A 71,640-nucleotide genomic window follows, 5' to 3' on the forward strand; every position below is an offset into this window, starting at 1 on the left:
CTCTACAATCAAGAGTAAATCTCCATTTAAATTTGTCAATATCTTATTGGCTTAGTTTAAAAGTCAAACCTACGTTCTAAATCGGCGCCGGCTCGCGATTAACTCTTCAACAGAAGCCGCGTAGGTGGCTAATTCTCACTTACTGTGAGTCACAGCACACATTCTTGGGCCCCACCGCAAGTGAAACACACACAACTGTAATACACGGTCTCTCACTTAAAAGACTTTCAGGTAACGTTAACGAAGCTTCGGTGACAATAATCTGATGCGAGCGTGATATGGAGTGTTTGCCACGTGGATTAATTTCTTTTGGTTGCCAACCCGGCCTGTATTCACTTTGGAACCCCAGCTAATTCAAATTCCTACCGTTTAAAGCTCATTAAAGGAAGAAGCATTCCCTGGCATAATTTTTTTGGTTGCCAACCCGATAACCTGTATCCGCTTTGGGACCCCGCCTAGTTAGAATCCATAGATATAATCCTATATAGTGGAGTCTCAGTATGGTAGTGTGTACATAAACCTTACCCTTACCTTGAGGAGGTAGAGAGATTGTTTTCGATAGACTAATTAAAATTCATGTATTTTAAAAATCATTAAAAGAGGAAGTATTCCCTAATATATTTTGTTGGGTTGCAAACCCAATAACCTTAATATCCTTTGCGACCCCAACTAATTTGAATTCATATCGTTTAAAACTCATTAGAGGAACATTTCCTAACATGATTTTTTCATTTTTAAGACTTAAACGTAATACTTTTGGTTAAAGATGAAGCCATCTAATCCATCCCGCCATTATTTTAGGTGATAACCTCAATTACTTGTTTCAAACTATGTTTTCCAAATTTGTTATAATGGGATGTTATCAGGTGAATTGGTAGGATGATTAGAATCACTACTCTACTTTTAAGTAGTTCAAATATGATAATGGAGCCCTTCTTATAATGACGGTTTATACTGTAATTTTAATATTATCACAATCGGATCCAACATGATATAACTTATAACAAAATTAGCTTTACGATGATAAAATACCTAAAAGATCAAAAGAACCTTAAGTTTTCTTTGTATTATTTTTTACTTTATTTAATTTATAAATAAAATTAAATTGCAATCAAAAGTGTGACTTGACAATTAATGAAACAGGTAAAAATCTCGAAGACCAGGATTGAAATCATAGATGAGACAAATACATCTAGCGATTTATTTCAATACGCGTAAGCCTATTCAATACCTATGTACGTGGGAGATAACATATACACAATAAAATAGTCTACAGATATGCAAACTAGTGATGTCACAAAAAAAAGTTAAAATTAAAACGTTTATATTATTCATTATATATTACATTTTTAATGTAATGACCAAACTTTTGCAGAATAAATAAATGAATGCATCAAATAGTAAAATAATTATTAATTTATTATGCATAGCTTTATTCACGAGCCAATTATCTTTTATTTTCTTTTTTGTAATTTATCAAATATAAATTTGGATTATTTGAGTTAATGTTACTTCAAGTAAAAGAAAGAGCAAACGAAGAAAAAAGAGTAAAAGAAAGGGAAAACACAAGAATTCAATGGGACACAAAAATACGAACTGACCAAAAAGTCCCTAGTATGACAGGTGGAAGCTGTTGATTGGCTTGACCCAATTAGTAAATTTTGCACTTGATTAGCAACATAAACCCTCTTAAAAAAACATACTTTAAGAAGAAAAAAAAGAGAAAAACATACATTAAAGTAAGTATATAGCTCCTTCTCTCTATTTCCTCTTTCTTTCTTTTTCTCTCTCACCAAAAAGCCAAAACTCTGCCTAAAGTTTTTGTAACTCTTTTGTTTTTGGGGCTCTGAAGAAGAGAGAAAATAGCTTACATACATATAGAAAATTCTCACTATACACACACACATAGAGAGAGAGAGAGGGGTATATATTTATAGAGAGATTCTATATATAGGGGCAGTGTTTATAGTTTGTTGGGTATTTTTGGAAAGTGGAAGGCCATGGGCTGTTTCCCTTGTTCTGGTGATTCATCATCATCAATCAAGAAAAGAGAAAGAAAGAGAATTCCACCAGCCAATAATCAATACAAAAAGGATGATCAATCACAGCCCAGTACAGGTTTTCTGCTTTATTACCTAAGTTTTGATTTAATCATTTTCTTGATTAGTAACAATAATTGTCTTTTGATTTGCGTTCTTTGGAAAATTCAATGTGGGTTATTGAAAACTGATCAAAGATTGAATTTTTTTGGCATAAAGATTGGTTTTTTTATCATTGCATGTATCTAAAGATTTGATTTTTATTTTCTTGATCTTTATTTCTTGCTATGCATGTTAAAGGATATGTTGAAATTATTGATTTTTTCTTGATTTTCTAGGGAAAAAAGTTGAATTGTTGACGGGTCATGTGTCGGTGCTGTTTTTATTTGACAGTCTAATTTTTTCTGAATCAGGGTGTTTTTCTAGGAAGTCTCTAGTGTACCAGCAATTGTAGACCTCAGCTTTTGGACCTTTTGACTTTTTTCTTTTTTCCTACTTGTTAATTTATTTATATTTTTTTGGATGGTTTTGATGCTGCTGATTGTTGAGGTACCACAGAGTTATAATATAACAACAACAAAAAACTCAGTATAATCCCACAAGTCCCACAAGTGGGATCGGGAGTTTAGCGTGTACGCAAACCTTACTCGTACCTTATTCCTACCTCCCACAAGTCCCACAAGTGGGATCGGGAGTTTAGCGTGTACGCAAACCTTACTCGTACCTTATTCCTACCTGGAAGGTGGAAGGTAGAGAGATGTTTCCGATAGGCCCTTGGCTCAAGGCACAAAAGTATAAGATATAATATAATTTAAATATCTCTTTATTAATTTTGTCTTTTGTGCTTAAAACTCTTCTTTCCTTTTAGATTATGTAATCATTGGAGTTATCATGTGTATACTATTTTGTGAGAATCATGTAGGTTATGAATCATGTATATTTTGGCTTTTACTTATACATGTGCTTGTTGTCGTTTTCTACTTCAAATGGGGCTCATGGTTTTTGGTGCCTATTTGTGTTTTTTTGTGGCTTAGATATAGTAAAGGCAAATGAACATAAAGTTGTGAGGAAGGAAGAGGCTAAAGATGCACACCAATCTACAACTAGGACAGATGGAGATTGTAGCAGCATTTCCGGAGAAGGGGAAAATGATGGAATTAAAATTAATGGAGTGAATAAGGCGCGGGCGTTTAAATTTGATGAGCTGGTAGCTGCAACAGAAAATTTCAAAGCAGCCTACTTCTTGGGTGAAGGAGGCTTTGGAAAAGTATACAAAGGTCGTTTGGCTGATACTGGTCAGGTCAGCTCGACTCCATTATTGTAAGACTAATCAAAGTTTGCAGCCCACGCGAGACTAAATGGTGGTTGAGTAGAACGTTAATTGGTTTTATTTACCGATGCCTAATATATTTTGTTTAACGCAGGTTGTAGCCATCAAACAGCTGAATCCCGATGGATGTCAGGGGAATAGGGAATTCATTGTGGAAGTACTTACGTTAAGTATGGCTGACCACCCTAATCTTGTCAAATTAATTGGTTATTGTGTCGAGGGAGATCACAGGGTGCTGGTGTATGAGTATATGGCTCTTGGTTCACTAGAAGACCATTTACATGGTATGCCATACACCATTGGATTTGTGTTCTCGAATTGTATTTTAATTTCCTTAGCCTTGATAAAACAACGTACGTTTGCAGACCCTTGGCCAGATAAAAAACTTCTTGATTGGAACACGAGAATGAAGATAGCTGCAGGTGCTGCAAGGGGCCTGGAATATTTGCATGACAAGATGAAACCGCCTGTTATTTATCGTGACTTGAAGGGGTCGAATATTCTGCTTGGGGAGGGGTACCATCCAAAGTTATCGGATTTTGGATTGGCTAAAGTGGGTCCCCTTGGAGACAAGACCCATGTCTCTACCAGAGTGATGGGCACATATGGATACTGTGCACCGGATTATGCTATGACTGGCCAACTGACCTTCAAATCAGATATCTACAGCTTTGGAGTTGTTCTTCTGGAGATCATCACGGGCAGGAAAGCTATCGACAATACAAAAGCTGCTGCAGAGCAAAACCTAGTTGCTTGGGTAAGATCTCTTAGTCTTGCCGTATGTAAATTTTTGCTGTTATAATACATGGTTTGTCCACTCCTGTTTCTTGTTAGCTTGTCTATGGTTTATGCAAAAGAAGTTGAGCTTCAAACCCAAAATATTAAGACATGTATAAACCCCTTCTAATGTCTTTTTATATTGAACTATGTAAATTTTTAGCCTCCCGCATGTGTAATCTAACTCTGAATATAAATGTGGACAGTAATGCAGACTTACGAGTGTGTGAGGATGAGCTTGCTAGAGTTAGCTCTGATATTGTATTATTTGGCAGACCTAAAATACAAGGCAATACCTGAAACCTTTTTAAACCCGTTTGAATGCCTATAAGTTTACTGCTTCCTGCTTGAAAGAGTTGAAGCTCACTTACTAAGTCATCTTTTCGTTTTTGGTTATATTGAACGGGGTGGAGGATGGGGGTAGCCATGTACATTTGGGTGGTGCCCTTAGATTCTGATATCCCACTGGCTGCGCTGTCCAGACTGCCTGTGATTGATTTAAGCAGCCACATGAGACTAAGGAATGGGGCTACTTTTTTTAAGAGCTAATTCTACCAGCATTTTTCCGGCGTGAAGGTCAAGGTCTACATTTCTTCCCCCCTTCCCTTGTCTTCTCCCCCTGGCCGTACGTGGGCCTCGCTTAAGAATCTTGTATTGGTTTAATCAAATTGTTATTGCATTTGTGCCTTTTGAACATCAGAGTTGTTTATAGTTTTTAGTTCAGAATCTTGATAAATGATTTGGAACATTTCATTATAACACAGATTCATCAAGTAAAAATGTAAGAAATATAATACAGAAATATGTTCTACACATCACCACTAGCTTTTGGGGCATGGTAATCGGGTATATATGGCTGGTATTCTTGCCTCTGTATTGTTGAAGCATCTATTCAGCGGCTGTGCCTGATATATCAGATGAAGCCCTCTGATTATACATGTTTGCCGTGTTAGTTCATACTTTTATTAGTGATAATAAGGTTTACGTAACTACCATCTGTATTACTTTTAGGTAAGTAAAGATGATGTCTGCACAAAATTATACTCTGAAATTTACCGTCAATAAAGCAAACTCAAGTTGAGCACCACTCTGACTTTTTAAGAAATTTCTCTGTTCATTGTGTTAAGAAACTTCGGATATTACGGTAAAGTTGCCTCCATGTGACCGGGAGGTCACGGGCTCGAGCTGTGGAAACAGCCTCTTGCAGAAATACTGTTTAAGGTTACGTACAATAGGCCCTTGTGGTCCGGCCCTTTTCCGGACCCCGCGCATAGCGGGAGCTTAGTGTACCGGACTGCCCTTTCTTTTCCTATATATTTCTCGTGCAATGGCACTTTCTATATATTTGTTTCCATTGGAGAAAAGTGAAAACAACTAACAATTATTTGCTGAAACAAACTTTACCTATTCGCTTGAGCACTCGTATACATGAGAGCAGAAATGATTGACTTGCAGTGGATTTCAATTTTGGAAAGCTGAATCTGCTGAAGCACTTTAACATGATTAACTCATCTTGTGCAGGCGCGACCACTCTTCAAAGATCGGAAGAAATTCCACCAGATGGCAGATCCAGTACTAGAAGGTCATTATCCAGTGAGGGGTTTATACCAAGCACTTGCAATTGCTGCAATGTGTGTCCAGGAGCAACCTAATATGCGGCCACTCATAGCCGATATTGTCACTGCTCTCAACTACCTTGCCTCCCAAAAGTATGACCCCGAAACACAGCCTCCTGTCCAAGGATCGCGTAAAAATTCTCAAAGATCAAGATCGATAGATGAAGATAAGAAACCCGTTACTGTCGATGGACAATGACGGAACATAGCTTAGAGGACTAAAATTTAAGAACCAAATTGGCTACTACATACACCAACATGCCTTGTTATCAATTTTTGTGTCACATGATAACAGGTGCAGTTCAAAATCTAACGTAATATAAACCAAAGTGTTGTCCTTTGGCATTGTCTTGCTTCTCTGGAGTAAATGTAAACACTAGTGTGTAGATGGAATATATATGATTGAAATATGTAGCAAAGAAAGAAAAGATAAAAGTTAGGAAAAGGAGTAGATGCTTCATTAGCAAGAAGCAAGCATCCAATTGTTTGAAATTTAACTTAGTTAATGAATCAGTTTGCCTGGCTTATGGTCAATCTTATTTTGTTGCTTCAAAAGTTTAAAGCTTCTCCTTTACTGTTTTAGATCAAACAACAACAACGACCAGTAAAATTCCACGTGGGATTTGGGGAGGGTAGATCTTACCTTATCCCGAAAGAGTGGAGAGGCTGTTTTCGAAAAATTCTCGACCCAAGAAGACAAAAGAAGACAATATCAGTATCACCACAGAAATCATAGGAAAAATAGAAACAACATGAAATTCAGAAGAAAGATGCAAAATAAAAGCGATAGCTAGTAAATAGGTTCGACACTGAAAAGTGAAATAGTAAGACACAACATTGTCACTAGTTATCTTAGTCAAAAACCCTACCAGACTAGTCTTACAAAAGTACGAAGTAAGGCAAGACTCAGCTATCTCCTAACCTACAACCCTAATACTCGACTTCCACATCTTCTTACCAAGTGCCATGTCCTCGGAAATTTAAAGTCTCTCCATGTCCTGCTTAATCACCTCTCCCCAATACTTCTCAAGTTGTCGTCTACCTCTTCTCGTAACCTTCACAACCAGCCGCTCACACCTCCTTACCGGAGCATCTGGGCTTCTCCTCTATTTTAGATCAAAGTGCTGCAAAAATAGAAAGAAAAAAAAGAAAGAAATATATATGAAGTAACAGCTACAAGAAGTGGTTCGTCTGTAAGCTAAAGCAAAAGGCACATCCTTTATTAGAGCTAGTGGAAGACTTAGTTTTCTTTTGTTTTGGTTCCCATTTGATACTCGTTTTGGTGTTAGATTAATTTAAATTTCCACCAATTTTTTTTATTTTTAAGGTAAAACGTTCTTTATCAAAGTTTTTTCGGTAAAATGGTTCCTGTGAAAGTCGATTTTATATCCATGGTCGAACTCGGAATTTTTGGTTAGAGAGACTTGCGCAGGTTTTAATACCTATTCATATTACCAATTATTTAGCTAGTGCGTCGTAGCAGCTCTAAGTAAAAGAGAACGAGATAAGGTGCAAGCATGTGCTTTCCGAATCTTACATTTTACCCAACCTACTTTTAAAAGTAAAAAAACAAAAGGATTATTTGCTAGACAGGGTTATTTTTGTCATTCTAGTTATTTTAGTTATATTCTTATAGAAACCAATCAATATAGTAAATTAGGCGGAGAGTCTGGTCTGATATTTTTGTTGTGATATTTTTATTTTTTCCTTTCAAAATTTTCCTTTATTATGCTGGGGGATTAGTAACAGAAGATGGCAATGAGAAATGAACCCTCACTTATTTTGTATGAGATTCCTATTGATACAACTAAACTATAATTTTTCTGTAATAGCCAAGCTATTATTGAAATTTCCAAAATTTTATTAATAAAAAGAACAATATGAAACAATTAAATTTAAAAAACTCAACTTTGGGAAGCAGTTGAATATTTTGTAATTGCTCTCTGCACCAACAAGATTTGATCAACTCTGAGTAGCAGTATTTTTAAAAACTCATACTAGTCGTAATTGTTTCTTTTCATTTTGTTTTCTGTTTTCTTTCCACCCTCTTTCTTTTATTTCTCTTTTTTCCTTTACCAATATTAAAACGTAGTATAAGAAACATGTGGGAAATTCTCCCGCCTCAACCAACAAACTTAACCAACTGCTGCTAACAAATACTCAATCAAGTTTCACTCTTAACCCTCTCATTCGTTTTCTCCTTAAACCCAAAAATCTCTCTCTCTCTCTCTCTCTCTCTCTCTCTCTCTCTCTCTCTCTCTCTCTCTCTCTCTCTCTCTCTCTCTTGTTGCAATGCAGCGAACAAGGAAAATAATGGAGGTTGCCACTGATATTCTTCCACTCTACAACAGGCCTAATTCTGCCTCTCGCAACATTTCTATTCCCAACTGGTTTTCTGGAAAATGGATTCATCTCATTCCTCTTGCTGTCTTGCTCTGTTTGCTCATTCTTTGGTGGTTCTCTTATCCAGGTACAACATTAATAATCCCCAAAATTAATTCTTGATATATAAATTTCCCTTATAATTGTTTAATGATTGTGTTGCAATTACAGTGATGTTGGAAATAAGGGATGGAAGAATCAAGGAAATTGACAAGATTGAAGTTGTGCCAGAGTTGTTGAATGAAACTACCAACGTTGATCTTACTATTCTGGCTATGGCAACTGCAACTGCAACTGCTTCTGCGCCTTTTACATCAAATATTCCTCAGAGACAAAAAGTAATTGAGAGTGAAGGCGCGAAAGAGTTGATCAAGATTCAGAAAGTGTACAATATTAATGAACCAGCAGCAGAGCCAATGAGCAATAATAACGGTTGAAATTTAGTTTTAAGTGTTTTACAAACTATAGTTAGAATGATTTTTAGCAATAAGTACTGTTGGGTTGGCTGAATTTTGAAATGAATCACAATTGCGGAATCTGTGTGGAGAGTTGCTGAGAAATAATCTGTGTTTTTGTCCTAGTTGTTGTAATCTGGAATTAAACTGAGTCTTACTATATTGTCCAGTCCAATAGCAAAAAGAAGATATATTTCAGTCAGTATTCTTCTTCTTATCCAAAAAGTAATTGAGCGCTTAGTGCGTATAACTGCAGTATATTTATTTCTATTTTTTACATTTATTAAAATCTGAGTAGTATTCCTTCATAACTGGTAAATTTTGTCCCCTTTTTTATAACTTGTTCAAGAAAACTTGCATGGAATTACTAATAATTTTTTACATACATTCACATATTTACTCAAAAAGTGTAGCACTACGTCTTCTGCTTTCCCATTATTACAATTACTCACATATAATTGTATTTTATTTTCCACCCGGCCTGATTTTTAAAGAATTATCGAATCTAATAGCAAGAAAATGACACGTGGCAGCGCCCCCCCCCCCCTCCCTCCCCCCCCCCAAAAAAAAAGGAAAAGAGTTGGCGCCATTTTCAACAAATTAAACCGACTTTTAAAGTCTAACTATATATAATTGTTGTCCTCATATAACAGTCTCAAATATGCCAGCTTAGAGAAAAAAGAAAAAAACTTAAAAGGAATCCTCTAATTATGTTTTTGGCTTTCATTATGATGATTTTCTCTTTTCTTTTTTTTGAGTTTCAGACATGAATTTTGGTGTCAATAGTTTCTGATAGCTTAATAAAAAAAGATGGTCCTTTACTTGTGTTTTAATTTCTTGCATAAACATAACCTTATTTGTTCATTCTTCTTGAAAAATTTAAAATCTTTACTCTCTGAAATAATAATGGGGTTTGAATAGTGGTCATTGATATGTCAATCTGAACCATTTTACTATCCATTTCTTTAATCTTTCACTTCTGAAATCATTACCGTAAAAAACAGAGTTCAATGGTGTTTTTGTTTTTGTTATGATGATCTTTTTCCTTTTACTTCTGTGGTAATTCAAATATTTATGATTGTTACACTTACAAAAAAGGAGTTCATATATGGACCCAATGTCACTAAATGATTAAACAGTGATACTGTGGATCCAAAATGGTGCAAAAATTTCCTTCAATGACATTCCATTGACTGCAAATGATACCCGTTTTAATCTTTCAATCCTGAAAACATTACCGAATACTATAGAGAATGTTAAAACTCCTGTGAAGCCACTGCGTAATAATGGAGGAGGACTTGCTCGAAATATCTATCCATTGAGCAGTGGCGAAGTCAGGAATTTTTTCAAGAGTGTTCAAACTTGAAAAAAGTCAAAAAAAAAATTCCAATAGAGGGTGTTTAATACATGTTATATACCTCTAAAATCTAATATTTTATCTATATATACAGTGTAATTTCTAACGAATTGACCACCCTTACATGACGGTAGCTTCGCCCATGCAATTGAGAGGTCGGAGTTTCTGAATCAAACTGAACTTCACCTTGTCTCGTTAGTATTATCATCAATAGCGATACCAGGCTCTGAATATCTCACTATCATCAAAAATACGGTGCCATTGAGACCACATTTCCCCCACAACTGCAGACAGAGGCGGCTCAATAAACATTGTGGCCTAAAACAAAATTTCAATGAGAGGCCTTACGCTTTTTGTTAGAAAAAAAAGTACTTATATATAATTTTGTTTGAAGTTTATTTTTTTAGCTTTTTTATATGCGCAGTTAATAATTTTTAAAATCGTTTTATTCTAATAATTTTTTTTTTATTTGTAATATATCAAATTCATTTAATCTCTCTTGAGACATACTTTCTAATTTATGATTTTTAATTTATTGTTTGTAAAAAAATTATCAAGGGTTCTTTTTGGGATTGTATTAAAGTTTCAATCTTTATGAATAATCGAACTCTTTCTCAATTTATGATCCATAGAGTGATTCCCAGAAACACTATTCTTTTTCTCAATTCATGCTCAACCGTTCAATTCTTTTTTCTTTTTCTTTTCTTTTCTTTTTTGATATGAAAAAAAATTGTACTTTCTCATTTAAAACACTAAATAACTTTTTAAAAACAAAATAATATATACACTTTAGCGGCTTTACCCTTGGGCCGCCACTGACTGCAGAACCAACTCCAAAAACAGCGCCTGAAAAACATCATTGATATATCGCGGTCTAGAGCTGATAATGAAGCTAGCTGCAGCTTGGCAATCGATCTGGTTCAGGAAATGAAGGGTGAAATTTGAGCAAAATTGTTTGATAGTATTACTTTTTGTTTTCAGTGTTATTATTAAAGAGAAGGGGCTAAAGGAACCTACAAGAAACTAGAAGGGAGTAGTTTGTAAATAAGAGAAACTACGGAACTTGTAATTAGAGATAAAAGAGATCACACGGATCTCTTTCTTGTATCATAACAGAAAAACTGAAATTGCCTAGAAACATCTCTCTTCCTTTCTATCCTTGATTTCACTGTTTCATTGACGATGATTCACTGCATGTATGAATTGCTGCTGTAACTAGCTCAATCTAGCTCAGTTAACAGTTATGCTACAAGTTAGAAAGGGTTTACTATCTATAATGAGTGTAGGGGTTGATTGAAGAGTATCAAACCGAAATCATATTTGTGGATTTGCACTGAATTATCAGATTCTTTGTACTCGAAATATTGATATAAGTGAATAAAAATAGAGTCTTGCTATTGGTCTGGTTAAAATGAGTATTCATGGTCATTTTAGCATTGCTCAATTGTTCTGTTCTATAGATGACATTCCAAATTTAGCACTGTATTAAATATTAATACCCTACTATCATAACTTATATGGAGTAAATATCCAACTCCTTTATTATAAGATTGATGAATATTACTCAAACTTGTTGAGCTACTTTTCGATTCGAGTAACTTCTTGAATCAGTATTAAGGTTTTTATCCGACCATTATATCTTTCAAATAACGATGTCAAATGTAGGAAAAATAGAGAAAAAATTTGTCGCATAGTGGGTGAAGGAGAACAACTTCCGAAAGGTTTCTAGATTGGCAAAGTTCCGCATAAGTGAATGCATATAACACTATATGCAAATTTCATATAGGAAAGGAAGAAAAAAGTGAAATGGTATGCGTGTATATGTTGTCGATTAGCATATTATTTCTGTTTTTATTTATTTATTAAAATGTACTCAAAAAAAGTTTCATAAATTATTAATTATTTTTTTGGTAAAAACTTGGGTAAAACTCTCGTTATAAACGTAGTATCCATTTCTACCACTTGTTCACAAGAATTATTACGTGGAATTATGGAAAGTTTTATTCACAAATTTACTCAAAATGTGTATTACTCCAAGTATTTATCGAGTTCTATGATAGAACATATTTTGCAAATTGATTCTCATTCCAACTTTTCAAAGACTTAACCGAGTCTAATAGAAAGATAAAACGAATTGGCGCCAATTTCAGCAAATTAACCGACTTTTAACTAATTTAGCTATATAAGATGGATGTTAGTCCTCACATAACAGTCAGTCTCAGCAGATCCCAAAATTTACAGAAAAAAAGAAGAAGTGAAGAAACTCCTCTCATAGCTAGGGTTTCTGCAGAAGAGATCATCATGTTCATATCAATCGCCGTGTTCATATTGATCAGATTGCTAATTAACCGTCTCCAGCGCAGAATGCCGGGGAGAGTTATAAGGATAATCAACTGGATTCTTATTTTCGTTGGGATCATCTCCTGGATCCTCCTTTTCTGGCGGTTCTTCACTACTGGTATATATTCTTCTTCTTTTGGGTTAAGATTATTATGCATCCTGTTTTTGCTTTCATTCTTCTTAAGATCTAAAGAGGGTTTTGTTTTTACTTGCATCACCATAATCATCTCTGTTCATTCTTGTTGAAAAAATCTACAATCTTTAGTCTCTGAAATAATTATGGGGTTTGCATTATTCTGATCTTTCAATTCTTAAATAATTACTGCAGAAAAAATGATGATTAGACGTTCCTTTATACTCTGTGTTTTTCTTTTCTGTTCATTTCTTTGTGAAAAGGAGTTTGTTTATATTAACTTACTACTATTGTGGTTAAACAGTGAGAACTCATGTGAAGCCACTGCCTAATAATGGAGGAAGACTTGCAAGAAAAATGCATCCGATTGAGTATCTGAATCAAACTGATGAACTTCACCTTGTCTCTTTAGCATCAAATCCAGCAACACCACCGCCTTTTCGCAGGGGCAATAATTTGTCTGAGTTTAATTTCTTTACATTGGCCGCAGTCTCGCCTCCACTACCACAACCTGTGACGCAGCTGACCAACAATATTTCTATCTGTGGATATCCTCAGAGAAATCCACCACCAAGGTCTAAAGTTTACAGTACTGAAGCTAGCTGCTTTTTCAGGAAAATTAATGGTGAAATTAATTGAGGAAAATTGATTGGAAGTGTTATAAGTACTTTGTTTTCAGTGTTATATGCTGTAGTGGTTAGAAAAGTTTTACTATTAGGTATTTCGATATGAATTTTAACTAAATAATGAGTTTAGGGGTTGATTGAAGACTATCAAATTGAGAAATCAAATTTGTGGATTTGTACTCTGAGCCTCATTGTTTGTACTAGAACAATTGATACAAGTGAATGAAAACAGAGTCTTTGCTATTGCTCTAATTGAAATGAGAATTCAAGGTCACTTTAATATTGCTGTCTAATGGTAGTCAAGATCATCTGTTAATTTGTCTTTTTGTTTTCTTTGTTAGTCTCCATCTTTAGTTTTTAAATTTCAAGTAAAGTTTAGTCTACGTTGAACAGCAATAAGAAAGATTCGCATGCAGAGTTACAGTCAATTTTGACCAATATTCATTATTGACATACGGTACAATATGCAAACTCGCCCCAAAAAGATAAAATAACTAAAGTGTTATAATACCCTATACTTTTTTTTAATAAGGGTGTATTGATCATTAGCCAAATAATAGAATAATTATAATAAGAAACTAACTAATAAAATAAAATAAAATAAAAAAGGGATAAGGAATTTAAAACAAAAGGGCCGAAGCCCATAACACAACCTCTGCCCAACTTTTAAAAGGGTTAGGGGAAGGGGACAAAGCAGGAGCTTTAAAAACGAAATTAAAAAGAAAAACAGAGAAGGAAAGAGAGAAAAAGAAGAAAAGAGAGAAAGAAGAAAGAAAGCTTTGGACAAAGGCTTTAAGAAGAACTAGGGGTTGGAATTGAATCCTTCGGCTCAAAAGGTTAACCTTCTTCTTATCAGTTGAATTATTTCACTATACCTACGCGATTTTATGTAGTACAAAAGAATTTCCATATCAGTTTTTTATAAATAAATAATTAATTATTATGGACAGTAAGACTATAAAGGTTTGGTTTAAGTACTGATAGGTCTAATTTTGGAGAAATAAAGTATACTAAATAGTTTGAAATTTATGGATTTTGGACTAGTTTTATGAGTAAATATAAATCCACAAATTAAGACTCAAACATGAACCCCGATGATTGAGTATTCTAAATTAATTATAAATTAGCCTAAACAAGGAAATTAATATGAGATCGATATTATGTAATTATAGATTGATTGGAGGAATTTGTACGAATTGCTCGAGGTGAAACATTTGGTATCTCGGCATTGAGTACTGTGAGTAGTAATCTTACCGCGATTTATGTTTTCATAACTTGCATGATTTACACATAATTTTTAATATGAATGTGTTAACGATTATTTTGAGTTGCATGTTGGACAAGTCTTTTATTCGATATGATATCGAAATAGTTATTTAAGATGAATACCGTGGTTTTAAATATTTTCGTTGTCACTAGATCTGTTTTACCGTTACTTGAATTTACTGTTATCTAAAAGAAATTATATTATTTGATAAGAACTGAAATGCCTTATATTGTTTTAAAATAATTTCTACGAGTATATACGGATTACAGAGACAAGTATAAATGGGAGTAGACATTGAAGGATTCCGTAGCTAACGGCGGATTCGTTAAACCTGGTGCACCTTGTAATTATTGATTACCATTATAGCTCTCGCTAGTGGGAAGGTAGAACTACCATACCGTTACCGATTTTCCTCGAGTAGGGACTACCGTTATATATGACTTTTTGCAAAGAAGTCCACAGTTATACCGATTACATGATCCGTTCATTGAAACCTCCCAAAATGTGAATACTGATATTATACAGTGGTTACCGAGCTTATTACTGAATTGTTAATTATATTATACTACAAGAAAAATGTGATGAGACTGAAAATTTATTGTTTCTAAAAGGCATTTTTATGTTATTTTCTGTTTGAGATACTAGCATATTTCTGACTTGTCCCCAATAAAAACGATTGTGATTTAGTGTTATTACTCACTGAGATAACGACTCATTCCCCGCTAATTTTTTTATAGAGACAGCAGTTGATGCGGGCGAGGATTTCGTTAATTAGAGCGCACAGGCTGATAGTTCTTAGTGAGCCTCGCACTTGTTCGTGTGGACGGAGATTTTATTTATTGTTATGGTCTTTCTTTGAACTCTTAGAGTTGCTCCATAGTTAATATTTTAGTGGCATGAGTATTATTTTGTTATTATAGTTTTATGTTGAGTATCGTTCATTAGTATCAAAGTTGGAGATAATTAGTATTTCTGGTTATTAGTGGGTTGATTAGTAATGGTGGAGACTTATTTTGGTAAATTGATAAGTTGTCAATTGTTTGGTATGATATTAGGATGTTTGGTTGTTGATTTGAGACAAGAAAGTTTTGGGATAGTCCAAAAACAGGGGAAACTCTATCCGATTTTCTGTAAAATACCGATGAGTCTTACTTGGGAGCACTTGCTCCTAAGCGCTGGTCACGATCCTAAATTGGATCGTGACAAAGTTGGTATCAAAGCTTAAGCTTTAAATCCCGAGTCATGGAGCAATGTTTAGTAGAGTCTTGTTCATGGGTATATAGGCGCACATACTTATGATCTTGAGGCTACTGAACATCTAGGAATGTTTTCTCTTCTTTCATTCTTTGATCGTGCGTTGAGATAACTTGAGATTGACTTTGGAGTATTTATTTCGCAGATGGCTAGGACACGCATACCCTCATCTGCTGGACGTGGTACTACCCGGGGTGGCGGTCAAGTTGGGGTCCATCAAACTAGAAGACAGGTTGCTCCTCAACCCCAAGCTGTTATGCCAGATCAAGTGCAAGGGCAGGGAGTTCAGGACGCTCCACCACCAGTGCCAACTGTTGTACCTAATGTTGCCTTACCTGTAGACGCAGATGCAAGGTTATTGAATGTGTTAGAGACATTGGTGCCTGCTCAGGGTGGAAGTTTAGCTCATCAGGCTACTTTACACACACAAGCACCTGCACAGACTCGGACTTTCGTGAATAAGGAAGTATCCCTACAAGAGTTCTGAAATTAAAATCACCAAAATTCACAGGTTCCGATAATTCAGTAGATTCTCAAAGTTTCTTGGATGGGACACTCAAGGCATTATGTGCTCTTGGATGTTCTAGTGAGAGAGACGTGGAGCTCGCAACATACAAACTAGAGGATATGGCCAACACATGGTATGCAACTGTATTGCTAGGAAGGCCAACAGGAGCAGCACCACTGACATGGGACAAGTTCACTAAGTTGTTCAAGAGTCATTTTCTTCCAGACAGACTGATGCAAAAATATTCTAGAGACTTTGAGAGATTGGTTCAGACTCCAGATATGGATGTGTCAAAATATAACACTATGTTTTGTAAGCTGGCTATATATACTCCTTACTTAGTGCCTACCAAAGAAGCTCGAGTTCAGAGGTTTGTTGATGGGTTGGTTGGTCGTCTATACACTGTAGTAGCACCACAGATGAAGACTTTATCCTACTGTAATGTAGTCGACCTTGCTAGAAAGATTGAAAACAAGGGACGTGATGAGCGTGCAACTAGTGATTTACGTAAGAAAGCCAAGACATGAGGGGCTTTCAGTGGCGGTTTTAGTGAAAATAGAAGAGAAGGAAATCAAGGACAACAACAACAACAACAACAACAACAACAACAAGGTTCTCATATAGGGACACACATGTCTTCACAGTCCACATACAGACCACATTACAGACAAGGTAATAGGGACCATCATCTTCTGGGCATCGTAATTCTGGGCAGATATATGTCACTACTACAGTCTGCCAGACCTGTGGTAGATCACGTTTGGGCAAATGTCGTGTTTTAACTAGAGAGTGCTTTCGGTGTGGCCAGTTGGGACATCACTTGAGGGATTGCCATCAGCTTCCGAGAAATTTCAACCAGGTTTCTATTTAGTCAGCTGCACCGACTCAGACTACTCGTAATACTTCAGGTGCTACAGGTACAAGAAATAAAGGTCGAGGTGTTGGAGACCGTGCTACTGTGATTCAAGGACAAGGGAATGTTGGTAGAGGTCAGGCGAGAGTTTTTTCATTTACTAGACAGGATGCTGAGGCCTCGAATGTTGTGGTTACATGTATTCTTTCTGTATGTTCATTTGATGCGCTTGCATTGATTGATCCGGGATCTACTCACTCTTATATGTCCACGTACTTTGCTTTGAGGTTTAGTAGACATCCTAAGCTATTGAATGATCCTTTTCTAGTTTCTACTCCTGTTGGAGAGTCTCTATTAGCTGAATATGTGTATCGTGCTTGTCTGATTCGGGTTGAGGGTAGAGATACTCTAGATGACCTTATTGTACTGGATATGATTAACTTTGACATGCTGATGGGAATGGATTGGTTATCTTCTTGTTATGCTATAGTCGATTGTCATGCAAAGATAGTTAAGTTTGAGATACAAAATGAACCCAGTTTTATTCTAAGAGGGAGTCAGGTTCCAGAGACTTGCAAAATTATACTCCCTCCGTTTCATATTAGATGAGGTAGTTTGACTCGGCATGGAGTTTAAGAAAAAAAGAAGAAGAATTTTGAAACTTGTTGTCTTAAAAGCTTAAAGGGTAAAAGGTTTGTGGGGCCATGACATTTTGTGTGGCTATAAAAGTTTCTCATTAAGGGTAAATGAGTAAAATGAAGAGTTTAAAGTTGAATTATATTTCTAAAATTAGAAATGTGTCATTTGTTTTGGAACAGACTAAAAAGGAAAGTACCTCATCTAATATGAAACAGAGGGAGTATTTTTTATGAAGGCTCAACGACTTTTGAAAAAAGGTTGCTTGGGTCTCTTAGCTATTGTAAATGACACAAGAAAGGAAACAGTTAGCATAGAAAATGTACCAATAGTGAGAGAGTTTTCTGATGTATTTCCTGAGGATTTACCAGGATTGCCTCCAGTACGAGAAATAGACTTTGGTATTGATTTGCTACCTGACACACAACCCATATCGAATGGCACCAGCAAAGTTGAGGGATCTAAAGCAACAGTTACAAGATTTGTTAGATAAGGGTTTTATTAGACCTAGTGTATCGCCATGGGGTGCACCAGTACTGTTCGTAAAGAATAAAGACGGATCCCTGAGAATGTGCATTGACTACAGATAGTTGAACAAGATAACAATACACAATAAATATCATTTGCCTCGTATAGATGACATGTTTGATCAGTTACAAGGAGCTGCCCACTTTTCAAAGATTGACCTCCGTTCTGGTTATCATCAACTTAGAATCAAAGATAAAGATATTTCTAAGACTGCTTTCAGAACTCAATACGGGCACTACGAGTTTCTTGTGATGCCTTTTGGACTAACAAATGCTCTAGCTGCATTCATGGATTTAATGAATAGGGTGTTCAAGCCGTTTCTAGATAGATTTGTAATAGTATTTATTGATGATATCCTGATATATTCTTGTAGTCAAGGAGAACATAAGAATCATCTCAGGACTGTGTTACAGACATTGCGAGAACATCGGCTTTATGCTAAGTTCTCAAAGTGTGAATTCTGGCTAGACTCGGTAGCATTTTTTAGGCATGTTGTATCCAAAGATGGAATTATGGTAGATCCTAAGAAGACCGAAGCTGTGCAGAAATGGCCCAGACCTACTTCTCCTACAGAGATTCGTAGCTTTTTAGGCTTAGCAGGCTATTACAGGCGTTTTGTGCAAGATTTCTCCAGAATAGCAGCGCCGTTAACCAAGCTAACACAAAAAAATGCAAAGTTTCAGTGGACGGAGGAATGTGAGCAGATCTTTCAAAAACTCAAAACATGTTTGACAACTGCACCAATATTAGCCTTACCATCAGGTTCTGGAGGATTTACAGTATTCTGTGACGCCTTGAGGGTGGGATTAAGATGTGTTCTCATGCAAAATGGTCTTGTTGTAGCTTATGCTTCGAGACAATTGAAAAAGCACGAGCAAAACTATCCAACACATGATCTGGAGATGGCTGCAGTGGTATTTGCTCTAAAAATTTGGAGGCATTACTTATATGGCAGAACTTATGAGATTTATACTGACCATAAAAGTCTGAAGTATACCTTTCAGCAGAGAGATCTGAATCTTCGGCAGCGTCGTTGGATGGAACTACTTAAAGACTATGATTGTTCTATTTTGTATCATCTTGGAAAAGCTAATGTGGTGGCATTGAGCATAAAATCTATGGGGAGTCTAGCACACATAGCTCCCGCAAAGAGACTTTTGGCCAAAGATATTCAGAGACTAGAAGATACAGGTATCAGATTTAATATCAGAGATTCAGAGGCATTGTTGGCTTGTGCTCAGGCCAAGTCTTCATTAGTTGAGCGCATTAAGGCCACCCAATATGAGGATGAACGATTATGCAAATACAGAGATGAGGCCTTAGCTGGTAAAAGCAAGGATATAATTGTTGAAAGTGATGGAGTCCTTCAAATGGGTGACAGGCTATGTGTAGCAAACGTAGATGGGTTGAGACATGCCATTCTTAAAGAAGCTCACAACACTAAATACATTATACATCCTGGATCCACAAAAATGTATCATGACCTGAAGCAATTTTATTGGTGGGAAGGTATGAAGAAAGATGTTGCTAACTTTGTTTCTAGTTGTTTGACTTGTCAGGAGGTCAAGGCTGAGCATCAGCGACCCGCAGGACTACTACAACAAATTGAGATTCCAGAGTGGAAATGGGAAATAATTACTATGTACTTCAGCACCGGGCTACCACGAACCCTTAGAGTTTATGACTCAGTATGGGTGATTGTGTATCGACTGACGAAATCAGCACACTTTTTGCCAGTGAAGACTACATATGGTGGAGTGAGGTATGCAAAGATATTTATGAACGAAATTCTCCGACTTCACGGAGTTCTAGTATCCATCATCTCTGATAGAGGATCACAGTTCACTTCACGCTTTTGGAAATCTTTTCGAGAAGCATTGGGTACACGAGTAGATCTTAGCACTGCATTTCATCGACATACAGACGGGCAGTCTGAACGTACTATACAGATCTTGGAGAATATGTTGAGAGCTTGCATTCTTGAGTTTGGAGGTAGTTGGGACTCTTATCTACCGTTAGCTGAATTTGCTTACAATAATAGCTTCCAGTCCAGTATTCAAATGGCACGATACAAAGCATTGTATGGTAGAAGATGTCGTTCTCCTATCAGATGGTTTGAAGCTGGTGAGATTAACTTATTGGGACCCGACCTAGTACAAGAAGCTATGGACAAGGTCCAGTTGATCAGACAGAGATTGCTTGCAGCTCAAAGTAGACAAAAGTCTTATGCTGATAAGAGAAGAAGAGATTTAGTGTTCACAATTGGGGACAAAGTGTTCCTACGAGTCTCCCCTATGAAAGGTGTGATGCGGTTTGGGAAAAGAGGCAAGCTGAGCCCCAGGTTTATAGGACCGTATGATATACTAGACCAAGTGGGAGCTGTGGCTTATTGTTTGGCACTTCCTCCTGAGTTGTTCTTTATTCATCCAATGTTTCATGTCTCAATGCTAAGAAAATGTATATCAGACTCATCTCAGGTGCTTGAAGCACCAACTATACCGCTTGATGAGAGGATGTCTTATGAGGAGGAGCCGATGACAATTGTTGATAGGCAAGTAAGAAAGCTACAGTAAAAGAAAATTGAGTTCGTAAAAGCCTTATGGCGAAATCATATAGTTGAAGAAGCTACTTGGGAAATAGAAGATGTTATGAGAGTCAAGTACCCCCATTTATTTCAGTCTACAGGTACGTACTTGAGTTAAATTCGGGGACCAAATTTCACAAGATGGGTAGGATGTAATGCCCTATATTTTTTTAATAAGGGTGTATTGATCATTAACAAAATAATAATAATTATAATAAGAAACTAACTAATAAAAATAAAACAAATAAAAAAGAGGATAAGGAATTTAAACAAAAGGGCCGAAGCCTATAACAAACAACCTCTGCCCAACTTTTAAAAGGGTTAGGGGAAGGGGACGAAACAGGAGCTTCAGAAACGAAACAAAAAAAAAAGCAGAGAAGGAAAGAAAGAGAAAAGAAGAAAAGAGAGGAAGAAGAAGAAAGCTTTGGACAAAGGCTTTAAGAAGAACTGAGGGTTGGAATTGAATCCTTCGGCAGAAGAGGTTAACCTTCTTCTTCTCAGTTTAATTATTTCACTACACCTACGCGATTTCATGTAGTAAAAAAAAATTCCATATCAGTTTTTTATAAATAAATAATTAATTATTATGGACAGTAAGGCTATAAAGGTTTGGTTTAAGTACTGATAGGTCTAATTTTGGTGAAATAAAGTATATTAAATAGTTTGAAATTTATAGATTTTGGACTAGTTTTATGAGTAAATATAAATCCACAAATTAAGACTCAAACATGAACCCCGATGATTGGGTATTCTAAATTAGTTATGAATTAGCATAAACAAGAAAATTAACATGAGATCGATATTATGTAATTATAGATTGATTGGAGGAATTTGTACGAATTGCTCGAGGTGAAGCATTTGGTATCTCGACACGAGTACTGTGAGTAGTAATCTTACCGCGATTTGTGTTTTCATAACTTGCATGATTTACACATGATTTTTAATATGAATATGTTACCGATTATTTTGAGTTGCATGTGTGACAAGTCTTTTACTCGATATGACACCGAAATAGTTATTTAAGATGAATACCGTGGTTTTAAATATTTTCGTTGTCACTATATCTGTTTTACCGTTACCTGAATTTACTTTTATCGAAAAAAAATTATATGATTTGATAAGAACCGAAATGCCCTATATTGTTTTAAAATAGTTTCTACGAGTATATACGGATTACAGAGACAAGTATAAATGGGAGTAGACATTGAAAGATTCTGTAGCTAACGACAGGTTTGTTAGACCTGGTGCACCTTGTAATTATTGATTACCGTTATAGCCCTGGCTAGTGGGAAGGTAGAACTAACATACCATTACCGATTTTCCTCGAGTAGGGACTACCATTATATATGACTTCTTGCAAAGAAGTCCACAGAGCTAAAATGTGAATACTGATATTATACAGTGGTTACCGAGCTTATTACTGAATTGTTAATTATATTATACTACAAGAAAAACGTGATGAGACTGAAAATTATTTATTATTTCTGAAAGAGCATTTTTATGTTATTTTCTGTTTGAGATACTAGCATGTTTCTGACTTGTCCCCAATAAAAATGATTGTGATTAAGTGTTATTACTCACAGAGCTCATTCCCCGCTAATTCTTTTATACAGACATCAGTTGATGCGGGCGAGGATTTCGTTAATTAGAGCGCACATGCTGACAGTTCTTAGTGAGCCTCGCACTTGTTCGTGTGGACGGAGATTTTATTTATTGTTATGGTATTTCTTTGAACTCTTAGAGTTGCTCCATAGTCAATATTTTAGTGGCATGAGTATTATTTTGTTATTATAGTTTTATGTTGAGTATCGTTCTTTAGTATCAAAGTTGGACATAATTAGTATTTCTGGTTGTTAGTAGGTTGGTTAGTAATGGTAGAGACTTGTTTTCGTAAATTGATAAGTTGTCAATTGTTTGGTATAATATTAGGATGTTTGGTTGTTGATTTGAGACAGGAAATTTTTGAGATAATCCAAAAATAGGAAAAACTCTGTCCGATTTTCTGTAAAATACAGATGAGACTTACTTGGGAGCACTTGCTCCTAAGCGTCCGTCACGATCCTAAATTGGATCGTGACAAGAGTCAATTTTATTTTGGTATAATATGCTAGTAAAAGATTTAGGGTGTGTTTACTTGGGAAGAACTTCCTCAAATTTGGTGTTATGGTGATACTTGATAGTATGTACTATTAATTAACCATAACTAAGTATCATAGGGCATGCATGTAAAGTTGATTAACCAAATTTAAAAGAAGTTAATTATCCAAATTAGAGACTAGATTTAACATATTATCAGTTTGCTACATTCAAGTGACAAATTGAGGTGAGAGTATATAAAGTCCATTACTCAAATGGTCACTCAACTATCCCATATTATCTCCTAAAGTCACTTTACTTTCGTTTGTAACAACAAAGTCACTAAACTATGTCTATTGCACTCAGAAGGTCCCTCAACTAGATTTTTCAAATTTTGGATGCCAAATACTTATTTTACCCTTTAAATTATAAACATTTATCTTCTTTTTATTTTTTTAAACTTTTTAATATTATGATTTTCTCTTTTTAATTTATATTATGGACTTATCTATAGAATACATAAATATTATTTATAAATTTTAAAAATAAAAAGTATTTAAGCATGTATAATGCTGGAATAACAAAATAACGAGCTTAGTAAAAAAAAGTTAATTAGAATAATTTGTTAATAATAATAATTTTAGTATTAACAACAAAACTTCAAAAATTTATTTACACAATTCAGAATGAAAGAAAATAAAGGTTGTAAAATATATATTCCATGCACGTAATACCAAAATAATTATTTAAATAAAGATATTTTTATAATATACATTATATATTCTTGAAAATTATGCTTAATTATATTATTATGTTTCTATCAACTTTCCGATGACATAAAGTTATGTCACCGGAAAGTAGAGGGACTATCTGCATAGGGTAAAATATACTATGTTAAATCGTGCATGGAATATATATAATATAATTGAGCATAATTTTCAAGAATATATATGTATATTATAAAAATACTTTTATTTAAATAATTATTTTTATATTACATGCATGAAATATATATTTTACAACCTTTATTTTCTTTCGTTCTGAATTGTGTAAATAAATTTTTAAATTTTTGTTGTTAATACTAAAATTATTATTACTAACAAATTATTCTAATTAATTTTACTATGCTCATTATTTTGTTATTCCAACATTATAGATTATAGATGCTTGAATACTTTTTATTTTTTTAATTTATAAATAATATTTATTTATTCTATAGGTAAGTCCATAATATAAATTAAAAAGAAAAAATCATAATATTAAAAAGTTAAAAAAATAAAAGAAGATAAATATTTATAATTTAGACGGTAAAGTAGGTATTTGGCAATCCAAAATTTGAAAAATCTAGTTGAGTGATCTTCTGAGTGCAATAGGCATAGTTCAGTGACTTTATTGTTACAAACGAAAGAAAAGTAACTTTAGGAGATAATTTGACAAAGTTGAGTGACCATATGAGTAATTGACTCGAGTATATATTAATTAATCAGAAGTAAGTTTAAATTAAGCACATATAAAGTTGATTATCCAAATTCAAGAGGAAGAAGTCGATTCACAAACCTAGTTTCCAATATTTCCATAGACGTATTTGTAATTTTCACTGGATTAGTTCATTTCTCTATAGTCAGTGTAGCATTTTACTATATTCCACGTAAAGTTAAACTTTTACATTTTTTAAACTTTCCCAAATAAAATCATGGAATTATGTGTGTGTTCCAAAAATATTCTCAAAGTGAAACAATCATAAATTTTATGGGATTTTGTAAAGAATCACCTGGCTTCCAAATTCAACTCGAATTTGGGTTACTAGAATCACTTAGGAGTTTGTATAATCCCATTATAATGGAAATGTAGAAAATATCAAATGTTGTAATGATTTTTTCTTTTAACAAACTTGGCACGTGCAAGGCACAAACAAGGTCTCCCGCCATTTCCAACAGAACCGACTTGTTAACTAACTGAATTCATCGTCTTGTATATATAACAAAACCCCCCAACATTTCATTATCCTTCAGCGATACCAAGAGCTCAAGATTCAAGAACTTTCTCTCTTTGGCTTTCTGAAGAAAAAAAGAGATAACGAAAATGGTGGACAATTTCTTCAACTTTCAGATGCATAATCCTCACAGGCAGAGAAGGGTTAGAGCTCTAAGGCTGTTTGATTTTATCCCCATCTTTGTCTTGGTTCTTTTCCTCTACCTTTGCTTCATCTCCAATATTGGTGCGTTCTTTCACCCAATTCAGTTTCTGCTTCTTCTTTTTGAAATTTTTTCGTGTTTGCTCTGTTCATTATAGTTGAATATATCTTCTCTGTTCCTATGTGCATGCTCCTTCTCGTATTTCAGTTTCTGGTTCTTCTTTTATGAATCTTTTTGATTTTCAAGCAAATGGGGCTTTACTTGTTACTGCTTCTTTTTGGAATCCACTTGTGTTTTCTCACATTACATGATCTTCTCTGTTCATTCTGGTTGAATTTTTTCCATTTTTTAGCTCTACTTTTTTTTGGATTTCTTGAGTTGACACTAGTGGCGTTTCTGTTTTGTGATATAGTGGTAGCAATATAGGCATTTTTGTACTCAAAATGATCTTGTGTTTTATTCACTGTTCATTCTGGTTAAGAATTTCAGTTTTTTGCTCTTCTTTTATTATTTTCTTGAGATTTAGACGCTAGTAGTTTTCTACATGTATTTGTATACTGAAAAAATATGTAGGTTCTTTTACTTGTGTTTTCTGTTCATTATTCTTGAAAAGATTTGCTGTTATCTTTATAAATTTATGCTGCTTTTACAGTGAGAATGATGATCAGAAATGGAAGAACCATTGCACCCAACAGCATTCCTCTGTATCTGAATGATACCCATTTCGATCTTGCAATTCTGAAATCATTACCAGAAAAAACAGAGTACAAATCTCCAGCTGAAGCACTGAAAAGATCGAGCTTAAAGATCAACAATGAAGCAACTGAGATACCAACAACGCCGCCGCCATATCAACAACCCACCACCACCACATTTCCACCACCACCACCGCCACCGCCGCTCACACAGCACCAAATCCAAGAACAGCAACTAAACAACATACTGGAAGCATTAATAGGAGCAGGGGATTTTGCTGGGTGGGCAAATTTGCTTTCCTCCACAGACTTATCATCTCTTCCACTCTCCGCCACTTTTTTCATCCCAGGCAACGACGCCATGTCAAATCATCAAACACCTGGCGATCAAAATATCAACTTAGACCCATTTCTCATTGCCTATCATATAGTCCCACAACGCCTCTCTTTCGCCGATCTCCAACAGTTCAAATCCAACACTCGCCTCCCAACTCTCTTACCTTCCAAATTCATCGTCATTACAAACAATTCTTTAACCAATTTTACTGTCGATGGCTCTCAAATCACGTACCCAGATGTTTACGTAAATTCTGCTTTTACAGTACATGGTGTTAATAAAGTTCTTGAATATTCCGTTTACGGTGCTGATCCTGTGTTCTCTCCTCCAGAGAACAATACTGTGCCTACTGAAACTGTTGCACCTATCCCACCAAAGCCAAAGCCAAAGCCAAAGCCAAAGCCAAAGCCAAAGCCATTATTATTTCCTGAAGGAGGTGGAGGTTTTATTGATGGTTGGAGGAGTTCTAATTCAACTAGAGCATTTCCTATTGAGAAATTAATGCTCGACATATCTGTTCTGTTTTTCATATTTTTTTGGGTTTGAGATTTGAGAACTTATGGGATATAATGTTCTAGCTTAACATTTTGATGAAGAGAATATACTGAGAAACTGGATTACTGTTTTGTTTTTAATCATAGTTTTTGGGTCAGTAAATGGATCTCTGTTATGATGAATACATGCAGAAATGAGAAAGTTTATTGTTTCAACATCTCACTATTGCATCTTCTCCTTTAATAGCATAGTTATAGTTATGTTTTTATGTGTTATATACTTGAGCAAATTTATTCTAGCTGGTGAACTTTGACATTGTTCAAGCTCTTTGCAACATTTATAATTTTCAAAAATTCAAATATAGTATTAAACAGTCAACTGTTGGACTTTGATGTGTTGTTTTTTCTTTCCAACTAACTTTTCAACTACAGTATTATTTTAAAATTTAAGCTTTTTTTAATCATCAGTAATACTCCTATAATGTATGTAAAACTAATATTCTAAACTTTCTGACTAATCGATAATATCGTATAAAATAAAACAGAGAAAATTATTAATTATACTCATATGATACTCTCACAAACTATAACGCGCGGTAATAGATTATCATAATATGATACTATCACAATCTATGGCTCTGGTGCAATGAAGATTGCCCCTAGGCCCTAACAATTACAATTTTTATATAACTAATGACTCGATTGACCCCTAAACAAGTATCAAAAATTGTTGGTCCCATTAAAGGTTGTGGATTCATTATGGAAAAAATACGCGACACAACAAACATATACATTATAGTTATTATTTGTAGCTATACTTTCAAAAAATTACCATTCATAGCTATATTTAAATTCTATAGCAAATCTACCTGTCGTACTAAAACAAGAGATTAATTGCTTTAAACGGGAAGAAGAAAGCAATTAGAGCACCCACTTAATAAGCAAAGGTTTTGAGTTCGACTCTCGATGAAAGCATTCTATTTGCCTGTATTTCGCATTGGTTGTATTCTTTTTATTGCGCGAACGAATACAGTTTATACATGTTAGGCTATATTCGTTGCGCGTCTCAATACAAATGATACAAACTGATAACAATTGAACAATAGCTACGAATGATAATTAGGCAAACCATAATTATGTATAGTAATTAGGCTCTAAACTGTACTGCTTGATGAAAATTCTTGACAAAAAAAAAATGTTTAAAAAAATAAAGAAAAAAAGAATTATGGGCCCAATTGTGCATTTAGGACTTCAAATTGACGGGCCCAAATTCCTTCTAGCAAGCTGGATCTGGCAATTCTGAATAACTACTTGCTTTCACATTCGGAAATCACTCCGGCGAACTCTTGCTTCAAACTGCTTACTTTCCGAAATTTGCAGCAAAAATGGATTCCTCAACCCTGCTCTTCAACCAGCTCAAGGTCTGAAATTTCAACGTTTATTTTCCCGATCTTCCTAAAAAAATGTTCATTTTCTGCATATTACTTGTTGTTCCTTCCGATTTCTTCCTTAACACTGACTGGTTAATTGCTAACGGAAATCCAAAAAAAAAAAAAAAAATGCAGACAGCAGAGCCATTTTTCTTACTAGCAGGTCCCAATGTGATTGAATCAGAGGATCACATTCTTTACATGGCCAAGCACTTGAAGGATATCACTTCTAAGTAAGTAACTCTCTCTTGTCTCTCAGTGTCACGTATAATTTTGGATTGTATTAACTTCTTCTCGGTGGATTTTTAATTTTGTGCATTTATCTAGTTTAACACTAGGGCATGTTGCTTAATTATATGTTCCAATATGAGGTCCTTTATATAAAATAGTAATTGAATGAGTTGTCAATTTTTTTAATTATAGACTTGGATTGAAGTTTGTGTTCAAGTCGAGCTTCGACAAGGCTAATCGCACTTCCTCTAAATCATTTCGCGGTCCTGGCTTGGCCGAAGGCTTGAAGGTATAAAATTCCATAACTCTGCTCGAAAATTAAGCACTCTAATTTCTAGAAGGACATCACAAATTGGATTATTAATATGTCTATTCCAGATCTTGTATGACATTTGCTGTTGCAGAAGCGCTTCTGAAAAATAACCTATCATTTTCCCCTTTCTTGCAGATCCTTGAAAAGGTTAAAGCAACATATGATGTACCTATTGTTACTGATGTTCATGAATCTATTCAGGTAAAGTTTGTTTGCCTATTTTCAGAGGCACTCAGCCATTTATAATTAGACTTTCTGTCAGCTTTACTCTTTGATCTGGAAAATTGATGATGCAATTCAATATTGGCTTAGGAAATTTGTTTACTTCTGTAAATATATAGTACATCATTCTTGCTTCTCATCCATTTTTCTTCCTTTGAACTTATTGACCAACTTATGGTTTTTCCCTTTCTCAAAAGTACTGTCTTGTATCATATTCCTCATTTCCAGATTTTCTAAAAATGTTACGATGTCTCATGTGCTATGGTTGGCAGGTATTAGCTCTAGGTTTTTCTCCCCTTCTTAATAAATGGATGAGAAGATTTCATAAAACATACTGTGTTATTGGTTCTAATGACTCTTTATTTGTCAGAGCACATAGGATGCAAAAACTTTAGAAGTTCTGTCATCCATGTATTATGATCAATGTCATTTTTAATTCATTTATCCATTTTTTATATCACCTCATCATTGAACATTGGTGGTCCAGAAGTAGTTTCCCTTCCAATATGAACTGCATCTAACACTGTTTTGCCAGTGTGAAGCAGTTGGCCGGGTTGCAGATATAATTCAGATTCCTGCTTTCTTATGTCGGCAGGTTGGTCTCCAGACATAATCTTCATTTTCAGAAAGATATCTCTGATTTAGTTTCTGAAGTTGTGGCTTTTTCAGTCCCAGATTTCAATACATTGCTGAGCCATATTGATCTGCTTTTTGGCATTTAATGACAGACCGACCTACTTGTCGCAGCTGCCAAGACTGGAAAAATTATCAACATTAAGAAGGGCCAGTTTTGTGCTCCTTCAGTAAGTAACTTCCTCTTTTCTGTTTTTTTCCTAGGTCTCTTTTCACTTGCTCCCGTCAAAACCGTGATAAACTAGGATCTTGAGCGCAATCATGTGTATATTCTATCCATTTTCAATTTATGCTACAATGTTCTCAGGTGATGGAAAATTCTGCTGAAAAAGTGAGATTGGCTGGAAATCAAAATGTCATGGTGTGTGAGAGAGGAACAATGTTTGGCTATAGTAAGCTTTCTTTAGTATGTTCCTATTTATTAAAAGCAAAAAATTTGTTTAGTTTTTTTGTCTATTTGGATGGAAGCAAGTCTCCAAACAGTTATTTTCGGTGTTTTTTATCTAAGCTGGATTGAAAACAGTTGAAGCTATACAAGTACATTATGACTAATTTTCTGCGCTGTTTTTTTAATGGTCAACGCTAGAAATGGAAACTGTATACCGTTATAAACTGGAAACTGTAGGAGAGATGAAGTATGTGTTTCATGAAGGGTGTGTACGAGGACAGATGCAAAATGGTCCTGGGGTGGGAACGAGGGAGTGTATATTACTCCACTTATGACCTTCACAAAACATATTTTGTTCCAAACTCGGGTAAGGAGATGAGTTGCAGCAGGTACTTAACATCTTGCATATATTATCTATTCTGCAGATGACTTGATTGTGGATCCCCGGAACTTCGAGTGGATGAGGGAGGCCAATTGCCCTGTTGTAAGAATCTTATTTATGAGTGTATTTGTTATTATTTTCCCTGATAATTTAACTGACGAAATCCACTTATATTGACTCTCTACTTTATGCCTTGATATTTGCTTTTTGATGTACTTTTCTCATATAAATTCTTGTTTGTCAGGTGGCTGATATAACTCATTCATTACAACAGCCTGCAGGCAAAAAGGTTCATTGTTCTTTTGCCCTTTCACTTAGAGAGTACCTACAATTTTTACATATATATAGTCAGCATCACAAATATGAAGCTGTTTCCGATCATTTTAAATAAACTCTTGTCAGCTTATAGCACAGCAACCTAAGCGTTAAGAGAAATATGCTAGACTGGAAAGTGTATGAGGATGCCATGTTAGTGGTTTTGCTAGAAAATAAGAATAGGAACTTTTCTCCCTGATCAATGAGTCCATGAGCAGTGAGAGATATGTCATTTTTATCTACACGACAACCCTTATAATAGGGAATTTGAAAAGGACAATCAGCATTAGTTGGTGTTTGATGTGCATGAAAGTAGGAGAGGATGTACACCATTGTGTGAAGAGAAATCTGCTAGACTGGAAAGTGCATGAGGATGCCATGTTAGCGGTTTTGCTAGAAAATGAGAATAGGAACTTTTCTCCATGATCAATGAGTCCATGAGCATTGAGAGATATGTCATTTTTATCTACACGACAACCCTTATAGTTGGGAGTTTGAAAAGGACAATCAGCATTAGTTGGAGTTTGATGTGCATGAAAGTAGGAGAGGATGAGAACCATTGTGTCACGACCCATTTTTTGAACAAGCCGGGACTGGCACTCGATCACTAAACATGACCGAGCGGACCATCTCTGCTTATCAAATTTATTATAATCTCAAATTTTATATGCCATAAGACACTACTGTAACCAAATACTTTTAAATGATTTAAATATCTAAAATAAGCCAACTTCAAAACTTTATTCGTAGTAACCAATAAAATGCTGCTAAGTTATTATCAAAAATATCTGAATTTTAACCCAACGACTATGTCTATGAAGCCTCAACTGATAAATTGACGCACTGCTCAGGACATGAGATTTCCTGGCCAGTTCTCTAAGTAACAAAGAAATAACTAAATAAAGATGACTCTAAGGAATACTCCACAAACAAAAACGGAGCTCACCAATAGCACTGGAAGAGAAGGAAGTCCTAACTCGTAGCCTGCAAATCTGGTCCCTATGTTGTACCGCAGACCAACGTAGGTTCCCAAAAGAGAACGTCAGTACCATCCATTGTACTCAGTGAGTCTCAACAACAGGGAGCGAAACTTTAATAACATATACATTATGAGCAAAGGTTCTAAATGCATGTAAAACATAAAGCTTATAAGAATAATTCTAAAATAATTGCATAATAGCAGTTCATGAATATTCTAAAAGAAATTCTTTTCTTTTTCTTGCTCATAAAAAAATACTTCACTTTATACTTTGGGAGTTCCAACTATCCTGACTTAATTTTGTCTTAGTCACCGTGTGATCGGCACGGGTTCGATCCCAACCTGATCGAATAGGCCCAATCCACGAGGTGCCACTCGCTTCATGGTTCTCAGTGCTCATGTCTCTTACCTTAGCATGCCTAAGTAAATTCTCAGCAACGAGACCCTCGACTCGTGTGCTCCCTACTTGGCACAAGTAGTTTCAGGAAGTCAACGCCTTGGTCAGGACCCTAGGCCTGGACGATGACCCCTTCTCAGAATAAAGGATACTCCCCAAAAATCTTTTCTTTCTAAAACTTCTTCTTGTGACTTTTCAAGTCTAAATCTTTTATACATACTCATACTGGTATCCTTAAATGTAAGGCATGCCATAAGAATGAAATAAACATACAAAAGTATTTATAAAGGTTCTTGATCCTTCATGAGTTTTCAACATGAAAATAGCATATAAGAATAACATAAAAATCTGAAATTTATGCACATAGATCCAAATAATCATCTAAACTTTAGCTAGAAAATAATTCTAAGCTAATAGGTACTTACTACTCCCATTAAGTATATATTAACTCTTTTATGCAATTCATCAAACACCTTGTGTGCATGCTTTTGTGAGTTAAACCACTTTAGTAAAGGGTTATATCAACTCACCTCAATACTCCTTGAGCCAATATGTAGACCCCAGTCCAATTTATACCCGTCAAATAATTGATTCTACAACAACCAGTGCATTTTAATTAATTTCAAAGTTTCACACCTAAACATGGGATTTACTATTGATATATAGAAAGAAGGGAATTAACTATTCAATTCTTACCTATTACTACTGTAGGGTAATTGACAATAAGAAATTTTATATACCTGAGTGCAAGAATTAATGAATTGTAAAGAACCCTCGAAATTGGATTGTCTGCGTGAATGGTCGCTGGAACTTATTGCTTCGTCTCTGCCCTTAGTCTAATTATTGAATTGTTGCTTTGTATTTCTTTGAAACCCACTTCCTTTGCCCCCTTTTCGTGCCAGGCTTTAAGCCTTTTTCCTCATCTTACGTCCAACCTATTCTATGGGCTTTAAGCCCAATTTTAAGTCTTTAACTTTTTTTTTTTAACTTAACTAATAATTAATGATACCCACTTTTAATAAGTAATAATATTAAAATTATTAATATTTTTCTAATTGTATATCCAATTATTTAAGTGTGTGTATACAAACATACATACACACACATATATATATATATATTCACTATAGGCAAGAAAATAATAATAATAATAATGTAATTATATAATTAGCGTGTCTCGAAACTTTTATTAATATAAGGAGTGTTACAATCTTCCCTCCTTAAAAACATTCGTCCTAGAATGTTGCTAGGGCCTTATTCTTAAGCTAACAATCATTCCTTAGGTCCTTGAACCTCTTAAGTTTTCTTAGAACTACTCACTTTTCCAAGGGACTCAACATTTTGGCTAACTCCCTAAATTTTCAAAAATTTCGGCAGATTTTCCCTTGTAAATTGGACTATCCAAAAAAAATATCCCTGTCACAAATACCACAACTACACCAACAACCATCAAATATACCATAACAGGCCATTCATAGGCACCATACACAACTCATAAATTAATTACTCACACTCCGGCAAGGAGGTACCACAATAACTAACAATTATCTAAAGCTCAACACTTTAGCAAAAGTAAATCACTTTAATGAATTAAATATACTCTGACGTAAACTAAATCACTACAACAACTAAATATAATCTAGGAAGGACATAAACACTTGCTAACTTGTATTTAATAAATGAAATATAAATGTCAAGCCAAACCTAGGTTCACATACCTTGTTACTCAAATAAATAAGGATACTTCTTCCTCATCTCTTCCTCGACCTCCCACGTAGCTTCTTTTGAATCATGATTACTCCACAAAACTTTTACCGATGCTATATCTTTTGTCCTCAACTTCCTTACTTGTCTATCGAGAATTTCTATAGGTACCTCTTCATAAGTCAAACCTTCTTTAATTTCTATGGTATCGGCATGTATTATATGCGACTCATCATGAATGTACTTTCTAAGCATAGACACATGAAAGACAGGATGAACAGGGGACAACTCAACGGGTAGCGTTAGCTTATAAGCCACGTTTCCTTTCTTTTCTAGAATTTCACAAGGTCCGATAAATCTAGGGCTAAGTTTCCTTTTCTTACCAAACCTCATAACTCATTTCATTGGTGAAACTTTCAAAAACACCTTATCACCAACCATGAACTCTAACTCACGATGCCTCTTGTCAGAATAAGACTTTTGACGACTCTGAGCCGCTTTAAGTCTTTCTCTAATTAGCTGAACTTTCTCCAAGGCCTCACAAACAAACTCTGGACCAATCAACGACACCTCTGCTGGTTCAAACCAACCCATTGGAGACCTACATCTCCGCCCATACAACGCTTCATAAGGAGCCATACCAATGCTGGCCTGATAGCTGTTATTGTAAGCAAATTCTATAAGTGGCAAGTGATCATCCCAATTACCTCCAAAATCTATAACACACGCACGCAACATATCTTCGAGAGTCTGAATGGTTCTTTCTGCCTGGCCATCGGTCTGTGGATGGAAAGCAATGCTTAAATTGACCTTGGTACCTAATCTTTTCTGAAATGCCTGCCAAAAATGCGCCGTAAACTGAGGGCCTTTGTCGGATATGATTGAAACTGGAGTACCATGCAATCAGACTATTTCTTTGATGTACAACTGCGCATACTGCTCTGCGGAATCTGTCGTCTTTACTGGTAGGAAATGCGCGGACTTTGTCAGTCGGTCTACAATAACCCAAATTGAATCATGCTTACGGTACGTGCGAGGTAGACCTACTACGAAATCCATATTAATCATCTCCCACTTCCACTGTGGTATCTCTATATCTTGAGCTAGGCCACCCGACCTCTGATGCTCGGCTTTGACTTGCTGGCAATTCAAACATTTAGCCACATGATCTGCTACTTGTTTCTTCATGCCTTTCCACCAATACAACTCTTTCAAGTCTAGATACATTTTGGTAGCACCTGGATGGATAGAGTATCTCGAACTGTGAGCTTCTTCCATTATGGCCTTCCTAAGACCATCTACATCAGGCACACATAACCGATCATTCAACTTCAAAACTCCGTTACTTCCTAGAGTGAAGGCAGTGATTTCTTTATTTTTGACTCCTTCTTTTAACTTTAATAAGTACGGATCTTCGTCTTGCTTAGCCTTAACATGCGCAACAAGGGAGGATTGCGCCAAGGCATAAGCAGTTATATCTCCTTCTTTGGTCTCATCCAATCTAATTCCATCATTTGCTAGTTTTTGAATTTCTTGACCCAAAGATCGCCTTTGTACTGCAAGATGGGCTAAGACACCCATTGACTTCCTACTAAGTGCATCTGCTACCACATTAGCTTTGTCCGGGTGATAAAGGATATTGATGTCATAATTTTTCAATAGCTCGAGCCACCTTCTCTGTCTCAAATTTAGTTCTTTTTGCATGAAAATGTACTGGAGGCTTTTGTGATTTTACACTTCAGAATGCTCGCCATAAAGGTAGCGTCGCCATATTTTTAATGTAAACACCACTGCTGCAAGCTCCAAGTCGTGTGTGAGGTAGTTCTTTTCATGACTTCTTAACTGCCTGGAAGCATAAGCAATAACTTTTACATTTTGCATAAGAACACAATCAAGGCCTACTCTGGAAGCATCACAATACACTGTGAACCCACCCGAACCTGTCGGCAAGGTTAACACAGGTGCAGTGGTCAACCTGTTCTTTAACTCTTGAAAACTCTGCTCACAAGCGTCTGACCATTGGAACTTAACTGCTTTCTGAGTTAACTTAGTTAACGGAGCTGCAAGTGAGGAAAACCCCTCCACAAACCGTCTATAGTAGCCAGCTAACCCCAAAAAACTCCTGATTTCGGTTGGCGTTGTTGGCCTAGGCCAGTTCTTGACTGCTTCTGTCTTCTGAGGGTCTACTTTTATTTCTTCACTAGATACCATGTGGCCTAAGAATGCCACTGACTGCAACCAGAACTCACATTTTGAAAATTTGGCATAAAGCTCATTCTCCTTCAAGGTCTGCAAGGCTATTCTGAGGTGTTTTGCATGATCTTCCTTGCTCTTAGAGTACACCAAAATATCGTCTATAAACACAATAATAAAGGTATCCAGGAATGGCTTGAAAACTCTGTTCATGAGGTCCATGAATGCAGCTGGAGCGTTTGTCAACTCGAAGGACATTACTAAAAATTCATAGTGCCCGTAGCGAGTCCTAAAGGCTGTTTTAGATATATCTTCTTCTCTGATTCTCAACTAGTGGTACCCCGACCTCAAGTCTATTTTTGAAAAGTACTTTGCACCCTGAAGTTGATCAAATAAATCATCAATTCTTGGCAGTGAGTACTTGTTCTTAATGGTAACTTTATTCAACTGCCGATAGTCGACACACATTCTGAGAGACCCATCTTTCTTCTTGACAAACAGGACCGAGGCACCCCACGGTGAAACACTCGGTCTGATGAAACCCTTGTCAAGAAGGTCTTTCAACTGTTCTCTCAACTCATTAAGTTCTGCTGGAGCCATCTTATAAGGAGGTATAGATATGGGCTGAGTGCCTGGCATGAGATCAATGGCGAAGTCTATGATTCTTTCGGGAGGAAGTCCGGGAAGGTCCTCTGGGAAAACTTCTGGAAATTCTCTAACAACTGGCACAAACTGAAGAGTTGGTGGTTCTGATTCTGGATTAATGATGTGAGCCAAATAGGCGAGACACCCCTTACCGATCATTCGCTGTGCCTTAAGATAAGAAATAAACTTACCTACAAGCGATGCTGAACTACCCTTCCACTCTAAGACTTCTTCATTTGGAAATTGGAACCTGACTATCTTGGCATGACAATCTAACATCGCATAGCAGGAAGACAACCAGTCCATGCCCATGATCACATCAAAATCCACCATTTCTAACTCTATGAGATCGGCTTTGGTGTTGCGACCTTGGACCAAAACTATCCAACCTCTATAGACTCTGGTGACTTTCACTGACTCGCCAACTGGAGTAGATACTAGGAACGGCTCACTAAGTTGTTCAGGTTCTAGTCCGAGGTTAATTGCAAAGTATAGAGTCACATATGAAAACGTTGAACCTGAATCCATTATGGCATAAGCATTATGTGAGGAGACTAAAAGTATACCTGTAATAACTTCTGCAGATGCTTCTGCACTCTGACGATCAAGTGTAGCAAACAAACGGGATTGTCCCCCTCCTTGAGTAATTCGGTCTGCACCTCTGCCTGCTCCATGCCCCGTCTGATTATGAGAACCACGAGCCGGAGGGGGTGCAACTGCAGTAGCTGAGGAACTAGAAGGACGAGTTGATCCACCACTGAAATTACATCGCAACTTTGGGCAGTTGGCCTTTATATGACCAATGTCTCCACAATGGTAGCAACCATGAAACTCGAGCTTGCACTGATCTGAATGTTGCCGCTTACATGTTCCACAAAGACTTTGCTGGTGTGAATGTTGCTCAGCATGACTCTGGCTATGTGAGGATGATGTCCTAAAATTCTGATTCTAGCGAGACTGATTTCCATAACTCTGAGTACGTCTGAAGGAAGGCTCACCACCTGACTGATGACTGGACTGAGCTGGTGCTAATGACTCCTTATTAGAGGAATCCCTTCCACCTCCGCTGGATGTACCATTAAACTTGCCCGTTGTTCGGGCTTTCTTGTTATGCTTTTTTTCTTCTCTCCTTAGTTGTCTGTCTTTCTCTAAGTGCTTGGCAAATCCCACAACAGAGGAGAAGGCTTCCATCCCTACTGCTGCAGCTGATGTCGTATCCTTAATGTGGTAAGCTAAACCGCCAACAAACCTGCAAATCTTTGCTTTTTCAGTCTTCACCATGTGAGGAGCATGCTTAGCTAACCTTATGAATTCCATGTAGTACTCTTGCACACTTTTATTCCCTTGCTTGAGCTGTTCGAACTCTGTAGCCTTAGCTTCTCTATCCTCTTCTGGGATAAAGTTAGCCATGAAGGCCTCTTCAAATTCTTCCCAAGTAGGCGGACCATCATCTTCATCTCTTTACTTTTCCCACATCTCAAACCAAGCGCCGGCCACATCTCTAAGCTGGTAAGCAGCTAGCTCCACAGCTTCATCATCAAATGCTTTCATCACTCGGAGGGCTTTCTTGACACCCTCCAGCCACAACATCGGATCTTCATCCACTATAGAACCATGGAACACTGGAGGACTCGACTTTAAAAATTCATTCACTCCTGAGGACTCAGAATTGCTCTGTCTATTTGATTGAGGTGGAATTTCATCTCTTCTCTCGTTCTGGTTGGCCATAAAGGCTTTAAACATCTCCATAGCACTGTTGACAATAAACATCTGACCCACCTCGGGAGATATAGTTGCCTGAGCCGGAGCTGCTGTTGGGGGCGGTACTGGATCCTGAGGTACTGGATCATCATGCTCCACCCCTTCTTCTCGTTCAACCCGGGGTACTTGGACTCCCTTTGTGGATTTCCCCTCCTTTTCTGAGTCGAAGCCCTCTTAGTTCTACCTTGAGCCACAATAGTAGCGATAGTTTCTTGAGCAGCATCCTGAGTGTCGGTGTCAGAGTTGCGAGCACGAGCCATTTCTGCGAGTTTTGGAGAAACGAATAAATTAGATAATTCCTTAGAGGTAGACTCTACTGCACAATATAAAGTATGAAAAAAAAGTGACTTTTCCTAAATGCTTGTAGCCTCTTGTGTATAAGTATGGCGCGCTTCATACACATAAACGAGACTCTACTAACACGGCTTCATAGACCCCTAGGACTCCATAAACCTGAGGCTCTGATACCAAGTTTATCACGACCCATTTTTTGAACAAGCCGGGACCGGCACTCGATCACTAAACATGACCGAGCGGACCATCTCTGCTTATCAAATCTATTATAATCTCAAACTTTATATGCCACAAGGCACTACTGTAACCAAATACTTTTAAATGATTTAAATATCTAAAATAAGCCAACTTCAAAACTTTATTCGTAGTAACCAATAAAATGTTGCTAAGTTATTATCAAAAATATCTGAATCTTAACCCAACGACTATGTCTATAAAGCCTCTATTGATAAACTGACGCACTACTCAGGACATGAGATTTCCTGGCCAGTTCTCTAAGTAACAAAGAAATAACTAAATAAAGATGACTCTAAGGAATACTCCACGAACAAAAACAGAGCTCACCAATAACACTGGAAGAGAAGGAAGTCCTAACTCGTAGCTTGCTCGCCTGCAAATCCGGTCCCTACGTTGTACCACAAACCAATGTAGGTTCCCAAAAGAGAACGTCAGTATCATCCATTGTACTTAGTGAGTCTCAACAACAGGGGACGAAACTTTAATAACATATACATTATGAGCAAAGGTTCTAAATGCATGTAAAACATAAAGCTTATAAGAATAATTCTAAAATAATTGCATAATAGCAGTTCATGAATATTCTAAAAGAAATTCTTTTCTTTTTCTTACTCATAAAAAATATACTTCACTTTATACTTTGGGAGTTCCAACTATCCTGACTTAATTTTGTCTTAGTCACCGTATGATCGGCACGGGTTCGATCCCAACCTAATCGAATAGGCCCAATCCACGAGGTGCCACTCGCTTCATGGTTCTCAGCGCTCATGTCTCTTACCTTAGCATGACTAAGTAAATTTTCAGCAACGAGACCCTCGGCTCGTGTGCTCCCTACTTTGGCACAAGTAGTTTCAGGAAGTCAACGCCTTGGTCAGGACCTAGGCCTGGACGATGACCTCTTCTCAGAATAAAGGATACTCCCCAAAAATCTTTTCTTTCTAAAACATCTTCTTGTAACTTTTCAAGTCTAAATCTTTTATACATACTCATACTGGTATCCTTAAATGTAAGGCATGACATAAAAATGAAATAAACATTCAAAAGTATTTATAAAGGTTCTTGATCCTTCATGAGTTTTCAACATGAAAATGGCATATAAGAATAACATAAAAATCTGAAATTTATGCACATAGATCCAAATAATAATCTAAACTTTAGCTAGAAAATAATTCTAAGCTAATAGGTACTTATTACTCCCATTAAGTATATATTAACTCTTTTATGCAATTCATCAAACACCTTGTGTGCGTGCTTTGTGAGTTAAACCACTTTAGTAAAGGGTTATATCAACTCACCTCAATACTCCTTGAGCCAATACGTAGACCCCAGTCCAATTTATACCCGTCAAACAATTGATTCTACAACAACCAGTGCATTTTAATTAATTTCAAAGTTTCACACCTAAACATGGGATGTACTGTTGATACAGAGAAAGAAGGGAATTAACTATTCAATTTTTACCTATTACTACTGTAGGGTAATTGACAATAAGAAATTTTATATACCTGAGTGCAAGAATTAATGAATTGTAAAGAACCCTAGAAATTGGATTGTCTGCGTGAATGGTCGCTGGAACTTATTGCTTCGTCTCTGCCCTTACTCTAATTATTGAATTGTTGCTTTGTATTTCTTTGAAACCCACTTCCTTTGCCCCCTTTTCGTGCCAGGCTTTAAGCCTTTTTCCTTATCTTACGACCAACCTATTCTATGGGCTTTAAGACCAATTTTAAGTCTTTTACCTTTCTTTTTTTAACTTAACTAATAATTAATGATACCCACTTTTAATAAGTAATAATATTAAAATTATTAATATTTTTCTAATTGTATATCCAATTATTTAAGTGTGTGTATACATACATACATACACACACACACACATATATATATATTCACTATAGGCAAGAAAAAAAAAATAATAATAATTTAATTATATAATTAGCGTGTCTCGAAACTTTTATTAATATAAGGAGCGTTACAATCTTCCCTCCTTAAAAACATTCGTCCTCGAATGTTACTAGGGCCTTATTCTTAAGCTAACAATCATTCCTTAGGTCCTTGAACCTCTTAAGTTTTCTTAGCACTACTCACTTTTCCAAGAGACTCAACATTTTGGCTAACTCCCTAAATTTTCAAAAATTTCGGCAGAGTTTCCCTTGTAAATTGGACTATCCAAAAAAAATATCCCTATCACAAATACCACAACTACACCAACAACAGCCAAATATACCGTAACAGGCCATTCATAGGCACCATACACAACTCATAAATTAATTACTCACACTCCGGCAAGGAGGTACCACAATAACTAACAATTATCTAAAGCACAACACTTTAGCAAAAGTAAATCACTTTAATGAATTAAATATACTCTGACGTAAACTAAATCACTACAACAACTAAATATAATCTAGGAAGGACATAAACACTTGCTAACTTGTATTTAATAAATGTAATATAAATGTCAAGCCAAACCTAGGTTCACATACCTTGTTACTCAAATAAATAAGGATACTTCTTCCTCATCTCTTCCTCGACCTCCCACGTAGCTTCTTTTGAATCATGATTACTCCACAAAACTTTTACCGATGCTATATCTTTTGTCCTCAACTTCCTTACTTGTCTATCGAGAATTTCTATAGATACCTCTTCATAAGTCAAACCTTCTTTAATTTCTATGGTATCGGCATGTATTATATGCGACTCATCATGAATGTACTTTCTAAGCATAGACACATGAAAGACAGGATGAACAGGGGACAACTCAACGGTTAGCGCTAGCTTATAAACCACGTTTCCTTTCTTTTCTAGAATTTCATAAGGTCTGATAAATCTAGGGCTAAGTTTCCCTTTCTTACCAAACCTCATAACTCCTTTCATTGGTGAAACTTTCAAAAACACCTTATCACCAACCATGAATTCTAACTCACGATGCCTCTTGTCAGAATAAGACTTTTGACGACTCTGAGCCGCTTTAAGTCTTTCTCTAATTAGCTAAACTTTCTCCAAGGCCTCACAAACAAACTCTGGACCAATCAACGGCACCTCTGCTGGTTCAAACCAACCCACTGGAGACCTACATCTCCGCCCATACAACGCTTCATAAGGAGCCATACCAATGTTGGCCTGATAGCTGTTATTGTAAGCAAATTCTATAAGTGGCAAGTGATCATCCCAATTACCTCCAAAATCTATAACACACGCACGCAGCATATCTTCGAGAGTCTGAATGGTTCTTTCTGCCTGGCCATCGGTCTATGGATGGAAAGCAATGCTTAAATTGACCTTGGTACCTAATCTTTTCTGAAATGCCTGCCAAAAATGCGCCGTAAACTTAGGGCCTCTGTCCGATATGATTGAAACTGGAGTACCATGCAATCGGACTATTTCTTTGTTGTACAACTGCGCATACTGCTCTGCGGAATCTGTCGTCTTTATTGGTAGGAAATGCGCGGACTTAGTCGGTCTACAATAACCCAAATTGAATCATGCTTACGGTACGTGCAAGGTAGACCTACTACGAAATCCATATTAATCATCTCCCACTTCCACTGTGGTATCTCTATATCTTGAGCTAGGCCACCCGGCCTCTGATGCTCGGCTTTGACTTGCTGGCAATTCAAACATTTAGCCACATGATCTGCTACTTGTTTCTTCATGCCTTTCCACCTAATCTTTTCTGAAATGCCTGCCAAAAATGCGCCGTAAACTGAGGGCCTCTGTCCGATATGATTGAAACTGGAGTACCATGCAATCGGACTATTTCTTTGTTGTACAACTGCGCATACTGCTCTGCGGAATCTGTCGTCTTTATTGGTAGGAAATGCGCGGACTTAGTCGGTCTACAATAACCCAAATTGAATCATGCTTACGGTACGTGCAAGGTAGACCTACTACGAAATCCATATTAATCATCTCCCACTTCCACTGTGGTATCTCTATATCTTGAGCTAGGCCACCCGGCCTCTGATGCTCGGCTTTGACTTGCTGGCAATTCAAACATTTAGCCACATGATCTGCTACTTGTTTCTTCATGCCTTTCCACCAATACAACTCTTTCAAGTCTAGATACATTTTGGTAGCACCTGGATGAATAGAGTATCTCGAACTGTGAGCTTCTTCCATTATGGCCTTCCTATGACCATCTACATCAGGCACACATAACCGATCATTCAACTTCAAAACTCCGTCACTTCCTAGAGTGAAGGCAGCGATTTTTTTTTATTTCTGACTCCTTCTTTTAACTTCAATAAGTACGGATCTTCGTCTTGCTTAGCCTTAACATGCGCAATAAGGGAGGATTGCGCTAAGGCATAAGCAGTTATATCTCCTTCTTCGGTCTCATCCAATCTAATTCCATCATTTGCTGGTATCCTTAAATGTAAGGCATGACATAAGAATGAAATAAACATTTAAAAGTATTTATAAAGGTTCTTGATCCTTCATGAGTTTTCAACATGAAAATGGCATATAAGAATAACATAAAAATCTGAAATTTATGCACATAGATCCAAATAATCATCTAAACTTTAGCTAGAAAATAATTCTAAGCTAATAGGTACTTACTACTCCCATTAAGTATATATTAACTCTTTTATGCAATTCATCAAACACCTTGTGTGCGTGCTTTTGTGAGTTAAACCACTTTAGTAAAGGGTTATATCAACTCACCTCAATATTCCTTGAGCCAATACGTAGACCCCAGTCCAATTTATACCCGTCAAACAATTGATTCTACAACAACCAGTGTATTTTAATTAATTTCAAAGTTTCACACCTTAAGATGGGATTTACTGTTGATACAAAGAAAGAAGGGAATTAACTATTCAATTCTTACCTATTACTACTGTAGGGTAATTGACAATAAGAAATTTTATATACCTGAGTGCAAGAATTAATGAATTGTAAAGAACCCTAGAAATTGGATTGTCTGCGTGAATGGTCGCTGGAACTTATTGCTTCGTCTCTGCCCTTACTCTAATTATTGAATTGTTGCTTTGTATTTCTTTGAAACCCACTTCCTTTGCCCCCTTTTCGTGCCAGGCTTTAAGCCTTTTTCCTTATCTTACGTCCAACCTATTCTATGGGCTTTAAGCCCAATTTTAAGTCTTTTTTTTTAACTTAACTAATAATTAATGATACCCACTTTTAATAAATAATAATATTAAAATTATTAATATTTTTCTAATTGTATATCCAATTATTTAAGTGTGTGTGTATACATGCATACACAACATATATATATTTTCACTATAGGCAAGAAAAAAATAATAATAATAATTTAATTATATAATTAGCGTGTCTCGAAACTTTTATTAATATAAGGAGCGTTACACATTGTGTGAACCAAACACCATAGGCTATGGTGTTTGGTTAGTCTATTTTTGGAGTCAAATGGGTAATTCTAGTAACCATATGAAATATTGAAACTCAGAAGGAAGAGGCAGGAAAGAAGAGCATGTAAAGCTCCTCTAATGCTCATGCCGACAAATGGAAAGAATGGAATAGAAGAGTGTTTAACGAAGTAGAAACCTCCCTTGTACAATTTAGTGAAATTAAAAATATGTGTGATTTTGTAGCACATATGATGTCTCAGTTAGCATTAACGCCTGAGTGCTCTTTTAGAGAATTATGTAGTAGTGTACGATTCTCTACTTCTGTATATACACATTTTGTGGAGGAATCTATTCATTACATACTAATTCTGTTAATTGAGGTGAACCTGTTTTTGCTTCAAGCTTCTATTCAATGCTATAGCATCTGTGGGCCAAATGAGATATAGTCGAATCAATTTTGCAGTGTCTGTTCTTCTGTTCAGGGTATACCCACTTGTTTTCTTTTCGTCATTAAAAAACTCTTGGGAAAAACAGTTTCACAGCCAAAAAGGGTGATTGACTGCATATTGCATATTACATGGTTCGTCATTTTGTAGCATACCTTGCATATTTGATATATTTTTCTGTTCTTCCACCTTTATCCAAAAAAAATTAAAATACTTCCTCCACTCCAAAATGGGGACTTGCACTAATGTTCAAGCGCAGATGGGTGTTTTTAGTTTTACTAGTAAACCTGAGAATTGTTTGCTGGCTCTTCGGTTGCAAGTTTGGAAACATTTAGGTCTACCGAAGTCTAAGTCTGAGACAACTACTATGACCCTTTGCATTTATATAATTTGAAGCTTTAGGTTTCAATAGCAGAAACCCCTTCGTCCACATCATGTTAGACTCCTCTGTGTACAGATTTGACCCCTTGATTGCCTTTCTTCTCTTCTTTCTTTTATGTCATTGTCTTTACTTTGTGCTGCTTGAACCTTTCAAGCTTCAGAATCAATTGTTAATAATTTACTTTAATGGTATCAAGAAACCAAATCAATGTTCTAAGATCATGAGTTAAATTGCATAATCATACCATTCCTTAGGATCAAATGTTAAAATTTTATTCTGTGTCAATGACTTGAAGTTCTGATTCTTGCACAGCTGGAAGGTGGTGGTGTTGCCAGTGGCGGTCTTCGCGAATTAATTCCTTGTATTGCCAGGACAGCTGTTGCTGTGGGAGTAGATGGAATTTTTATGGAGGTATAAAGGGCATCTGTGTGATTTGTAAAGTTTGTGATTTGCTTTCTGTATATGCCCCTTGTTTAAAACAACTATGTGTACTCCTTTTTTAAGAGGACAAGGGTAAAAGGAATTTGAGAGTTGGAATGAAAATGAAGTGAATTACTTTTGCTGTGAATTCCTTTAAAAGGGAAACTTTAAGCCTTTCTAGTGATTCCTGAACTTCTTGATGTTTATCAAAACTTGCTTTAGTTTTCTGCTCAACTGAACCAGAGAAATTTTTTTGTTAGGTGCACAATGATCCCCTGAATGCTCCAGTTGACGGTCCAACACAGTGGGTGAGTTACAGGCAAACAAACAATATATACTGTTGAGACTTTTGAGATGTCCTGTTCTCTAAAATGAAACTTTATTTACAGTGTAATTCTGATTTTAGCTGTTAATTGATCAACGTTTTCATCTTCGTATTGACATAGCCTCTGCGCCATCTGGAGGAACTACTAGAAGAGCTTGTCACGATTGGTGTAAGTTACTTAATTTCTCTTTAGCATGAATTGTTTATTAGACCTCCTTTTGTTGCATAAGTGAATGTAGCTAATTTTTCAATTAGCACATATAGAAGATAGAAGGATATCATTAAGGTTCTTTGGTATATCCAAGACACGTGACATTAGTGTAGGGTGCATAAAGATCTGTCATTGGCTTTCACAAAGAGTTATTCTACATTTTTTATTGCTGTATGATTAGATCTTGATGGGAATTTTACTGTGAACCAGCATGATCCATACACTACTTGGATCTGATTTGAGCTATTTTATTTATTTCTAATATGTGGATAAAATTTGACTAAAATAAGATGTATATTTCATGATTTTCATCCATAATTTTATTGTTGCGTACAATTTAAAGCCGATACATGAACTTAATTGTGGGGCAAAACATGATAATTGAGGTGTCAGCTTTAGGTAAAAAATTACATTAAAAGGTTACTGAAATTTTTATTCGTTTATAGGACATCCTAAAGTTTATTGTCAGATATAACTGATCAACCGTGGGAAGATATATTTGCAGCTGTTTGATTGAATAGTTACTGTTTATTTACTTCTTCCTCCCTAGATAAAGAGCCTGAATTAAGTCTTAGACATCATTATCATTATGAATGTTCTTTTGTTCAGCTATTACATTTGCCCTTGGTCTTGATGTGGAAGTGTAATATCATTTGTGTTTCTTTTGGCATTGAGCTACGTTCTGTCTTTGATCTGTTCCAAGCTGGATAAGTAACATGACAGCCTGAGTAAAAACTGCCTTTATTTCAACTTCTAGATTCTACAGAGAACATGTTACTGCATTAAACAACAAATAGATGTTAGTAAATGCGAAGAAAGACTGTTACTTAATGGTATATGTTTCCCATTTAGCTTATGCTTTGCGTCATTCCTTGCATATTTCTGTGTCCTTTTCTCCTTAGAACTTCACAATTCTTCTTTTCTTTTCCTAATATCACATTTCTTACAGAGAGTTAGCAAGGGGAAGCAGCAATTCAAAATTGATCTCACTCCATTTCGTGATTAGGACACAGTTTTGGCTATCAGTAAGCATTCCGAAGTCACTTGAAAATATTTGAACTCATAACTGTAGATTACGTTTTCATGCTGAATTGTACTTGACCTGTTGACCTCACATTGCGGTTTATATTTTACACGTATACTTCATGTATGTGTTTTTTTCTGGAATAATGAATTGGTTTATCATGTCCTTGATTCACATATTAGTTTCTGATCTGGATATGTTTCTCATAATTTTCTGGGGAAAGAATTCCCTCTGTTGACAAACTACTTATCTAACATTAATAAGAATGTTTTCTTTGGTTTCTTTAGCCCTATGATCATGTTGGTTTGTATACCTTGACATTGAATCTCTCAACGTCCATATTCTTATCCATACTATCAATGTCTACCAGATAACTCCATGCAGACGATGTCTCCTCCATTTCATAGCAGTGGGCTTCCTTGTTTACTGCCTCGAAGACATTACAGAGTGTACTCATTACTGTACTGAACAGCATCCTGCCAGTTCGCTAAGTAGACTCACGTGTATTAAATTTTCATTGTTTATTGTAAGCTTGATCTATGATTAATTCTTTGGTGAAGTTGTGACACTTCAAGTGCACTTAGAAGACTATCTATCATTTCTAGGAATGTAATTTATCCATATGTACCTCCGATAACCATGGAACGATAAGTTTGTATATTAGAACGGTTGCAATAAAAAAGTTATCTTTGGACTTCCAAATGATCCCTTTGTTGCCATATGGTGTTCTGCCTCAGTAAGAAAATTGATGCTGTTTAACTGTGTGAATTTCTTTAGATTCTGATGCTGTTGACTTACCCTGAAAAAAAAAGGACAAAATACAAAAATGAAGAAAGATAGTATTGGAAGAGTTCCTGCTATGCATTCGATTGAGACGCAACAGTTGCTGGCTGAAACTGGGGTTATCGGCTTTCCTAAGTATCTACCAATCACTGCACTATTATCAGTCAATAATGGACATATATGATTATATACTGGATTAGTCGGTTTCGGATACCTAATTAAAAGAAGGGTTTAAGTTATATACACTGTCAATGTAAGAAATTTTTACATCATCATTTCACCTTTACCTGTTGTATCAGTTAGCCTATCTTATTTTTAAGATTACAATAGATATTTTAAGGAGACTTATCTACAGATATCCTTTGGGTGACCTGATAGTGTAAGTTTTTGTATACCAACAATATATATATGACTCAAACTCTTTAAAAAAAAAAGGCAATAAAAACGACGAAGAAATTTATGTTCTAGCCTGAATGATTTAGGTTTCAAGAATTTCAACACCATTTTGCTGAACATACTTAGATTAGTATTCCCGGAGATTGAAAGTCCTATTTATAACTTCTCATGCGGTTGGTAACAAATTTGACTTGTAAAAAAAGCTACAAGGGTCAAATTCGTGTCACGTTTACACAGGAAAAAAATTGAAAAATTCAGGTACTGCAAATTCATTTTACTTCCAATGTTTCTGTAGCTTCTATGTCCATACTTTCTCGTATCATTGAGCTGCAAATTTCTGAATCTTCTCTGTTGATGCAGAATAGTCTCTTCCTTTCCAGTCCAGAGCTTATGGCCTAAAAATAAGACTAAAGATAAACTAGAAAATTGGAGTTGGCCAACAGAACTAAAGCCTCTTTCTCTAACAGCTACAATTCACTGATTTCACCATCTCTGCAACTGCCTACCCACATGTACAAATTTGTTTTCGAGTTGTTTGATGGTAGAACACCACAACACTCCCTCCTTGGAGACTGCAGCAGAAAAATGAAAATCCACTCAGACAAAGGCACTATAACGAGTATTATAAAGAATGTGGAACAGTCGAGGTGCAGACAAACTGGTCCAGACACCAGCGCAAAGAGCGTTAAGAAAGAAAAGGTTAACGTAGAAGTGCCTAAAATGTACCTTCTGCCATCGGTTGCTATCTGGTCTTTTCAACAGAACAATGTTGTTGATATTCTCAGGTGACTCAACTTTCCATCTGCAATAAGGTGAAGGCTCTCTATGTCGATAATAAATCCCAACTATTTGCTTCCTCGTTCGATCATATTTAGCTGTGTTCATGTAATACACAAAAGGCTTCTGGCAAGGATGCTTTGCAACAGGCCTAGTATTGAATGCATAAGCAGTATAATCAGCTCTTCTGTACCAATTGAGAAATGTTCTTGTGGGCATTTCAAGTTCTCTAGGGGAAATATTACCCCTAATGATCTGAACCACATAGCCCCATGATATTGAGATTGACCAATATCTTTCTTTGTCGTAGCAGATTGACTGTTGCATTAGGCTAGCTGAGTCGAGTTTTGCAGATTCAAATAGGCGTTGGAGGCCGGAAACTCTGCTCATTCCTGGGAATATTGGATCAACCACATCAAGATGGTGAAGTGATACTAATGGTGATACTGGATGTGCTCCCAATAGGCCTAGTAAGTTCCCATACACATCATACTATACTAGCACAAACAAAAAGATCATCAATTTCAGCCAATGTTTAGTGTACATAAAAAGTTAAAATTCAATATACAATCAAAAGGTATAAGAACTTTTAATTGGGAGTTTACGATCGAGGGGTCAAGTGTTAAAATCATGCATGGGCGCTGAATTTTACCCACTATAACAGTGAAGTCACAAAACTCTTATGTCATTTTAAAGTAACCGAACTTTTACATTTCCACTAAAACAAGAGTAAAAAAAGGGTAATCTGATGCACAAAGCATCCCGTATTCATGTAGGGTCCGAGGAACGGCCGTACTCTTAGGGTATATATCAAGATCAATGGTAAAAGCATAAGCAAAGAGGTTTGGTTTGAAGTTTACCTGATGAAATCCACGTTCTTTGGTAAGGGGTACTCCAAGTTCAGCCATACAAGCTTGAATTCTATCATCACTACCATATAATCCAGGATATCTCTGAATACAACGATCTTGCATTTTTTCTAACTCTTTTGCCAATGGATAACTAATAGCAAATCCACCACCCCCATAAGCCATAGCATATGAGAAAAATATATTCTGGACATGACTTTCTGAAGAGCTACCAATGTAATAATATTGGTTATGATCATACTTTGATAAAACCCTAACCACATTTTCTACAATAAATACTGTGTCATCATCTCCCATTACAAACCATCTCACATCTTTCAAACCCAACCTTAGTGTCTCTGAAACTACCCTGGAAATCCTCAATGCTGATCTTTTCCCTTGTCGATTCGTGTATAGAAATTTTGATGTGTCACCTGAAATCGGAAAACAAAGAAAAAAAATCATACCTTGACGATCAATACTTCTATTCAACAACAACAATTAAACTCATCAAATTCAAACCCTAGATCCGCCTCTACCTCTACACTTAGTATTTCCTTATTTCTTGTAACACATTTCAAATGAGCAGCCCAGTGCACAAGGCATTCTGTGTTCATGCAAGATCATGTGATGTAGACAACCTATCTAATGCAAGTATTAGTGGCAGCTTCTACGGCTTGAACACGTATAGATCACACAGAGACAACTTTACTGTTGTAACACGTTTAAAATGGTGTAAAAAAAAAAAGTAATGTCAATTTCCAAAAGAAAAAAAAAGTGCTACCTGAAATCTTAATATCAGGAAGAGCTTCATTTCTGTTAGTTTTCACATTTTTATCTAACCAAACAACACCTCTTGTTTCACCTGGTCTCCACCATAATTTTATATACTCTTTCCTTTTATCCCATAAATTTGATGATGCAGCTATTCCAAATACAATATGTTTGAGCTCAGTTTCTGGCTCCTTTGCTCGAACATATTCTTTGGTTCTTTCTTGTCGTTCTTGAAAAGTGAGTGAAGATGAGTTCGTGGAAAAAGCTTCAGTGGTTGAAATGTTAGAGGAAGAGGAAGTATTAACACAATCTGAAGAATCATCTTTATTAAGAATGAGCTTTGAAGAGTAAAGAAGATAAATGATTAATAAAAAGAAGAAGAACCAAGTGATGGATTTGCGATGGCTACGTTGAGAGGAAGCAGAAGTCATTATTAATTATTATGGAGTTTTAATTAATTAACATGAGTAATTGAGGTTGTTTTCAGTTTCTGGTGATCATTGTGATTAATTTTCAGGTGAAGCAGCAAAATTAGGAGGACGAAAAGTCAGTGAGAGATGTTCGGATCAATTAGGAGGAGATTTTTGAAGTTAGTTAGAGGATTGAACGAAGATGAAGGCGTGCATATGGCTCTCTAATCATGTTAATTAACAAAGTGACATGCAGGACTTTACAACAATAGTTTGCTTATTAATATTACTATTCAATATGACACTGTAGTACAGTTCCTTATTTAGTAGAGAATCTTACGGAAATATCCAAAATAAGCCCAAATTTATCAACTTTTAATCATTAATCACAGACTTAGCAAAACTAGTAAAACACATACAAAATTGAAAATCCCATACAAATAAGGATTTTTTGCCGCCGAGAATCACACGCAAAGATCTTCTTCCATATTTTTAAGCGTGACCAACATCATTAGATGCAAGACGGAAAGGAAATTGTATAGATGAGGTAGCAACAAGGTGAGGAAACACAAAGAACAAAAAATACGACTTTCCAAAAGCCTAAGCAAAAAAGGACTTTTTTTAATGGGCATAATTGAAATTCATTAAAAACATATAGATGAGTCAATATACAAAATTTGAGAAAGATTATAGGTGATTTGGACTAGTTTTAAGTCAAAATTCGTAGTTGAAATCGAGTTTAAAATTTCTCTATGAAATTTCTCTGCATATGAATCAAACATATATCTCATGCACATATATACATGGATATATAAGAGATATATATTTGATACACAAGTGACACAAAAGATACATGGGAGATACACAGTGAGATATACATATCATTTTCTTCCATGTTCATCTTGTGTACTTCGTATTTGGCTTAAAGTTCAATTCAACCACCTAAAATCTCCACCAAAATAGTCCTGAAATTGAGATTTACACTACTTAAGATGTACCAAATCTATTCCAATAGCACCCCACCTGAAATAAAGTCTAATTTTAAAAGCCAAATTTTTGAATTCAAGCTTTAGAGAGCTTCAATAGTTGTCCATGAAGTTTTCAGTTTAATCATTTGACCCAATCAAACAAACTAACATTTAATAGTGATTTCATTAAAGTGCTCGATTCTCTGAACTTCAACTTAAAGGAATTAAAATATTACAATATTGCTCAAGTTTAGTGCCTCAAAAAGTTTGGTTTGTGTTTTAGCAAAATAGACTTGTGTTACAAAATGACATTTGGGCTATTTCTCGTAGATATTTTATTTTGGACTAGTTTTGGTTGAAATTATTTATGGACTAACACTTTGGATAGTTTTCCCTATTTGATATAAGGAAAAAATAGGGAATGATGTACCTCCTATCGATAGAGACTGACTTAGGCCACCATGGTGAAAATAATAAGATGATGCCTAGAAATGATGTACCTCCTACCGATACCGATGGTGTCCTAGCCACCGACCTGGTCGATGCTAACTCGCAGGTGGCCATCAACATCAACTACCGACTAATCCCCAAAACAACATTCGTAGGGGACTCCGGCTAACTACGAGAGGCGCCCGAAGGTGAAGGTGATGGGGTGAGCCTGCGCTTGATTTTCGAAATGTTGCATGCTCAACAATTAGCGATAGCGCAGTTGCAGAACCAAAGCCACACCCCTAACAGGGTTGAACCTGAGCAGTCCCGGGAAAGTACTTGGAGGGATGAACAAGTTGCCGCGAAACCGGGTGAATTCAGGCCCGAGGAAACTTCCGAGGTGATTGACAAAATGGGTGAAGTTAGGTGAGAAAATAATTGAGGCCAATGTCAAGAAGGTGGAAACGTATAACTCTAGGGTCGATAAGATCCCAGGAGCGTCTAAGATATTGAAGAGACCGGACTCCAAAAAGTTTGTTCAAAAGCCTTTTCCCCCCCGAGCGCGGCACCAAAGCCAATCCCAAAGAGGTTTTGAATGCCCGATATTCCCAAGTATAATGGGACCATAGATCCAAATGAGCATGTAACATCCTATACATGCGCGATCAAAGGGAATGACTTGGAAGACAACAAAATCGAGTCGGTGTTGCTGAAAATATTCGGGGAAACCTTGTCCAAGAGAGCAATGATATGGTATCACAAATTGCCTCCAAATTCTATCGACTTGTTTTCTATACCTGCAGATTCTTTCATCAAGGCCCATGCTAAAGCCATCAAAGTTGAGACCAAGAAGTGTGACCTTTTCAAGGTTAAACAAAGGGACAATGAGATGCTCATGGAGTTAGTGTCGAGGTTCTGGATGGAATGGATGGATCTGCCGCCAGTTGCGAATGATTGGGCCGTTCAGGAATTTACTCAAGGGTTCAACCCCCGAAGATTTATGGCCTCTCAACAACTAAAGTAAAACTTGGTGGAATACCCAGCGGTCACCTGGGCGGACGCCCACAACAGATATCAATCGAAGATTAAGGTCAAAGACGACCAACTCGGGACCAATTCGAGATCTGTTTACCCCATTCAAAACCAATTACAGGTCTAAAAGAACCATTTATCAAGAGTCGAGGCCGGTCCAAGATCGATATCATCCCTACAACACAGATCAGAAGGGAAACAGACTCGGGCGCCACCTAGTAAGGAACGGAAAGAGAAATGATCGAGGACCTAGTGGCTGGGGCCTGATGAGCAAGAGCAGGTTTGACAGGTCACTCGGGAGTTAGGAGGCACCAAGATTATTAGAGTATAATTTCAACGTGGAAGCTGTAAGCATAGTGTCAGCCATAGGGCATATCAAAGAGACTAAGTAGCCTCGACTGTTGTAGTCCGACCCTTTCCAGAGAGATCCTATTTTGATGTGTAAGTACTACGGTACTCACGGTCATAGGACCGAAGATTGCCGACAGTTAAGGGAATAAGTTGTTCGATTATTCAACAATGGGTACATTCGAGAATTGCTAAGCGAGCGAGCCAAAAACCATTTCAGAAATAGGGACGCCAACAAATAGGCCGAACAAGAGGAGCCTTAGCACGTAATCAACATGATCATTGTGGGAACTGATGTCCCCCAAGGGCCAATGATAAAATGCACCAAAGTTTCTTTCACAGGAGAAAAATGCACCCGAGATTACTTCCCGGAAGGAGCCATCTCATTCAGTGACGAAGACATCGAGGGCATCGTACAACCTCACAACAATGCACTAGTAATATATATGATTATCAATAAATCTTGGGTTACACGTGTGTTGACTGAGCTGGGTAGCTCAACCAATATCATCAGATCGAGGGTCGTAGAGCAACTGGGGTTACATGATCATATTGTATTGGCAGAGAACACTCACCCGCGATGCCTTCGACCTTACACCAGGCTGAAATTTCCCACTCCGGGAAGAGTCAAAATGGTCTATGGAGAACACCCACCCACAAAGGAAATGTTTGATGTCAATGAAATAATCTCGGTGCTCACTGTTTTAACATCGAAAAGCGTGGTACTCACCAACAAAGAAGAAAGTAAATAGTAATTAATGATATTGGCCTCAACCAAGCCCGAAAAATAGAAAGAGAACATAGCAGATGACGAGGATAATTGCATCGTCTCAAGATATTTCATAGCTCTCGGTGACACTGATGCCACCAAATCAACGATCGAGGAGTTGAAGGAAGTTATATTGATCGAACACTTACCATATTGAAAGGTATACCTGGGCACGAGGTTAACCCCCGAGCTCAGGAAAAAACTAATTGATTTTCTTAAAACTAACACCGATTGTTTTGCCTTGTACCATCTAGACATGACAGGGATTCCATCGGAGGTAACCACTCATAATTTGAGGTTGGATCCGAAGTTCCATCCGGTTGAGCAGAAGAGAAGGCACAATCCAATATCAAACACACATTCATCAAGGGTGAGGTATCTAAACTTCTGAAATAGATTCTATCTGAAAAGTTAAATACCCAAATTGTTTAACAAATGTAGTAGTCGTGCCTAAAAAGGAAATAAACATAGAATTGTGTAGAATATAAGGATCTAAACAAGGCGTGTCTAAATGATTCTTTCCCTTTGCCTAACATCGATCGAATGACCGACGTAAGGCCGGACACGAGATACTTAGTTTTCTCGATGCCTATTCCGGGTACAACCAAATTCGGATGGACTCGAGTGATCAAGAAAAGACTTCTTTCAGAACCAAGTTTGGCACATACTCTATAATGTAATGCCATGTGGATTAAAAAAGCCAGTGCCACGTACCAATGCCTAGTCCACCGGATATTCAAAGAACAAATAGGGAAATCAATATAAGTTTATATTGACGATATATTGGTTAAGTCCCTTCAAGTAGATGCCTATTTATAAAAATGGGCAGGAAACCTTCGACATATTGAGAAAGTACAACATGAAGATAAACCCAGCGAAGTGGGCATTTGGGGTTAGCTCGGGCAAGTTTCTCGAATTCATAGTGTCCAATCGGGGAATAGAGATCAATCCGGACAAAATAAAGGCCATAGAGGACATCACCGTAGTGGACAACATCAAGGCATTGCAAAGACTAACCGAGCGGATAGTTGCATTGTGCCGGTTCATCTCTAGATCGTTAGATAAGAGTCACCGGTTCTTCTCACTATTGAAAAATAAGAACAACTTCTTTTGGACTCTGGAATGCCAGCAAGCTTTGGAAGAACTCAAGCAATACCTATCGAGCCCCCCTTTGCTGCACACTTCAAAGGCAAATGAATAACTGTACCTCTACTTGGCAGTTTCTGAGGTGGCGATAAGAGGTGTCCTAGTTCGGGAAGAAGAAGGTACATAATTTTCTATTTATTATGTTAGTAGAACCCTAGGCGATACCGAAATAAGGTATCCTCACCTCGAAAAATTAGTGCTCGCCCTACTAAGCACTTCTAGGAAGTTAAAAACCATACTTTCAATGCCACCCCATATACGTTGTGACCTCTTACTCACTGAGGAAAGTCATGCATAAGCCCGAGTTCTCGGGGCAACTGGCCAAATGGGCTGTAGAAATTAGCAGGTATGATATCAAGTATAAACCATAGATTGCATAAAATCTCAGATTTTGGTGGACTCTGTGGCCGACTTCACGTTGGCTCTGATACCTTAGGTTGAAAAGGAGTTGTTACTAACTTCGGGTATTACCTCAGGGATCTGGACCCTATTCGCGGACGATGCCTCCAATGCGAAGGGGTCTGCACTCCGTATCGTATTAAAACGACCTATAGCTAATATAATTAGGCAGTCTATTAGGACTGTTAAATTGACTAACAATGAAGCTGAGTGTGAGGCGATGATTGCAGATCTAAAACTAGCTAAGAGCCTGGGAACGATGTGATTAAATCTGACTCCCTTCTTATCGTAAATTAAGTTAACAGAGCGTTTAAAGTAACTTGATAGGTTACAAGTACCTTGGGCATAAATACTTTACTTTATGTTTTGATGATCAAACAAACTTACCATCCAGAACTAGATAAGGAACCTGTTACACATTTACAAGACCTTGAGATCACAAAGTTCCAGGTTGAGATCCAGCATGGGATATAATTCAACTCTTCAGAGTGGAAGAAACAGCTGAGGGAACAGGTTCCTACCAGTTCCCGAGAAGACTGTATGAAGTCAACTCTCCAACAGGAAAGTTGCTGCCTGCACATGCTATTGTACAGGAACAATGCAGCAGTCAACTTTCTGTGGAAGGCCTTTTACCTACCTTGCTTACATCATTGTAAGTGACGTCACACACGTATAAATACAATCAAGGAAGGTAAAATAACTTACTTCATGAGAGAACCAGATGAAGGACCTGAAGCATGCCCGGTACAATCATTCAAGTTAATCGACTCAAGATAATCTAGGGAGTGTGCCTTTAGATCCACAAGAACTAGATTAGGGACCTGATCCCTTGGTGTTCCTCTGACATAAGTATAAGTCAACTGTATAGCTAGAAAGCAACTGCAGAAAGTGACTGTTTGCAACTATACACGTAATAGTGCAGCAGACACTTCCCATTAAGAAGAGGCATGTACTAACCAAGATTTGGTGATGTCTTTTGTAGTATAAACCTGGTGCAAGTCACAAGACATTCTTCCCAACACTTGCAAAATCAGAAAAGAAAATATTCTTTCAAGTGCTAGCAACAACCTCTCTCAGGAACAAAGCTGCTGCAACCTCAAGGACCGGATCCAAGATTGAAGATATCTTAAGTCCTTAGGTTTGTTGAGTCTTTGTTAATTGTTCTTCATTGTAACTCCTATCTTGCTTTCTTAGAAGTTGTGTTTTAGGAAACCCAAAATCACAAACCCTCTAAGATTGTGTCTTGGATAGAGTTAGTCGAGTTGTGAAGCCTTTGTAATAGAGTTATTACAAAGTGGCTTGTAATAGTATTATTACAAGTTAGAGTGATTAAAGTCTTTATCACTAGAGAATGACAAAGTGTCTTGTGGTGAGAGTATCATAAGTTAGTCAAAGTATTTGTAACTAGAGAGTCACAAAGTGGCTTGTGGTGAGAGTACCCTAAGTTAGTTGAGTTGAATTCTTTGTAATAGAGTTATTATAAAGTGGCTTGTAATATGTGTTTACAAGTTAGTGAAGTTGAAAGCCTACAAGTGTAGGTCGTGGTTTTTGTCCCCTTGAGTTGGGATTTTTCCACGTAAAATCTTCTGTGTTCTTTATTTACTGCCGAGCTACTATGGGAATAATTAGAGAACCTGATTCCCTATACTGGCTGGTTTTACAGTCTGTTGCTTATAGTGGGAACTTATAGAGATCTAGTTTTCTATACAGTAGGAACTTATCCTGTGTCTCATTTATATACTTGTTCAGTAGTTAGCATTATGGGAACTGATATAGGACCAGATCGCTATACAGTTTGGTTCATTAGTATTTTCAGTGGAAACACATCGAGAACCCGGTTCTCTATACAGTTTGGTGGACGCTTAGTTTCTAACAATTAGTATCAGAGTAGGTTCTTTCTAAAATGTTAACACCTAGAAAGGATCTACATGGCCGCTCCACTAAACTTCGAGGAAAGTCAATCAACCAATAGACCACAAAGATTTTAGAAGATGGGTCGTAAAAATGGTGAGATCACAAAGAAAGGAAGTTCCAGTAGGAATTTCAAAGGAAATGACTATTGCCACAAGTACGGAAAACCAGGGCATTTCATCAAAGACTTCCCACTTCTGAAATAAGAGCATTACAAACACAACTCTGACAAAGTAGCAAAAAGGAACCCGGTTCCTGACAAACGATTTAGCCGAAAAAGTGCAGCTGACCATGTTGTGAAGCAAGCTCTTGCTACATGGATAGAATCCTCCAGTGAATCAGAAGAGGAACCAGATGTAGGAAGGAGCTCCATAATGATAGTGGAAAATGAAGCAAAGTAATATGATTCATTGTTTGCATTGATAGCTCAATCTGATGAGGATGAAGAGGATGACAATGATGAGGTAAATTTTAGGGATGTTCAGAGAAATCTAAAGTCCTATTCTTCAATTAAATTGATGGCAATTGCAAATGTTTTAATTGATACACATTATAGTTTTGTTAATGATAAAGATGCCTAAATCATAAAGCTAGGAGATGCTGAACAATCTAGAGATGATTTGATGGTAGTGGTTGTTGACTTAAAGGAAACCATAGAGAACCTTACCAAAGAAAATACTCTAGTAGAGAAAATTGCAGCTACTGAGCAAGAAAGGGATGATATGGTAGTTTCCATTGTAGATTTAAGGTAACAAGTGGAAGAAGTAACTAGAGAACATAACTTGCTGAAAAAACAAACAAAAAAATGGATGGACAACACTGAGGGAGAGGAAGTGGCTAGTAAGGCTCAACTTGAGCTTGAGAGTGAGCTTAAGAAAGTTAAAACAAATCTTGTTGATGAGTTTAAAAAGAATAGACAACTTCAGGAGGATTTAAAAAGGGTTAAAAATAATCTTGATAAGTCACTCAAATGGACCCGGTCCTCTGATGTAATAACGTCTATGTACATGAGTAATGGTGGAAACAGGCAAGGCATCAGGTTCTAAAAGGCTAAAACCTCCTATAATCCCCATAGGAAGTATGTAACTGTGGCTGATAATAGGTTGTGCACTCACTGTGGTCAAACTGGTCATTACAAGGACTCTTTTAAAGTTAAAATTCAGTCTTTACAAATTTGTTGAAAAGAGGCGTACTGACGAGGAAACCTGGTTTCCTGAAAAGAAAATATGTGTTACCTGCATGGGCAAAAAGAAGTTTGATCCGAGCTTGAGTCCCTAAGTCTAATCATTGATTTAGTGTGCAGGGAACAATGAAAGGGAGCAGTCAATAGTGGTACATGGATAGCGACTGCTCGAAGCTCATAACTGGAAGTACGAATGATTTCCTTTCACTGAAGGACCTGCAAGGAGGGAGTGTATCCGTTGAAAATGGAAAGAAGGAATATATTCTGGTAGTTGGAAGGATTGGGAAGTCTCTTTCCCACTCTATTGAAAATACGTACTTCGTGAAGAGGTTGAAGTATAGCTTGCTGGGTATTTCCCAATTCTGTGACAAGGGGATCTTAGCTATCTAAGTACTAATAATGCTTAGCTATGGCACAGAAGGCTGGGTCATGCAAGTTTCACGCTGCCGAACAAATTAGTTAAGAAGGACCTGGTTCGTGGTCTGCCAAATTCAAATTTCAAGAAGCACAAAGTGTGTGATGCATGTGCTAAGGGAAATATATGATGTTTCAAATGGCAAGGCTGATATTATGAGTCAAATGAAGACAATGCAACATCCTCTTCCACTTCTCAAGAGGAACCTGGTACTTCAATTACTACCACTGAAGAAGGATTTGGAGATGCAGTGCAAGGCACTCCACAAGTAACAGAACAAAGAGTGTAGGGAAATCCGTTACAATGCAAGAGGAACTACATCAATTTGAAAGAAACAAGGTATGACACCTAGTACCTAAACCTTTAGATAGAACCATCATAGGGACCAGGTGGGTATTCATGAATAAGCTGAATGGACATGGAAATACTACAAGGAACACAACAAGACTTGCTGTCCAAGGATACAATCAGTAGGAAGGGATCGATTATGATGAGACTTTTTCCCCAGTAGCTCTTATGGAAGCTACTAGGATCCTCATTGCCTTTGCTTCACATATGGAATTCACTCTATTCCAAATGGATGTGAAGAGTGCCTTCCTGAATAGGTTTCTCAAGAAAGAAGTCTATATCAAAGCTACCTCCAAATTTTGAACGTCATGTACATCCTGAACATGTATTCTAATGATAAGACAACAGAAGTACATCAAGAAGCTGCTGAAGAGATTTGACATAAAGACATCAAAAATCATTAACACTCCCATCGCCACAGCTACTTGTCCAAGATGGATGAACATGTTTCCCCTATAAATCAGACCATGTATAGAGGTATCATAGGGTCACTTCTGTAGCAGACCAAAACTGTTTTTAGTGTGGGTCTTTGTGCTGAGTTTCAATCCAATCTAAAGGATCATCTGAAAGCCGCCAAGAAAACTCTAGGATGTCTCAAAGGGATGCAGGACCTAGTTCTCTACTATCCCTTAGGAGATAACCTTGAATTAATAGGATATGTTGATATTGATTATGTTGAATATCTACTGGATAGAAAAAGCACATCTAAAACAACATATTTTCTGGGTTCATGCTTGATCTCATGGGGTACAAAGAAACAAACTGTGTGACTCTTTCTATTGCTAAAGCTGAGTATGAGGTTGCTGCTTCTTGTTGTGGTTAAATATTATAGATCAAGCAATATCTTGAAGATTTTGATGCATTTTTAGCTTGAACCCAGTACAACATAAGAGGATAAAGTGCATTGACGTGCACATCACTTTTTGAGGGATAATGTTGAAAAGGTTCTGATTTGTATGAAGTTCTGGAAGACGAAGGACCAGGTAGCAGACATCTTCACCAAGGCGCTGAGTAGGAAACATTTTGAAAGAAATCGTCTGGAGTTGGGGCTGATAAAACTAAACTAAGGACCTGGTCCCTCGATGATTGACTATGTTAAAAAGGAAAGGTACAATGCTAAAAAGTGTTTTTCGGCGATATCTAACTCAAATCTATACTGTTCAGGTATACACATATGGCAGTTTCATGACAAAAATAAGTAAGAGTGACATTCCACTTCTATGAGTCTTTGCTCAAAATTTTCAAAAATCGTCAAGGAACCTGGTTCCTGTGACTCAAGTTAGTATTCTCTCCAATACTTATATGTCTTTTTAAGCTGCTGAATTGTCATGTCATTAATTTATTTCTGCCTTTCTCCTGCCTCTCATCCTAACTTTTGAAGTCCAAAATGTTATACCTTTTCTGAATTGACCCGTTGCCCCAAAAAGGAACTTATTTATCTTACGCCCAACTAAAATCGATTTTTTCTTCAAAACCAAAATCAACCTTGTCTAAAAAGGAATCCTTCTCCTCAAATATGTCAAAACTGAACCTAACTCTATCACATTCCAAAATCCTAACTCTATCTAAATCAAACCCCCAAGAAGTCTTTGGTAGATTTTGATGAGAGTTTAACTGAATGGGAACAGGGTAGATCTAATATTCTAGAGCGTGAGGTTGAAATTGTTGCTGGGTTTGTAGAAGCCTTGAAGGATGGATGAATTGGTGAATGTGCTGAAAAAGGAGGGGAACTGAATGAGGGACCCGGTCCCTAAAATCCTTCTTAGGATATTAATTCTAATGATGATTTTTTTCTTTTGGGTTCTATGCTTAAATGAACCTCTGATCCAGCAAAAAGGATTGAGAAAATCAGGCTGATTGATGATGAAGTGGTGTAACCTGTTGATGTGGTAATTGTGGAAGAGAGGATAAAGTGGAAAAATCTCCATTTGTGAAAATAAATAAATAAATTAAAAAATGGATAAAAGAAAGTTGGCTGAGAAAGATGCAACAGATAATAAGGGTGAACAAATTGAGAAGAGAAAGAGGGAGACATGACAGCTCAGGGATAGAAAGGGTAGTGTAAGTGAGGAACCTGGTTCCATAAAAAAGCAAAAGATTGAGCCATTAGGTTTGGAGGGAGAAGACGTTAAAGTATCAAAAGTACTGTAAGGCAGAGTGTTGACTTTGATATTGCTAAAAAATGGAGGAACTTCTTGGCATTGTTGAGTTCCAAAAATAGAATCACCTCTTTGTTCCTCCAAGTCCCGATGTTTCTGAAGAAGAAGTAAAAACTTCTATGTTTTACGTGATTCTATGATGCTATATGTGCATGGGACTAAGTCTATTCTTGATGAGACGAAGCTTGGGGAGATGCTTGGTGATCTGATTGATGGTTCAACCTACTCCGATAGCTTGAGAACCTGGTCCTTGAGGAATCTTGGTAGAATAGAATTCTAAGTTGAAGGGTGAGAATAAAATATTGACGGAACAAGTGGAGGAATTGAGAGAGCCGATGATCATTGATCAAAGGAGAGTAAATGAACAAATGGACAAGCTCATCAAGGCCTTAGCCCCTTACTTTTCCTCCTGCCCAGTGATCCATGTCTTTCACTCCTTCCAAATTCCCTTGAATTCTTATCCTCATTTGATCCCTATATTTGATGACATTGGTACTTCAGTTGTTTAAATTGTCATATTATGTATTGTCGAAATACTGTGCTTTTACTATAATCACTCTACTATGGGCAATCACTCTATTTTGTGCAATGACATTCACTTGTTGTTCTTGTTATTGTTTATGTTATGTTGCCCAAGTGCCATGAGTTATTGTTGCTGAACTTCTTTTTGGCTGTGTCTCTTCTGTTATTCTTTTTGATGATGCCAAAAGGGAAAAGTTATAGAGGTGTCAACATGGGGGAGGAACAAAATTGAATTGATATGCTGTGTTGTGCATGAAAGATAACTCTACTTCGCAGGGGGAATATTGCTGATAATATGTTGATTACAAGTCTGATCCGCAGGGAAACATGTGAGGAATCTGGTTCTCAAGAGGAATATTAATTTTGGGTTTTTCATCATCAAAAAGGGGGAAATTGCTCTAAGTTACACTATGTCATGTTTTGATGATGACAAACGTTCTCAACGAACTAGGTATGGATCAGACGTGATCAATGCGTGTAAGGAATCTGATTCTCAGGGGGAATAATTCTAGGTTTGTCATTCATTAAAAAAAGGGAAATTGATAAGTTATGGAACTTTGAGTTTTGATGATTTGCCAAACAGTCTTGAGGAACCAGTTGTGATCAGCTTCTTAGGTTCGGTTCTCATGGGGAATATGGCTGATTCGTAGGGGGAACAATATAGAGATCTGGTTCTCAAGGGGAATATCAATTCTACGTTTGTTGTCATCAAAAAGGGGGAAATTGATAGGTTACAAGTACCTTAGGAATAAGTACTTTACTCTATGTTTTGATGATCTAACAAACTTACCATTCAGAACCAGATAAAGAACCTGTTACACATTTACAAGACCTTGAGATCACAAAGTTCCAGGTTAGGATCCAGCGTGGGATGTAATTCAACTCTTCAGAGTGGAAGGAATAGCTGAGGAAACAGGTCCCTACTAGTCACCAAAAAGACTGTATGAAGTCAACTCTCCAGCAGAAAAGTTGCTGCCTGCACACACTATTAAACAGGAACAGTGCAACAGTCAACTTTCTGTGGAAGGATTTTTACCTACCTTGCATACATCATTATAAGTGATGTCACACACATAGAAATACAATCAAGGAAGGTAAAATAACTTACTTCATGAGAGAACTAGATGAAGGACCTGAAGCATGCCTGGTACAATCATTCAAGTTAATCGACTCAAGATAATTTGAGCAGTGTTCCTTTAGATTCAGAAGAACCAGATTAGGGACCTGATCCCTTGGTGTTCCCCTGATAGAAGTATAAGTCAACTGTACAGCTGGAATGCAACTGCAGAAAGTGACTGCCTGCAACTGTACACGCAACAGTGCAACAGTCACTTCCCATTGAGAATAGGCATGTACTAACCAAGATTTGACATCACTAAGGTGATGTCTTTTGTAGTATAAACCTGGTGCAAGGCACAAGACATTCTTCTAGCACTTGCAAAATCAGAAAAGGAAATATTCTCTCAAGTGCTAGCAACAACCTCTCTCAAGAACAAAGCTGCTGCAACCTCAAGGACCAGATTCGAGATTGAAGATATCTTAAGTCCTTAAGTTTGTTGAGTCTTTGTTAATTATTCTTCATTGTAACTCCTATCTTTCTTTCTTAGAAGCTATGTTTTAGGAAATCCAAAATCACAAACCCTCTAAGTTTGTGTCTTGGGTAGAGTTAGTCGAGTTGTGAAGCCTTTGTAATAGAGTTATTACAAAGTAGCTTGTAAAAGTATTATTACAAGTTAGAGTGATTAAAGTCTTTGTCACTAGAGAGTGACAAAGTGGCTTGTGGTGAGAGTATCACAAGTTAGTCAAAGTCTTTGTAACTAGAGAGTCACAAAGTGGCTTGTGGTGAGAGTACCACAAGTTAGTTGAGTTAAATCCTTTGTAATAGAGTTATTACAAAGTGGCTTGTAATAATTGTTTACAAGTTAGTGAAATTGAAAGCCTACAAGTGTATGTCGTGGTTTTTATCCCCTTGAGTTGGGATTTTTCCACGTAAAAATCTTTTGTGTTCTTTATTTACCGCCGAGCTACTGTGGGAACAATTAGAGAACCTGATTCCTTATAGTGGCTAGTTTTATAGTCTATTGCTTACAGTGGGAACTTATAGAGAATCTAGTTCTCTATACAATAGGAACTTATCCTGTGTCTCATTTACATACTTGTTCAGTAGTTAGCACTGTGGGAACTTATATAAGACCAGATCGCTATACAGTTTGGTTCATTAGTATTTTCAGTGGAAACATATCGAGAACCCGGTTCTCTATACAGTCTGGTGGACGCTTAGTTTCTAACAATAACTAAGGAACGAATGCGGGGTACTTGGACATATTGCAGGTGACCTTACACCAATTCAAGGAATGGGCTCTATAGCACGTGTATCGGGATTAAAATAGTGAGGCCGATGCACTGGCCAACTTGGGGTCATCTGTTGACTCCAATGAATGTGACTCGGGGGCCCTGGTACAATTGATTAACTCGATAGTAGAAGAAGGTCACGCTGAGGTAAACTTGACAAGTTTGACTTGGGATTGGAGAAACAAAAACATAGACTACCTGAAAACAGGAAAATTTCCATCGGATCCTAAGGAATCAATGGCCCTACGCACTAAAGCTATCATGTTCAGCTTAGCTGAGGGGAAATTGTTCAAAAAATCCTTTTTTGGCCCACTAGCCAGGTGTTTGGGCCCGAGAGAGACTAAATACGCTATTAGAGATGTCCAGAGGGCACTTGTGGGAACCACTCGGGGGTATAATCCCTAGTTCAGAAGTTAATCAGAGGCGGTTACTACTAGAATAAAATGGAGAAAGATTCAAAAGACTTCGTATGGAAATGAGGTGAGTGACATAGACACGCCCCAATGATTCATCAACCGATAGAGAAATTTCACCTAGTCCTGTTGCTATGAACGTTTATGAAATGGGGGATGAACATCGTCGGTCCCCTGCCTTGAAAACTCGGTAAATCCCAGTACATATTACTCATTATCGATTACGTTTCTAAGTGTGATGAAGCTCATGCGTTCAAGAAGGTCAGGGAGAAAGAGCTCATTGATTTTATCTGGGATCACATAATATGTCGATTTGGGATACCGGTCGAGATCATTTGGGACAACAGAAAATAATTTGTCGGTAGCAAGGTAAGTAAATTTTCGAAGACCATAAAATTAAAAAGATATTATCAACACCTTACCACCCTAGTGGGAACGGACAAGCAGAATTGATGAACAAAACTATACTCCAAAACTTGAAAAAGAGATTGACCCAATAGAAAGAAAAGTGGACGGAAATATCGCCTGAAGGCTTGTGGGCATATCGAAATACCTTGAAGTCGAGTACCGGAGCAACCCCGTTCTCTCTAGTCTACGACTCATAAGCCTTGATTCCGGTCCAGGTGGGGGAATCGAGCCTCAGGTTCCAATATGCTACCGAAATGTCAAATGGTGAGGCAATGACCACGAGTATGGACTTATTGGATGAAAGGCGGGAAGTCGCCCTAGTTTGGTTGGCTGCACAAAAGTAGCAAGTAGGAAGGTACTACAACCGAAGATCTAACCTTCGACATTTAAGTCAGGGACTTGGTGTTAAGGAAAGTAACGCTACACACCAAGAACCCAAACGACGGGACACTAGTCCCAAATTTGGAAGGACTGTATAGAGTTGCCGGAATAACCGGGAAAGTTTCATATAAACTCGAGTCGGGAAACGGTGTACACCTACTGAACGATTGGAACGTGTACTACTGCTAAGGTATGAGCACGATTTCCTTTTTAAATTCGTTATATCATGGACTAACTTATGTAGGCACTCGACCGATGGCAGATGTGACTACTAGGTCTAAAAGCACGTGTTGTACTATTTTTCCTTGAACCGATTTTTTTCCGAAGTTGATTTTACGGCAAGGTTTTTAACGAGACAACAATAAAACATGCTACTTTAGTTTAGAAGGTCGACCTAAAGCCGAAGTTGCTGATCACTTGCACCGAACCAACAGTATTCGAGCCCTCACAAGTTCGGCCTCAAATATCGGGGGCCATTACCCCCAGGTTAGGATCTTTAGAAGCTGGTATTACTTAATATTAAAAGTCAAGGCTTGGTAGTTAGGATTCGTAGTAAGGGTCAAATAGTCAAACAAACTGTACCCATGTAGCCCACTCTTGCAATGGCACAAGGCTTATGCGCCTCCGATTATGTACTCTACATAAGAAGCAATTAAAGATATTTTTGCTTTTCTTATACTTTATCATTACACATTTTGCACCGCCGATGCATCTATTGAATTACTTAGAATGGACAACGGATCCTGAATCTTAGAGCCCACAGGCTACGTACTCAAAGATTGTCATCCGATAAAAAATAAGATGGCTCAAGCTATCGAATCTCATAGGCACTGAGCCTATTAGGCAGGGCCTGAACATGAAAGGCTACAGCCTACCTAAAATGGCTCGGAGACGTCCGAGTCCGTACTCAGAAAGCAAGGTCCTTACGTACGATTAAAACCTGTCAAAGGGTTACCACCGGCTAAACACCGTCGTGTATGACTAAAACACTCAAGTGTCTTAAAAGCCTTCATTTATATTGAAATTTTTGAAGCCACGAACAACTCGGAGTTACTATTGAAATCGGGCCTCATTCCGGATTTTAGAGAACGGATGCTCCATGTTATGTATAATTCCATGCTAAGGCATTAAGGACGATCCACAAATAAAATAATTGCAAATAAATGCTAAAAAATAAAAAGACACGATGTTTCCGAAGGAATTTTTTATATATATTCCAAAAAATACTATCAAAAGCACAATAAAATGACCTCTAAATAAACAAAAAAGAAAATATACAAAGTGAAACAAAAAAAGGAGCTATGGTATCTCCGCCTAATCTTCACCGAAACTCAATTCGGCACCAGAACCTTCGGGATCATAAATTTCTTTTTCTTCGGCCTCAAGCCTCTTGGCCTTTTCGATCTTGGCCGATAGATCAAATTCACAAGCATGAATCTCCTCGAGGGTCTCCCTCCAGGGCAACCACTTTACATACTCGGCCTTCGTTATTAAACGAGTCTCGACTATCTCCATATCAGTTTTGTATTGGGCCCGTATTTCTTCGACCTCGGTGGAATCAATCGAGGTTGCCTCTAACTTGAACTTCAGTGCAATGTATTCCCGACTAAGGTCATATCGTTTCGAGAAACTAAATCCAGTTGTGCCCGAAGTTCGTCATTTAGCCGAGACCATTTGTTGGCCTTATCCTTTGCCATCTAGAGCTGGTCCTTGGCCGACACCATCTCCGCTTTTATAGCCTCCTTTTCCAAGACAGTATATCCTGCTCATTAGCGTCTCGGCCGAAGTGTAGCTCGTTCATCTCGTCCCAGAGCTGGTCAATTAGGTCTATCTTCTCTTGGACCTGCGAGGTTGAGTCATTAGTCACTACACGTAATCTCTCATTTTTAACCTAAAAAGTCCTTACCTTCTCAACCAGGTGTCACACCTCCTTTTTCACTACCCCTACAAAGGGTATAAAGGGAGTTTTCCCAATTTAAGACAATCGAAACAGGATTATTTATTTATAAATTCAGAGTCGCCACTTGGGATAATTTATGGTGTCCCAAGTCACCGGTTTAAAATTCCGAATCGAGGAAAGATTGACTCTGTTTTTCAGTTCGCGAACACAGAAATTCGGGTAAGGAATTCTGTTAACCCGGGAGAAGGTTTTAGGCATTTTCGGGTTCCGTGGTTTTAACACGGTCGCTCAACTGTTATTATTGGCCTATTTATTTAATTAAATACATGTTTTAAACCTACGTGCATTTTATTCTTTTTAAACCACTTTTAATAAATTAGTGTTACATATTGCGGATCATGTCACGGGAACCGTACCCACGACTATAACATGTTTATTTTCATCAACAAGATTAAATTGTGGTCGGGTCACATAAATGTACCCCCAGATTTTAGAAATTAAGTGTTACGACCACGTTACGGGAACCGTACCCGTAGCCATGACAACCAATTAATTAACGCGCCTATGACCACTACGAAAGTTCAAAGCATTTTTCTAAACTAACTTTGTGAGGGCCATGTGTCATGAATTTTATTTATGTATGGCGCACCTCAAATTATTTTAAAGAAAAGGTTTATACATATACCTTTGAAAGCAAACTAAGGATATTCTTATTTATTTAATTTAAAACAAGTACCACAACCACGTTACGGAAACCGTACCCGTAGTTATGATAGTTTAATTACGTGCCTAAAGCAAACTGCAAGATTCATTTTAAATGGCTAGTTAAAATATGAGGGCCATGAGCGATTTAATTAGGTGGCACACCTCAATCTATTTCAAGGGATTTGTACTCAATTTTAAGACAACTACGGGTATTCGTATTTAAACTAAGTCAAAATTCACTATAAAGACACTACTCAGTTCCAAAACCTACCGCCACAAGAACAAGTCTTTCATGGACCTCTTTTTTAAAATTTGGGGCAAAGCATTGAGCAGGGACAAAAGGTGTATGATCAGGGACCAGTAGGTGCATGACAAGCGAAATATCCATAACTTATACTATATGCCAACCAAAATATTCCAAACACAAATTGCGATCAATACACTAGAATCTCAGTAGCCCGTTTACATTTTTTGATTTCAATCGATATTCCCAAGACTCCGTAAGCAACTAACTAAGAATTTGGTGGAAAGACAAAAACAAGACTTACGTTGTATAATATATAAACAAGCTAACGTTCAACTATATTATATTTTATGTTTTGTATACATTTTATTCGAGCAAATTACAGTTTTAGCAGAAATAGACAGAATGTCATACCAGGATTATCGAAAACAGAGAGAATTTGGAAACAGGAGTCCAAAATAATTGGCAAAACGGTACACCACCACTGTTAATCCTCTAGCCTAACTATAATTCAACTCTTCAAGTGCAGGTTTCATAAGACAATCAATTTCCTCTTTCTTTATTGCGCGTGCATTTTCATACACTTTATTAGTTAATACCCTTACTCGCCCTTTGTGCTCTTGAAAAACACAAATAACGCAACGTGACAAATTATTTTATGAAGTATAGTAGTGTAGTTATTCTCAGAGGTGAAACAAAGTCATGAAGATATGGAGATGGAGTTGTGAATCTCCTTACTGCCCATTACACTAAAAACAAATCATCCAAACTTAATATCCATTGAAAAAATCAACTACTGCCAACAAAATTATTTGCGTCAATCCAAGCCTAATAGCCAACGAAAACAATCCAATGCAGAATGGATCATTTGAATCTTCTAATGTGCATAAAAGTCTGAAAACGATTACCAGCAAACAACAAAGAACTCATAGCCAAATCAGTAGAGGCTAAACAATTTGAAATGAACTTATAGCCTCAGATTTACGAATGCGTAACAAATTAAAATGAACCACACCATGACAAGAACAAGTTAAAACTGATTTTCCATTGTCTTAAAAATCTCATGGACTGGCCCATCAGGTTAAGCAACTAAGTGTAACAGTAATCTCACTTTAAATGGCTTTTTCAAGGTTTCTATTCACCATAAACAACAAGTAAATAGAAGATGGAAGGGATGAACCTGAACAAACAAATCCTATTGACAAGGAGATTTCAACAGTTACACCAACAGATAACAGAGAAACCACAGCTTCGATCAAGATGAACTCGACGACGAAACTCGAACTTGAGCACCTCAAGCAACTCCCGTGATTTTGACCATCAGAACCGAAATGAAAAAAAAGAAGAAACGATATTTTTTGTAATTGTCACTTAAACCAACCTAAAATCTCACGTTAGCAATTAATCAAAAACGAAATAGAATCATTTTTTTGTTTTGCGTTTTCTGGACTGAAAAAGAATATGAAAGAAGATTAAGAAGAACCTTAATATTTATCAAACTTTCTCTCGAAAATTCTCTCTGACCAATTCTTTCCCCAAAAAAACAACAACCCCCCTACACAAGAAAAGGTCTTCACCTTATATAGACTTTCGGATCTTCTCGAACCTTCTTCATTCCTTTCCAAGAAAATTCCCAAAATAAAAAATCTTCTCCCAAACTGATTTCTTACCCCGTTTCTGATGAAAGAGGGACAAATGGAGAGAGTAGATTAGCTCAAATCCAATCTAACGCTCCCCATTTTTCCTTATTTTCATCTGAAGAGTGAAAAAATCTGAGATAAATCGAAGAAGCATGTGAGGGAAAGGGAATCTGTCAGAAACGGTTGTAATATGGTAGGAGGAGAGAAAGGGAAGCACGAGGTGCGAGTTTGGGTTTCGCTCGCCTGATATTTGGCGAGTTTTGGGAATGGATTCGGCTTTGGAGAAGAAGAACAGTGTTTTCCGCCGTTTGGGTCTTTGGATTTAGGGTTATCTTTGTTTTTGTGTTATAAGTGGAATGAGTGGGTAACGGGTCGTGGGTTGTGGAATGGAGAGGGGCGGGTTTAAGTGAAGAGGGGGTGGGGCATTGAGAGATTTGGGCTTTAGAAAAGTGAAATTGGCCCAATTTTTTCTTTTTTAATAATAGGCTCCCTTTTCCTCCTTAATATCTTTTCCTTTTTTTTATTAATTAAAAATCCTAAATTAAATTCTCAAATTAATCTAAATAGTAACATTAAACTAATTGTCTAACTATAATATTTATTAAAATTAGTCACTCCTAGATTGAAAGAGAAAAATTACTAATCTACAATTTAAAAGGCTAATGTAAAAGTGAACCAATTTTTGTGATTTTTAAATTTAATAAAATGAATAATTAACTAATTAATCCTAAAAGTGTAAAACCCAAACCTAAATGAAATGCATATTAATTTTGGTATTTTTTTATTTTTTAAATGGAAATTAAATGCACAAAATACAAACAATTAATAAAATTCTACAAAAAAAAAATCTATAAACTTGCAAATAGTGGGAAAAATTTATTTTCTTGAATTTATGGGAGCAATTCATATATGACAAAAATCACGTGCTTACAACTGCCCCTCTTTGCTCGAAAACACGAAGAGTTTTCGTGCAAAGATAAAGTGAGAAGATACGAGCGATTTTTTCCGTTTGAACACTCCGTGAGAAGCATTTTGGAAAGATTTGACCGCACGCTGCTTCCGAGGTTGCCTACATAGCCTTGGCTATGAAGGAATCAGGTAAGAGTAGTTCGGGAAATTTCGGTAGCCGGGACTACCAGGAAGCTGTGATTTTACTGTTGCTGCTACTGCTTGCTGAACCCCTTATTACACGAGGACAAAATAAAAGGAGCTAGACTATAATATGATCTATGAATTACAAGAATCCTATCTATATCCTCAAACTTGATCTTCCAATTTCTGTTGCTCTGTTGA

General features: G+C 36.8%; 6 protein-coding genes across 7 annotated transcripts; 5 read left to right on the forward strand and 1 right to left on the reverse strand.

The window, feature by feature from the left end:
* The first annotated feature begins 1,734 nt into the window (after positions 1-1,734).
* On the forward strand, positions 1,735-6,296 carry LOC104246556 (probable serine/threonine-protein kinase PBL5). 2 transcript variants are annotated; one of them, XM_009802368.2, is made up of 5 exons: positions 1,735-2,118; positions 3,074-3,339; positions 3,464-3,653; positions 3,735-4,126; positions 5,668-6,296. In XM_009802368.2, exons 1-5 carry the CDS (start codon positions 2,001-2,003, stop codon positions 5,959-5,961), a joined length of 1,260 nt encoding a protein of 419 aa, XP_009800670.1. In that variant the 5' UTR covers positions 1,735-2,000; the 3' UTR covers positions 5,962-6,296. The 2 variants fall into 2 exon arrangements, with proteins under 2 accessions (XP_009800670.1, XP_070018733.1); XM_070162632.1 differs by lacking the exon at positions 1,735-2,118 and having other exon boundaries at positions 3,228-3,359.
* A 1,623-nt stretch (positions 6,297-7,919) lies between these two features.
* LOC104246557 (uncharacterized) lies at positions 7,920-8,758 on the forward strand. Its single transcript, XM_009802369.2, has 2 exons — positions 7,920-8,232; positions 8,316-8,758. The coding sequence occupies exons 1-2, from the start codon at positions 8,055-8,057 to the stop codon at positions 8,579-8,581; spliced, it is 444 nt and encodes a 147-aa protein (XP_009800671.1). The 5' UTR covers positions 7,920-8,054; the 3' UTR covers positions 8,582-8,758.
* A 6,963-nt stretch (positions 8,759-15,721) lies between these two features.
* LOC138881772 (uncharacterized) lies at positions 15,722-18,066 on the forward strand. Its single transcript, XM_070162034.1, has 4 exons — positions 15,722-15,968; positions 16,088-16,591; positions 16,993-17,498; positions 17,812-18,066. Exons 1-4 carry the CDS (start codon positions 15,722-15,724, stop codon positions 18,064-18,066), a joined length of 1,512 nt encoding a protein of 503 aa, XP_070018135.1.
* A 6,722-nt stretch (positions 18,067-24,788) lies between these two features.
* LOC104246559 (putative fasciclin-like arabinogalactan protein 20) lies at positions 24,789-26,569 on the forward strand. The gene is made up of 2 exons (XM_009802371.2): positions 24,789-24,979; positions 25,549-26,569. Exons 1-2 carry the CDS (start codon positions 24,844-24,846, stop codon positions 26,472-26,474), a joined length of 1,062 nt encoding a protein of 353 aa, XP_009800673.1. The 5' UTR covers positions 24,789-24,843; the 3' UTR covers positions 26,475-26,569.
* A 1,134-nt stretch (positions 26,570-27,703) lies between these two features.
* Positions 27,704-47,389, forward strand: LOC104246560 (2-dehydro-3-deoxyphosphooctonate aldolase 1). The gene is made up of 14 exons (XM_070162785.1): positions 27,704-27,843; positions 27,988-28,085; positions 28,276-28,372; positions 28,532-28,597; positions 29,154-29,213; positions 29,347-29,421; positions 29,559-29,643; positions 30,065-30,123; positions 30,266-30,310; positions 45,020-45,118; positions 45,388-45,435; positions 45,574-45,621; positions 46,613-46,688; positions 47,058-47,389. Exons 1-13 carry the CDS (start codon positions 27,808-27,810, stop codon positions 46,667-46,669), a joined length of 873 nt encoding a protein of 290 aa, XP_070018886.1. The 5' UTR covers positions 27,704-27,807; the 3' UTR covers positions 46,670-46,688; positions 47,058-47,389.
* Positions 47,390-48,007: 618 nt separating this feature from the next.
* Positions 48,008-50,696, reverse strand: LOC104220673 (uncharacterized). Its single transcript, XM_009771576.2, has 4 exons — positions 50,276-50,696; positions 49,504-49,925; positions 48,593-49,135; positions 48,008-48,438 (listed from the first exon to the last, which is right to left on the reverse strand). The coding sequence occupies exons 1-4, from the start codon at positions 50,694-50,696 to the stop codon at positions 48,334-48,336; spliced, it is 1,491 nt and encodes a 496-aa protein (XP_009769878.1). The 3' UTR covers positions 48,008-48,333.
* Between the last annotated feature and the right edge of the window lie 20,944 nt (positions 50,697-71,640).

Source organism: Nicotiana sylvestris, chromosome 11 (assembly GCF_000393655.2).
Source record: "Nicotiana sylvestris chromosome 11, ASM39365v2, whole genome shotgun sequence".
NCBI lineage: Eukaryota > Viridiplantae > Streptophyta > Magnoliopsida > Solanales > Solanaceae > Nicotiana > Nicotiana sylvestris.

Excerpts from the sequence above, each read along its gene's own strand:
- LOC138881772 (XM_070162034.1), top strand. The coding sequence starts at position 15,722 with ATGGCTAGGACACGCATACCCTCATCTGCTGGACGTGGTACTACCCGG. Across the intron at positions 15,969-16,087 it reads GACATTGGTGCCTGCTCAGG|GTTCCGATAATTCAGTAGAT; the intron begins GTGGAAGTTTAG and ends CAAAATTCACAG. Across the intron at positions 16,592-16,992 it reads GCGTGCAACTAGTGATTTAC|GTGCTACAGGTACAAGAAAT; the intron begins GTAAGAAAGCCA and ends GTAATACTTCAG.
- LOC104246557 (XM_009802369.2), top strand. The coding sequence starts at position 8,055 with ATGCAGCGAACAAGGAAAATAATGGAGGTTGCCACTGATATTCTTCCA. Across the intron at positions 8,233-8,315 it reads TTGGTGGTTCTCTTATCCAG|TGATGTTGGAAATAAGGGAT; the intron begins GTACAACATTAA and ends TTGCAATTACAG.
- LOC104246556 (XM_009802368.2), top strand. The coding sequence starts at position 2,001 with ATGGGCTGTTTCCCTTGTTCTGGTGATTCATCATCATCAATCAAGAAA. Across the intron at positions 2,119-3,073 it reads TCAATCACAGCCCAGTACAG|ATATAGTAAAGGCAAATGAA; the intron begins GTTTTCTGCTTT and ends TTTGTGGCTTAG. Across the intron at positions 3,654-3,734 it reads ACTAGAAGACCATTTACATG|ACCCTTGGCCAGATAAAAAA; the intron begins GTATGCCATACA and ends GTACGTTTGCAG.
- LOC104246559 (XM_009802371.2), top strand. The coding sequence starts at position 24,844 with ATGGTGGACAATTTCTTCAACTTTCAGATGCATAATCCTCACAGGCAG. Across the intron at positions 24,980-25,548 it reads TTGCTTCATCTCCAATATTG|TGAGAATGATGATCAGAAAT; the intron begins GTGCGTTCTTTC and ends CTGCTTTTACAG.
- LOC104220673 (XM_009771576.2), bottom strand. The coding sequence starts at position 50,696 with ATGACTTCTGCTTCCTCTCAACGTAGCCATCGCAAATCCATCACTTGG. Across the intron at positions 49,136-49,503 it reads AAGAACGTGGATTTCATCAG|TATGATGTGTATGGGAACTT; the intron begins GTAAACTTCAAA and ends GTGCTAGTATAG. Across the intron at positions 48,439-48,592 it reads ATAGCAACCGATGGCAGAAG|TCTCCAAGGAGGGAGTGTTG; the intron begins GTACATTTTAGG and ends TTTCTGCTGCAG.
- LOC104246560 (XM_070162785.1), top strand. The coding sequence starts at position 27,808 with ATGGATTCCTCAACCCTGCTCTTCAACCAGCTCAAG. Across the intron at positions 29,644-30,064 it reads AGGAACAATGTTTGGCTATA|ATGACTTGATTGTGGATCCC; the intron begins GTAAGCTTTCTT and ends TCTATTCTGCAG. Across the intron at positions 45,436-45,573 it reads TTGACGGTCCAACACAGTGG|CCTCTGCGCCATCTGGAGGA; the intron begins GTGAGTTACAGG and ends GTATTGACATAG.